The 72,089-nt window shown below is 48.1% G+C and overlaps 1 protein-coding gene and 1 long non-coding RNA gene across 5 annotated transcripts; one reads left to right on the top strand and one right to left on the bottom strand.

The window, feature by feature from the left end:
* Positions 1-20,329: 20,329 nt before the first annotated feature.
* On the top strand, positions 20,330-70,360 carry CUNH10orf71 (chromosome unknown C10orf71 homolog). Of its 4 annotated transcripts, none has more exons than XM_041662311.1 (5): positions 20,330-20,406; positions 46,464-46,571; positions 61,181-61,283; positions 61,728-61,850; positions 65,186-70,360. In XM_041662311.1, exon 5 carries the CDS (start codon positions 65,331-65,333, stop codon positions 69,585-69,587), a length of 4,257 nt encoding a protein of 1,418 aa, XP_041518245.1. In that variant the 5' UTR covers positions 20,330-20,406; positions 46,464-46,571; positions 61,181-61,283; positions 61,728-61,850; positions 65,186-65,330; the 3' UTR covers positions 69,588-70,360. The 4 variants fall into 4 exon arrangements, with proteins under 4 accessions (XP_041518245.1, XP_041518243.1, XP_041518246.1 ...); XM_041662309.1 differs by lacking the exon at positions 20,330-20,406 and adding an exon at positions 46,028-46,139; XM_041662310.1 differs by lacking the exon at positions 20,330-20,406 and adding an exon at positions 46,249-46,342.
* LOC121454918 lies at positions 34,836-45,864 on the bottom strand. Its single transcript, XR_005975379.1, has 3 exons — positions 45,792-45,864; positions 35,544-35,708; positions 34,836-35,165 (listed from the first exon to the last, which is right to left on the bottom strand). It is a non-coding gene; the product is annotated as an uncharacterized LOC121454918 (long non-coding RNA).
* Positions 70,361-72,089: the final 1,729 nt, after the last annotated feature.

Raw genomic sequence — 72,089 nt, 5'->3', positions numbered from 1 at the left:
TTTTCAAGAATGTCATATTCAGATGGCCATGCCTATATGCCCTTGCATAGTCCCCAAAATAGCTAGTCCCCTGACAGGTAAACTCCACTAGAAGGTGGGAAAGAAGCTGTGTTCATTTTTTAATTAACATAAGCTTGAAATTAAAACTTGACCGATAGCATCCCTGGAATAACTTCAAAGTTGTGTTTAAATATAAAAATAATGGGAACCACTTCCTTCTATTGGCCCTGTGCAGAAACATAGGAAGGACTGACCCTATGCTTGGTTGAATCTCTGCTATTACAACCTCAAATTCCTTAACAATGTTTAAACAGGGTTTCTATCTTTTTTTTCTTTTTTTTAATTAATTTATTTATTTATTAAAGATTTCTGCCTCCTCCCCGCCACCGCCTCCCATTTCCCTCCCCCTCCCCCGATCAAGTCCCCCTCCCTCATCAGCTCGAAGAGCAATCAGGGTTCCCTGTTTGGATGCTCACCTTACTAGACCTGGGTTTCTATCTTTTGATGTTGAACAGGGCCCTAAAAATTATGAAGCCAGTCCTGTTGGGTACTAGAAAATCAAATCATAATACAATATAATAATCTCTACCTTGATTGAAATCACAGTATCTAAGAAATACAAGAGAGATTAAATACATAGTCTAAACATTAACTAAACAGTACACCAGTGAATTGATTATATGTTGATATTAACAGTTACTAAAAAGGCATGATAAAAACTACACACAAAGTTGGCTCTCCTACAGATTTAAAGTTGAGTAAGTGGGTGGGGTAACTATCCACTCAGTAAAAGTGCCTGTTTTGCAAACATGAGGACCATGATCTGCTGCCCAACACACACATAAAAAGCTGCACATGGTGACATATTCTTGGAATCCCAACCCTGGGAGACAGAGAGGTAGGGCCTTAGAGCTTACTAGCCATCCAGCCTGGCCTAACCAGTGAGCCCCAAGTAGCAGTTAGAACCCCAGCCTCCTAAAACAAGGTATGGCAAAGCATGATGGCACGTGCCTTTAATCCCAGCCATCCACAGCAGAGCCAGGTAGCAATCTCTGAATTTGAGGCCATTCTGCTCTACATGGTGAATTCCAGTATATCCACCACTGTAGAGAATCCTCAGTCAATCAATCAATAAAGGTGAGTAGCTCCTCTGACCTTCATATACCTGCACACACACACACACCCCAGAATGAAACATTCTGGACTAGAAAAAAAATCAAACCTTAAGATAAAACACTTCAGTAGCAGATAGCTTTTCTACCTTTTAAATGAGACATAAAAAGAAGACCACAGGGGCATGGTGGTACATAGCATTGTGGTGCACGCCTCTAGTCCAAGTCATGGGGAGGCTGGGCAGGAAGATCATGTGCGTCCAAATGTTGAAGGAAGCTTGAGCATCATAGTAAAATGGTTCAGTTGGTAAAGAGCCTCCCAAGCAAGGGTGAGGCCCTGAGTGCAATTCCCCAGAACCTACATACAAAACTGGGCATCTGTAGCCCTGACACTGGAGGTGGGGGTAAGAAAGACGGATGCCCACAGTTCATTGGACAGCCAGACAAATGGATGAGTGTCAGAGCAATAGGCTCTGTCTCAAAAATAAAAGAGGGAAACAACTGAGGACAGGCACTGAATGTTGCACATGCAGGCATACACACGTGCACATGGTCACACTAACAAATACATACAACACACACAGCACATATCCACATATAAAAAAATGAAAGAGAGTGAAAAGAAGCCATTACTGCCATGGTGACAGAGCACAGTGAGTGGGCCAGGCTGGCACAGTATGGCACGGGGAATAGACTCAGGGTGATTCCAAAGGACAAGCTAAGCATTATGTCATTACCGTCAACATAATTATAAACTACCAAGATTCAACACAATGAACCAATAAATTATAAATCAGTAAGATTGTTGAGTTCAGGAGGAATAAGCAAATTAAGAATATCATTAAACACAAACAATGATTATTTAAAAGGCATGCACATTAGAGTTTTCATTGCTGTGACAGGATTTATGAGGGAAACAACTTAAAGGGAAGACTGATGAGTTTCGGAGGCTTCGTGGCGCCATTTACTTTGTACATTGGTGACCATGAGAGTGTACGGCAGAGGCTTTGTGTTGTATAATGAATGAGAGCCATAAAGCCAGCACAGTAACAAAATGACCCTCTCATACCAGATTAATAGAGTTCTGCTTTGGTTTTGCTTTTTGTCTGTCTTGTTTTGATTTTTGCTCCCAAGTCATGCCCAGGCTGAACTTGAACTCTCAAGCCTCCAGCTTCAGCCTCCTGACTGTTCAGACACTGACTTGTGCCATCCTTGCTGGTTTCAGAATAGGTTTATAAAGCAGGAAACCTTGCCATGTCGCATATGTGTCAGCAACACAAATAACTGACAAAAGTCAGCAGAATCTATAAAATAATATTTTAATATATAAAGAAATTTCAAGTATATTGCAAAGTTACCATAGAGTCTCATTAATAGGCACCAATAGATAAAAACATGAGTGAGTGCTCACTGCTCTCCAATTACATAGTCAGTAGAATTCCAACCAAATACCAGTGGACTATTTTAATGAAACAAGTATTTATAAAATAATTCTAAACCTAAAAAATTAAACATATGAGGAAGGTTGGAAGCATTTTTCAAAAGCAGGAGGAGTTGCTTTGCCAAATTTTAAAGTGTGCTGTGCAGTTCCAGCAATGGAGTGTTTTATTGGCAGGAGAACGCGCAAACAGATCAATGGAACAGGCTAAGCGTACACAGAAGGAATGTCAGAAATATGTAAGACTCGGAAGATGATAAAGGGAACATCACGCCCAAGAGGGAGGGAGTAGATGAATCATCAAATAGTATTTTTATTTATAAAGGAAGCCTTAGGAAAAAAGAAATAAGCATATGTCAGTGATGACTGCTACTGGGTGTGACCATGCTTGCAGAATCAACAACAGAAACCACACATGGGAAAACACTGGTATACTCTATATAGATCATGGACACAGCATATCAAAACTATCTCACTTCAAGTAAAGATGAGAAGATGGGTCCCAGGATGCAGGCCAGTGGTACAGCAGGTACTTAGCACCCAGAAGTCCTTGGGTTTGATTTCTAGCATCAAAACAAACCAAAACCATAAAAATGGAAGTGAAATTTCAGTTATGACCTGTTGGAAAGAAATATTTTCAACAAACACACAAAAAAGAGTAAATTATCTTATTATTTAAAGAACTCTCCCAAGTTAGACTAGAATGAACCAAGGGAGCCAGCAACCTAGGTTAGAGCAGGCCTGAGGCAGCGAACTCCACAGGGGCAGGACTGAGCCAACAATCTAGGCCAGAGCAGGCCTGAGGCAATAACCTGGGCTGGAGTGAGCCTGGGATGGCCACAGGAGCAGGATTGAGTCAGCAACCTAGGCAGAGTAGGCCTGAGGCAACAAATTCCACAGGAGTAGGATGGAGACAGCAACCTAGGCAGAGTAGGCCTGAGGCAGTGAACTCCACAGGATCAGGACTGAACCAACAACCTGGGCTGGAGCAGGCCTGGGACAGTGCTCTCCACTGGAACAGGAGTGGATCCAGGCCAGGGACATTCACAGAAGCAGGACTGGGCCAGCGACCTAGGCCAGAACAGGCCTGAGGCAGCAAGCTCATTGAGAGCAGGACAGAGCCAGTGACCTAGGCCAGTGCAGACCTGAGAGTGAATTTCACAGGAGCAGGTACAGGAGAGAAACTGCTGAGTGAGTGGACCAGAGCCAGAGACTACTGCAGGTCTGGGCATGAATCTGGGACCTTCAAGGAAGTAAACCAGAACCAGGCCCCCTGCGGATCTGGGCATGAGTCTGGGACCTCTGAGGGAGTAGGCCTTAACCAGGATATCTGCAGGTCTAGGCTTCAATCTGGGACCTCCGAGGGAATAGGCATGAACCAGAAACCTCTGCAGGTCCTGGTATGAGTCTAAGACCTCTGAGGGAGTAGGTCTGAGCCAGGTCCTCTGAAGGTCTGGACACACCTGAGTCTGGGACCCTCTGAGGAAGAAGATCAGAGTCAGAGACCTCTGCAGCACCAACCCCAAGCCAGGGACCACCGCAGGAGCAGATCTAGACCAGGGACATTTACAGAAACAGGTCTGAGATGGAAACATAGACAAGAGCAGGCCTGAGTCAGCAAACTCCATGGAAGCAGAGCAAACTCCAGGGGTGCTAAGTGACCTCTAGGAACAGTGGCCAACAGGGTAACTAAGACACCATGGCACTGACTGTACCATGAGGAACAACCATCTGAGCTTTGGATCCACTGGCACCTAGAAGATTAATCACCAGAGTCACAGACAGCCCCAACCACACCAATTAGAGGAAAAGATGAGTAGACAAGGTTAGAACACATACAACACCATAAAGAGTAACATGACACCAGTAAAATCTAGAGACCCTACAACAGCAAGAGTGAACGACCAAGTATAGATGAAGCAGAAGAAAATGACCTAAAAGCATAACTTCAGGAGAATGTTTGAGATTCTTAAAGAGGAAATGAGAAATTCCCTTAAAGAAATGGAGGAGAAGACAAACAAAAAATTGGAAGACAACAGTAAATTTCTTAAGGAAAACCAAGAAAAAAAGCAATCAAATATTTGAAAGAAATTATTCTAGACTTGAAAGCTGAAATAGAGACAATAAAGAAAACACAAGTCGCGGGAATTATAGAAACAAAAATCATGAGAAAATTATCAGGAACCACAAATGCAAACATTAACAGCAGAATACAAGAGATAGAAGAGAGAATGTCAAGGACACAATAGAGGAAATAGACTCATCAGTAAAAGAAAGCATTAAATCTAACAAAAGCTTAACACAAAATATTCAGGAAATATGGGACACCATGAAAAGACCAAACCTAATAATAATAGGTATAGAAGAAATTCAACTCAAAAGCACAGAAAATATATTTAACAAAATCATAGAAGAAAACTTTCCCAAACTAAAGAAAGATATGCCTATGAAGATACAAGAAGCATACAGAACACCAAATAGACTGGATACAAAAAGAAAGTCCCCTCACCACATAATAATCAAAATATTAAACATACAGAATAAAGAAAGAACATTAAGAGTTGCAAAGGAAAAAGGCCAAGTAACATATAAAGGTAGACCTATCGGAATTACACCTAACTTCTCATTGGAGACAATGAAAGCCAGAAGGTCATGGTCAAGTGTTATGCAGACATTAAGAGACCACAGATGCCACTATACCCAGAAACACTTTCAATCACCATAGAAGGACAAAAGAAGATATTCCATGACAAAATCAGATTTAACCAATATCTAGCCACAAACCCAGGCCTACACAAAGTACTAGAAGGAAAACTCCAGCCCAAGGAAGTTGGCTACCTCAACAAAAACTTAGACAGTTGATGGTCTCATAGCAGCAAATTCCAAAGAAGAGAAAAATGCACAAATTAACATCACCAACAATGAAAACTAAATTAACAAGAGATAACAATCACTGGTCATTAATATCCCTTAATATAAATGGACTCAAATCACCTATAAAAAGGCACAAGTATTTATCCTTAGATGAAGTTTACCACCTGCTTTTGGCTGCATTCCCAAGCAACCCGACTCCAGAAAGACCCAGGCCTGGTGCACCAGTAAACAGAAAAGGAGAAATGGTGTGTGAGGTCCTTCTGTCTATGTGTTGTTTTTATTGGTTAATGAATAAAGAACTGCTTTGAGGCTATGGCAGGGAAGAACAGAACTAGGCAGGGAAAACTAAACTGAATGCTTGGAAAAAGGGTGGAGTCAGAGAGAAGCCATGGAGCTGCCACCAGAATCAGATATGCCAAAACTTTGCTGGTAAGCCACTGCCATGTGGCAATACACAGATTAATAGAAATGGGTTAAAATAATATGTAAGGGTTAGCCAATAAGAAGCTAGAGCTAATGGGCCAAGCAGTATTTTAAATAATACAGTTTCTGTGTGATTATTTCTGGTCTAAGCTAGCCAGGCAGCTGGGAACCAACAAGCAGCCTCCCTTCTGCAACACTTAGCCATCAGAGAAAAATACAAATTAAAACAACCCTGAGACTCCATCTTATACCTGTAAGAATGGCCAAGATCATAAACACTGATGACAACTTATGCTGGAGAGGTTGTGGGATAAAGGAAACATTACTACATTGCTGATGGGAGTACAAGCTGATACAGCCCCTTTGAATATCAGTGTGATGATTTCTCAGAAAATTAGGAAACAACCTTCCTCAAGACCCAGTAATACCACTTTTGGGTATATATCCAAGGAATGCTCAACCATGCCAAAAGGACATGGGCTCAACTATGTTCATAGCAGCATTGTTTGTCATAGACAGAACCTAGAAACACCTAAATGCCCCTCGACCAAAGAATGGATAAGGAAAATGTGGTACATTTACACAATGGAGTACTACACAGGAGAAAAAAATAATGACATCTTGAATTTTGCAGGCAAATGGATGGAGCTAGAAAACACTATTTTGAGTGAGGTAACCCAGACCCAGAAAGACAATTATCACATGTACTCACTCATAAAGTGGTTTTAAAACATAAAGCAAAGAAAACCAGCCTACAAATCACAATTCCAGTGAACCTAGATAACAATGAAGACCCTAAGAGAGACATACATCAATCTAATCTACATGGGAAGTAGAAAAAGACAAGATCTCCTGAGTAAATTGGGAGCATGGAGACCTTGGGAGAGGGTTGAAGGGGAGGGGAGAGTCAGGAAGGGGAGCAGAGAAAAATGTAGAACCCAATAAAAATCTATTTTAAAAAACCCCGAATGATCCAAGAAACAACACGGATAGAAATACAGTTAGATGTGAAGGAAAGTCCAGAATGCCGTGAGTAGATCACAAAATGCCTCCACTCCACCTGCACCACAGTAGCAATGAGGATGGGGTTATCTTTTTCTTGTTTTTGAGGTTGGACATGACAATTCAATAAGACAAGTTCTTGTGGGGAGTGGTGGCACACGCCTTTTGATCCCAGCTCTCAGGAGGCAGAGGCAGACAGAGCTCTAGGAGTTTGGAGCCATAGAGTATTCCAGGACAGTCAGGATTACATAATGAGACCCTGTCTAGAAAAAAAAAAAGTTCCAATGAGTGCACAAATGTGGGAGCCTCAGAACATGCCCCCCTCAACTTCGCAATTCCATTTCTTCACATCTACGTTTTAAAATACAGGTGCAGCCCCCAAAGGCGAGAATCTGGCCCAGACAACACCTCACTACCATGCTCCAAATACACATCACAATTCCAGTGAACCTAGACAACAATGACTTCGCTGTCGATGACTTAACACAATCTACACTGACTGAGACCTCTGGACAAAGGCTTGGTTTTTGTTATTTTATTTTAATGTTTAGGAAGTTGGGATTCCCGTGCAATGACAAGATATAATACAGAGAGATCCCTGGGCCCTTCACTTCCCCCAAAGTGTCATCTTGTGTGGCTCTACTAATTGGGCGGTGGACTTGTGACAGATTAAAGAGCTTGGGACAGAACTGCTGTGACAGACTCTAACACTGTGGTGGTGGCGATCAGCTTCCCTGAAGATCAAAAGACAATCATGCTTTGGAGCTTTCCCACCAAGGCCCCATCCCTCTGGAGAGTGAGTGGGTACAGTCCGTGCCACAGTCCATGAGCAAGATGGAGCTAGGTGCTACCCTCGGGGAGTGAGGCTGCTGTGTGGGTGCAGTCCCCAGGCTGTCAGATGAGCCGACTGTCCCCTTCCTTGCCGACAGGATTGCAAGTCTTCACAAAAGAGCATGGCAAAGCTGGGGTGCACAGGATCCTAAAGGAGCTCAAACCTCCATGGACTAAAGAATCAGCAGGAAGGTTGAGAAAATGCAGGTTCCAAACCAAAATGAAATGAAAACAAAAATCCCACAACCAAACAAACAATAACAAAAAACAAAACATGGAATTCATTTTGTGCTGTCCAACTACTCCTGGCATGGAGCCTGCCCTGGAGTGTAGTTGATATTCCCAGTGATGGTTCATATTGAAAGAACATGAAGTGTGTGGGAGAGAATCATGAAGGAGAGGGGGAAGGGGAGAACATGGTCAAATACATAGTATGAAAAAAAATTTTTTAAAAATGCAAATTACCAGACCTGGCTTCTGAAGGTGTGATTCCCAGGCCCTTTATCCAAACTAGAAAATGAAGCCATGGTAGACCCAAGGGACCAACAGAACCTAGAAGATGCATGAGGAAAGACGACCTGGAAGACACACAGAAGGAGGAAAGAGGACCTGGAAGATGCATAGCAGGAGGAAGGAGAACCTGGAAGATGCACAGCAGGAGGAAGGAGGACCTGGAAGACGCACAGCAGGAGGAAAGACGACCTGGAAGATGCACAGCAGAAGGAAGGAGAACCTGGAAGATGCATAGCAGGAGGAAGGAGGACCTGGAAGATAAATGGGAAAAGAGGACTAGGAAGATGCATGGGGGAAAGTGGACCTGGAAGATGCATAGCATGGGGCGGTGAGGAGGTGGGGGGACCAGGAAGACTCCTCTCACCCATTGGCTTTCTCTAGGATTGAGTCTGCACATCTAAAGATGTAAATACCATTGTTTGAAGTTCTAATTAGATTTTATTTATGATTCTTTGCTAAAGTAGAATGGATATCTGGCTGAGTATGGCAGGAAAAAATGGTGAAGGGAAAGAAATCAAATAATTTTAAACTTTAAAATTAGATTGCCAGGTCACAACAGACCATTTATTTTTTTTCTTGAGATGGCTATGACAGATGGGGCCTTTCTTTTCAGGCTCAGTCAGGTAGAACACACTCATTCTGAGGAATTGCTGTGGACCTTGTGTTTGGGGGGAAACTGTTGTAGGAAGGGATCTGGCAACTCCTTGAAGTTTCATCTCAGCTATATTGAAGTTGGCATGGGGAACTCCATGTTGATCTGGCCGTCTGGGGCCTGGCTCAGAAGCTCCGTTCACAATAGTATGCCCATAACTTGTTCAGCCCTGGTGTGAAGTAGCGCTGAAAAGCCCTTTGGCATCACAGGTACCTCTCTGTTCTCGGTGAGTCACTGGGCAGATAGGCTCTGCACGAAGGGGAACAGATACAGACAGCATTTTCTGAGAGCTCACTTTCCCAGTCTATGACAATTCTGATCCAAGGAGCCTGTCATGGCCGCAACGTGCAGTCCCACTAGGCCTGCTGGAGATCACGGTAATAGCAGAACCTCCACAGGTCATGCTGGTCACTAATTCTCACAACAGTCTTGCAGGGCAAATGCTACCATCACCACTGGGCAGATGAGGAAACTGAGCTGATGTCATTCTTCGTAGCTTAAAACCAGGACTCAACTTGTGCCTCTTGCAAAAGCCCCACCCACCCCACCCCAACTTTCTTATGATCACCAGCACCAGTGGACTCAGTTACAGCGGGACACAACTGCACGCGTCAGGGACTCCAGTCTTTGAAAGCCACAAAGCCGCAGAGGTCGGAAGCAGATGGCATCAGAGGTGCTGAGTCTACTCAGCAGAATGCCCATCTTGACACACTGGCCAAGTCCTAGAGGAAGGCTCCCTGAGAGCTGACTCACCTCCGCCTGGAGCCCCCGCCACCACAGTGTAAGCCTTTTGTAAGTGATTGCTGCTTGAACAAGAACTGAGCTGCTGCCAGCAGTTCCGTATAAGACTAGGCATGGCCCGTCATCCTGTGGCAGACAGTGGTTGTCTCCACACAGCATCATTGCCCTTTTCTTCCTGGTCACAGAGCTTGTTCGGTAGGGAGAAAGGGGAATGTTAAATGTTACTGACCTCTCTCCTTTGCGCTTCAATGGTAATCATGTAACTGATGCTGGCAGACTGAACTGAAGCAAACCAACTGGTGGAAAATTTGTATCTGTCCAGAAGGGCAGCCACGCTCTCCACCATCTACCTCCTTCCTTCTGTAAGGCAGACTTGATGGCTGGGGCTTTGTCACCCAACTTGGAGCATAGTGTGACCCTGGAGAAAGCTACTTGAAGGTGCAAAGAAAGAGGAGGAGAGGCTATTCTGTGATGCTACCTTCCGACTGCTTTCCTGTGGCTGGGCTTCCTGAACCAAGCTTGTTCAAAACCCTAAAATGCTCAGTTTCTCTCTTCTGTTGTAGAGAAGGCAGACCTCAAATGATCTGGCCTGACTGTCATCCAGGAAGTGGTGTAAGTTGTGGAACTTCCTACTCCCATGAAACTGTAACTGTGGGGGGACTTTGGTCAAGTAGGGAGAATCTGTTTCAGGTGCTGTAAACCATCCCCCAAATGTCCTGAGCATGTGGTCTTCCCTCAGGCAGTGAGAATGGCGGCTGCTGTTTGATGCCCTGTGAACCTGTTCTTCACCTCCCTCCATCCGCTGCCCTGGGAATAAAAAGGCGAGAGTTACTATGTTTTGTGAGGGTGTGTATCTGTGTGTGTATATGTCTGTGTGACTCTGTGTGTGTGTATGTGTGTGTATATGTCTGTGTGACTCTGTGTGTGTGTGTCTCTGTGTGTATATGTCTGTGTGACTCTGTGTGTGTATATGTCTGTGTGACTGTGTGTGCGTATGTTACTTGCAAGGCCAATGCTCTCCCTCTGAACTACATTCCCAACCTCTGAACTTAACCCTGAAGTAAAACAGAACAGATACTTAAGTCATCTTTCTGCCATTTCTCTCAGTTACAGAAAAATTAGCCACTATTAATTACTATAGTGATAATTACACAGTACATAAAATATACTATGTAGATCAAACATGCAGCTAAACAATGGCCATTTTTATAGGCTCTTATGGGATAAGGAGCAAGGTTAACTGCACAGGGAGATGGAAGCTGGTGTTGCAAGCTTTCTCTGTTTTATTCGGGTCTACGGGCTACACCCTCAGCCTTGCCAGATCGTCCCAACTCAGTTAGTTAATAAGAAGCCTGAGATAATAGACTGAGCATTGTTGTAATTAATATTATTTCTGTTTGATTACTTGGATCTGGGTGGCTGGGAACAAAAGAGCAGTCTCCGTTTACATAATGGTGCCAAGGTAGGCCAACGACATTCACATAAAACCCGAGAGAGCTTGGGTTTGTGCTGCCAGCATGGACCAGGAAGACATCTCTTAAAGAAATCATGCAGGTTTTGCTGCTAATGCTGAGTCAGGAAGTCTTCTCTTAAAGGAGTTGTGCCTTTGCTTGCTGCCAGCAAACAGAGCCTATCTGAAAAAAATGTGGCTACCAAGAAGTTGCATTTGACTCAGGCTTCTTATTAACTAACTCTTACACCTTAAATCAGCCCATTTCTATTAATTTGTGTATCAGCACAAGGCTGTGGCTTACTGGTAAGGGCCTGGCATCTATCTCCTTTGGCAGCTACATGGTGTCTCTTTGACTCTGCCTACTCTCTGTATATATTTCTTCCAGCCTATCTATATTCTGCCCTGCCATAAGCCAAAGCAGCGTTATTCATTAACCAATAAGAGCAACATATACAGAAAGACATCCCACATCAATGCATGCAAGAGCAGCTAGTGATTCTGCCAGGGATGTAGCAGAGTGGGTAGTGGGGCCCTGGCCCACTTGGCCCTTTCAATCCTAACCAGAATTAAAGCAATGACTTCTCTCAAGAACAAACAAGCAAACAAAAACCCAAGAACTTCGTCAGGGTCAAGGAAGAATGCAGCGGCCAAAACTTCAAGGGATGCTACTGTTGTGCCATCAAGAGCCCCCTTTGTGGAAGGACCTGCTGATGAGATACTGGGGTTGCTATTGGGGAGCAGCCTGTAGGCTGCCAAGGCTCTGCCCCTTTAGAAGGCATCTCCATCCAGTGATGGGTGAAGGTTCAAGAATGAAGAACTGGTGGCTCCCACCGACCAAGACATTCTGCAGACCACTCCACCACACCTTTCAGCAGTATCAGCAGAGTCCCCGCTGGTTAAGAAGGACTGACTTCTCCCTCTGTCCACATCTTCCCCTTGCCCTTCTTGCCACAGAGTAAGAATGTGGTTCCAAGGGCCTTCCTTACTAAATACCTGTCCAGCTTCCAAAGTCAGGGGGGCATGATAAAGCATTTAAATTTTTTCCCATAGAACTAGAGAATTCCTGGAGTATATTTTATTTTTTAATTGATTGGAAATTGTATGTTTGCATGTAATATGTCTTGATCAACCGCCCCCTATTCCCTCTCCCTCCATCTCCTGCCCTACACCAACTACCACCGTTCCATTCCCAACGTCATGTGTTCTCAGGACCCCTGAGAAAGCAAATGAGACTGAGCACTTGGCAGAATGAAAAAAGCACAAAGGGATGGGTCTCTTCCACTGCAAGTGGTTTGGAGAGAGTCACGTTGCTTGGAAAGCAGCCTGCTGGCCCCCTTCCTGCCCCAGCCACAAAGTGTATTCTCAGCAGCCTGCAAGGGGTGCCCACCCCAGACAGAAGCCTAGGTCCCTTTGGGGGCTAAGGGTAAAAGAACTTCAGTACCCAAAGGACTTCAGGGCTCCTGTCTACCAGTGTCTGTCACTAGTGAAACAGCGGGGAATCTCATGTATCCCAGGCCCAGCTGACAACACCCCAAGTTTCTCTGAGCTCTCCCAGACTCTGCAGTAGAACCCTTCACTCCAAACCACTAATGAACTCCTTCCAGCTCCAGGTTTAATTAGTTTTCATTGCAATATTAATGAGCCCAACAAACCATTTCAACTTCGCTGGATCACAGCTGGAATTCCTTTATTTGGCATTTGGTCTCTTTATAAGAGAGTCCCAGGCGCCTCCTCCTCCCTGTTTGCCCCAGTGAGGGGGAGCAAGATCACACTCATACTTTGCTTATCCCTTGGCCAGCCCAGGGACAGTAGCTTTAATAATTTTGAAGCTGGGGGCATTAAACACATCACAAACTGCAATACAAACAACATATAATATAACTCCAGGATTTTAATTACAGTGACTAATATATGTACCAACCCTGAAATCTCTACGGTACCATTAGGCCACACGCATGGATATTATTGGGAGGCTTAAAGTGTGCACAAGGTGTGCCGTTAGTTGATCCAAGACCTTCCAGGTCCAGAGTTCTCACCTGGGACTTGGAATTCATTTCTTGGGCAGTTTGAGCCACCCACCGAAGGCAGTGTTTCTTTCATTAGTGGCGATGAAAAATGATTAAACTTGGCCTCCAGCTCAGGTCAGCTCGTGTGGAATGTTGAGTGTGTGTAGGCTGCATGGCGGAGCAGTGAGGCATTGTCCATAGGTTCCTCTGGCTCTGTTTCCTCTCGGGGAGAAAAATAGTAGCTGACATGGAACTGTGGTCCTCCTGGAATGTGCCAGCCTGGTCTTGACAAGAAGTGACCTGGATCTATGAGAATCCCCCCGATGCTCTGTGCGATGAGAATCCACCCCATGTTCTGGGTGGGGTTCTTTCATCCAGACAGGCATGTGGACGGAGATATTGGAGGACACCTGCCAGGACTTGAACTGGTCCATTTGGTGTTGTTGGAACAAAATGCCTGAGGCTGGGTATCTTGTAAAGCAAAGGAGTTTATTCAGCTCATGTTTTAGAATCTGGATGTCCAAGATAGAGTGACTCCATGTTTGGGCTCCAGAGAGGGCCCCTCTGGGTACAGTGTGGCATGACAGATCTACTGTCCATCGAGAGAAGCAGCAGTATGCAGAAGGGACAAAGAACACAGGTGACCTCACTAGTAGCCATGAACTCCCATGAAAACTGACTTACTTCTTGAAGCTAGAACCAGTCTTTCCAAGGGGGAAGCCCTATAGCCTAGTGACCAGCCACTAGACCCAGTTCTTAAGGACGCTTCTTAGCACCACCACCTTGGGGACCAAGTATCCAGCACAGACACAGTATCCAAACCATAACAACCCCCACTGGGCCTCCCCAGCAGGAGGCCAGCTCGAAGTCTGAAAAGCTTAGGGAGCCCTGGTTCAGCATGGCCAGCACCAGCAGCCAGCAGCCATGCTGTGGAGTCAGCAGTAAGAAGATCACAGAGATGGTACAAGTCCAGAGGTGCAATCAGTGTAAGTAGATCCTGGCCAGTGCCCGAAAAGGGAGCAGAGCAAGGGAGGAAAACTGGCCACACATAAGGGAACATGGAAGGGGGTGGTCACAGCTCACACTGGGAGCAGGGAAAACCTCTCAGAGTCCATTGCCAGCGATGAAAGAGCTTCTTTCTCTATCCCAACAGCAGGAAAGCTTATTGCCCACACCTTGAGGTACAACTCCAGACCTACCAATGACATGGTGACCACTGACGTGGTGACCATTGATGTGGTGACCACTGACGTGGTGACCATTGACGTGGTACCATTGACGTGGTACCATTGACGTGGTGACCACTGACGTGGTGACCATTGACCTGGTGACCACTGACGTGACCACTGATGTGGTGACCATTGACGTGGTGACCATTGACCTGGTGACCATTGACGTGGTGACCACTGACATGGTGACCATTGATGTGGTGACCATTGACGTGGTGATCATTGACATGGTGACCATTGACTTGGTACCATTGACTTGGTACCATTGATGTGGTGACCATTGACGTGGTGACCACTGACGTGGTGACCATTGACGTGGTACCATTGACTTGGTACCATTGACGTGGTGACCATTGACGTGGTGACCATTGACGTGGTACCATTGACTTGGTACCATTGATGTGGTGACCATTGACATGGTGACCATTGACGTGGTGACCATTGACGTGGTGACCATTGACGTGGTACCATTGACTTGGTACCATTGATGTGGTGACCATTGACGTGGTGACCATTGACATGGTACCATTGACTTGGTACCATTGATGTGGTGACCATTGACGTGGTGACCATTGATGTGGTGACCATTGACGTGGTGACCACTGACGTGGTGACCATTGACGTGGTACCATTGACTTGGTACCATTGATGTGGTGACCATTGACATGGTGACCATTGACGTGGTGACCATTGACGTGGTACCATTGACTTGGTACCATTGATGTGGTGACCATTGACGTGGTGACCATTGATGTGGTGGCCATTGACGTGGTGACCACTGACGTGGTGACCATTGACGTGGTACCATTGACTTGGTACCATTGATGTGGTGACCATTGACATGGTGACCATTGACGTGGTGACCATTGACGTGGTACCATTGACTTGGTACCATTGATGTGGTGACCATTGACATGGTGACCATTGATGTGGTGACCATTGACGTGGCCTTCATAGTAAGATACCTCCATACCTGTTGTCCACGAAGGGACCATAGCCATGACAAGTCTCCAAGCCAGTGCCCCTACCTTGCAGGCTTTTACATGCCCCATCCTTGGAGCACACACTCACTGTGGCCAGAAGTTTCTTCCTTAAACAGTACCTTTCCCTGCCACCTCTCAGACCCACTAGAAGGGACAGACTGGCTCCAGAAACCATAGAAGAACTGTTTATCTTACCTCCCATGGGCTTGGAAACAGCCTCATAGCTCCTGGCAAGCTCCCAGTAACAGGTCAGAGAGTGGAAGAGAATTAAAGGACCCATGTACAAAATCTTATAAAATATTTATAAATAAAATAATATGAAACGTATAAGACTTGCATTATTACGTTACCATTTTGATAAATAAAATTATTAGATTATTTATGTGTTTTATGTGTATGGGTGTTCTACTTGTGTATATGTCTATGCACCACGTGCATGCCTGGTGCCTGTGGAGGCCAGAAATGGATGTTTGATTCTGTAGAACTGGAGTTACAGATAATTGTGAGCCACCATGTGGTTGCTGGATTGAACGTGGGCCCTCCGGAACAGCCGCCAGCACTCTTAATCACAGACATTTAAGGGAAAAGAACCCTATCTGACATCGTGGAAAAACAAGTCAAAGCTGATTAGAGACTTAAATGGTGAACCAAAACCATAAACATCCTTAGAATAAGACTAACCACTCCAGTGTAAACCTAGCTGACAAGGTTTGACTTGATCCCCAAATCACCATTCATATGAAGAAAAAAAAATGATACCATAAGCAACATCAAAATTAAAAACTGCCCATGAAGATCCTTAAAAGAATAAATGGATCTACATGAAGCTTTCATATACATAAGAAAGAACTTAAAGCTAAATATATAAATAGATTTCAACAAGAAGCAAGTAACCCAGTCAAAGATGGGCCGAGGTGCGCACAGTTACTTTACCAAGAAGAATGCACCCATAGGCCTGCAAATCAGGCCGTTGATTTCAGAGTCCTGGGGGACATGCAAAGAGAAACCACTACACATTGTCTGAGTGACAAAGACCGTGGTCTGTAAAAAGTGATGGAGGGAGGGGATTGGTCCCTCACTTGTCGCCAGGGGACATAGGAAGCGGTGCAGTTGCTTTGAAAGTTCTTCAAAAACTAACTGTCCTCTACGAATATTTATAGAGAATATAAACTTACATCCGTACAGAGCCCTGTGTACATGTCAGCCTGACGGAAGGCTCGGGAAGGGTGTCGGTAATATGGAAACTGAGCAGTCCCAAGGGGGAGTGACTGAAGACGCATGCCCGGCTCTGTTGAGAAGGAAGGAATCAGCTTGCCACCGTCTCATCCATTTCCTCGGCTCATCTCGGTCCATGCCCAGGAGCACCCGTGTAAGTGTCACTGACAATCTGTGTGTGTTTCCACTGCTCAAGTCACTGCTACCCTCAGTCCGTGACGGTTAAGTTCCACTTACTCCAGGGACTGTGGTGCTCCTGTCGGGCCCCTCCCAGCTGCCTCCCTTCCCTGTCTGAGACATTTTCCGTTTCCAGGACACCTGACCACATCTGTGGCTTTCACCTAGGGCCACCCTTGCCCTGTAGAAGGATGCCCTGTAGAAGCCTCAGGGGGCGATTGGAAATGGTACTTCAAGGAGCTATTAGGAGATTTGTGCCAGATTGGCACATTAGCAATGGGGAACCCCCAGCCACAACCTTGAAGTGACCTTCACTATCTCCCTGCCCACCTCTCATCTTAAACTCTCTGTGGACTTTCAAATGGACTACTTGTCTCTGGCTTTATCTTAGGCCCTGATGAAGGTACCCAGAATAAGATGCTGCAAAAGATGGGCATGCTAGAGGAAGTCCCTTTGGAGCCACTGGTACCAATATAAGGAAAAAACTGATGGATCGGGTATGGTGGGGATGTGGGGACTGGGCTCTAAGCTTGGCCGAGGTGAATGTAAAATCCAGGTCAGAGATCAGAGACATGAAGTCTGGATGGGAATGGCAAGGTGTCACTTCCAAGAGCCAAGACCAGATCAGACTAACAAATGGATGGCAGGTAAAATAACAGAATCAAGCGACTTGCAGGAACACTTCTCCGGACACCAGGATATATGACTAGTTTCCTATCAAAGATCTCGACAAGCTGGCACACCCCAGAGCCTAAAACCTGTAGCCCATATAAGAAATACAGCTGGCACTTGGGCTTTGAGAGAAAGAGAAGAAGCCGAGGTCATAACAGTTGGTTTTATATGAGCTGGCCTGAAGGCTTTAAGCTATTGTCAGTAACGCCAGGGCCAGAGGGACCGCTCACAAGGATTTAGTAAGGCTGTGGCCTTCCTGATCCAACAGGCTGGAAATTCACTGTAGGTGGAAAAGAAACTTCTAAAAACCTTGTATGTCCTGTAGCAGAAGCTGAAACACCACATGGAAAAGTGTCAGTGCTAACAACAACAACAGACACCTCACCCAGGGGCATGAATAGAGACAGGAAACTTCTATCAGATTGTATGAGCAACACTGGGAGTCTGAATGAAGCTCAAGTTCAGGAATGACTACTAAGCTCATCCAGCCATCCATCTGCCCATCTGCCCATTCACTTGCCTCCATCGTCTGTTTATATACCCATCCCTTCATTCAGCAGGCCCTTGTAGCATTCCCTATACATCCATCCATCCCTCCCTCTGTCCATCCCTCTGTCCATCCATTTATATACTCATCCATCTTCATCTGACAGGCCCTTGCAGACTTCCCCATCCATCCATCCATCCATCCCTCTGTCCGTCCATTTATTTACTCATCCCCTCAGGCCTTTGCAGAGTTCTGGGAGTCCACATGGTGCTAGGCCCTGAAAGATACCCATGACTAACACATCCTCATTCACCTCATGGCCTCAGAGGAAATGGGCTGATGTTCCCCAGGCCCCTAGACAGTAAAGAGATCCCATCTGCCTCACTGATCAGTGTCTACAAACTCCATGACATGTTAACACACATAGTACCATCTCAGAACTCTGGGTGAATTAATTGATGCATAGCCACGTGAATAAGTAGGAACTACAGAGCTGAGGAAAAAGAAGACCAGAGAGGTGAGGCGATTTACCTGAGATCACACAGGAAACTCAACCTAAATACTTATGCACTCCATCATGGCCTTTGTTGCCTAGCAGGAGAGTAGGCTGGGGCTCTGTCTACTGGAAAGAAAGGTCTCAGAAGCTAGAGTGGTGTCAGGTCATCCAGAGGCTCAGCAATGAAGTTATAGGAATCCAGTCAGATCTTAAAACATCAGTGCAAGGAGCTTCAGGAGGAGGCACCATCCACTGACTGACATTAAAGCCAGGGAGGGCAGAGGCGAGGTGAAGGGCGAGAAGGGAAGAGGAGAGAGTGAGCGGACACAGGGGAGGGAGGGCCTGAAGCTCCTGGTCTGTGGTGCACAGTCGGAAAGAGGAGCAGCAAGGCCCAGGCTTCTAGGCCCAATTCGCCAACAACGGGCAAAATCAACACACCCAGGGAAGCTGGCAGTTCTAGAGCTTCCAGATGCTACAGGGCCTGGGTGAGGCCACAGGCAGGGAAAAGTCAATAAAGACAACTTTGGGGGGGGGGGGGATGAGGGAGTGAGACGATACCATCTGAGGAGTAAATGATGCCGTCCCCACCCGAAGCCAGAGCAACCACTGCGTAAGTCCCCCCTGCGTGCAGACACTGCACACTTCACTGGCCCCGGGGATACAGCCTGTCACCCCCAAACCCTGCCAAGTGTCCACAGGCAACCGTGATGGAGGAGCTAGAACAAGCTCCAGGCACCGTGTGAGGACGCCTGAGTCACCTGCAGTCCGCAATAAGCAGGACACGCTGACAGCTGATGAACTTTGAGAGCATCACGGTGGCAGAGTGCCAAACTACAAATCACGCCACATCATCAGGAGAACCACAGCAGCCAGCAGGCGTCTCTGCGTGGCCTGCCGACTCCAGCTGTCTTAGCTCAACCGGATCTATTGACAATTCACTAATCCAGCCGATAGCTGGGCAGCTGACCCACCAGCTCCACTACTGCCCAGCCCAAGGTGACACCCAGCCTCCTCCCTAGCCCTCGGATTAGACGGTGTTAGCCACCACTAAAGAGCTGTCTTCAGAGCTGGCACTACCTAGGCAGCCTGGGGCACCCCCAGACGACAGGACAGAGGCAGCCTGTGCTCTGGGTGCATCTGTATCTTGTGCTGATTTTCTCAGCTTTCCTGACGTGATTCGCCTGTCAGCGACTGTCTTAGCAAATATCACTTCTGACAGGTTGCAGATGGTGAACCCTGCCCCTTCCCAAGAACAAGTCCACGGCCTTAGGTCCAGACTTGGGGACTGTGACCTTATTTGGAGAAAGGTGTGATTAAGATACGGAGGTGATACCACCCTCCTGGTCAGCCCTGACCCCATCTGCACGTGTGTTTTCATAAGCAGGAGCTAGGGGCATTAGAGCGAGGCAGAGGCTGAAGGGACAGGGGAACCCCAGCACTGGGCTAGGTGCATGGAGTCATGTGACCTTGCTTGACTTCCAGCTTCCACCCTCCATAATGCAAGAGAATACCTCTGAGTTGGGGCGTGTGGTCTTTTACGGCAGCCACGGGTGGTTATCACACATGGCTGGCAGTGTCTGGCCCAGAGTGCACTGTTATTTGCAGAAGGAACTGCAGGAGTTGGCCGGGTCCTGCTGTCTGTCCTTGGCTGGGAAGGGAATCCTGACATTGCATCTGCCAGGGTGTGGAGCCCAGGGCAGGGGCAGGATGAGAAATGGACCTATATATAACTGCATGGAGCCACAGGGAGGGCACAGGGTCAGGGAAGGGCTGCACCAAGGTCAGAGGCCTGGCCCCAGGAGATAGGGACTATGTAGGGAAGAACCATGCCTGAGAGCAAATCAGGGTACTCTATGCCTCTCAAAGTGCTGGGCCATGGTCCCATTCTGAACAAGAATGTCCAGCCTGCTTCCAAGTCATATCTGGTGTTGGGCGAAAAGCAGGCTCCGCTGAGCTGGGCATGACCAGATTTCTTCCTGCTATCTCATTGCCTCTCCGAGACAGGAAACAAGAGTATCCCGGAGGAGGGCACCCCTCTACGCCCGGGCTGTGGACCCTTGTGCCTGCCCTGCTTCTGTCATTTTGAAGGGGTCACCATCACGGTAAGTGGGCCCCTGTGCCCTTAGGGTTGAGGAATTTAGTGACAGTGGTGGTGTTCGTTTGGGGCCATCTCACAAAGGATGCGGTGCCAAGCAGCTTTGCTCAGCCCCGGGCAAATGTGGGCCAGGAGACGCTCTGCCTTAGGACTCCAGGCTTCCTGAGAGTCGGCTGCTGCTGTCCTCCACAGCACCAGCAGCCTGGTCAGCAAGGAGGCCTGGGTTGGCTTTCAGCGAGAGCCTTCTCTCCCGGGGGCTCTTCTGTCTATAGCAGCCCAGGCAGGAGGTATTGTGGCCCAGCCTTTCCTGCTCAGATTCAGGGATGATGGAGTTAATTAATGAATCTCAAATTCTAACTTGGATCGCTTCTTAGCTGTGTTGCTCAGAGTGAGTCTCTCAGTCTTTCTGAGTCTAGTTTCCTTGTATGCAAAATGAGGCCAATGGGCCGACTTCATTGAGGTCGAGGGGGCAGCATTAGATGGGACTGCAAGTATAACCAAAGTTCTTATGTCAGCAGAGGACATCTTCGAGCAATTTATTTTCTGTTTAATTTTTCTCCCCGAGAAAGCATGCTAGGGCTGCTGAGATCCACTCCACTGAGCCCTCAGCAACACAAAGGGTGCCTCTGGGGTTGGCCTCTATAAGTGAAGGAGGTTGTTGGGGCCCGCAGACACCTGAAGCTCCTCCCTGTGACTCTGGGCCCTGCCCTGGCTAGTCATAGTCAAAAGACCGGAATTCTGGACATGAAATCAAATTGTGCTCTCATCTATCCATGGCCACAACATCTCGTGCAGAAGCCCCTGGTGAAGCAGACACGGAGTGAATGTGTGGTAGTGGTCACCTATGGACAGAGCCAGCCTCCGTCACCAGGAGACATGGGGTGCTGCTTCCAGCCTCTTGCGTGGTCTTGGACAGGACCAAGAACCAGCACATCATCACACACCCAATACAATACTGAGCCAGTAATGGGTCCCTCCCCAATATACACACAAACAGGTAGAGGCACACACACAGACTCACACACTCAGACAGCTGCTCTCACACATCTGTATATACTTACATACACTCACACACATCCACACAGGGGCTCATGCACTGGAACACACAGACACATCACCACAGCCACTGGAAGAACAAGCAGAAGGGAGGGCCTGTGCCATCCAGGTGTGTAGTTTGACCAGCGGATTGACTGAAGAGCATCATCCCCCAACAGAGAGAGAGAGAGAGAGAGAGAGAGAGAGAGAGAGAGAGAGAAAGAGAGAGAGAGAGAGAACCATGTGTGCATGTGCTCCTCCACACCACAACCCCACAAGGCTGCCAGACAAAACATCCAAGAATGAACTTACCTCTAGGAGGGGTTGAGGGGGATCGCCTATATGCATTGTGTTGTACTGAGTAGGGCAACTTTTGCATATGGGGAAGGACTGAGAGGAATAGCCTGTGCATCCTGGGAGGGATTCAGTGGGATAGCCTGTGCATACTGAGAGGGGTTCCGTGGGACAGCCTGTGCATACTAACAGGGGTTGAGTGGGATAGCCTGTGCATCCTGGGAGGGGTTGAGTGGGATAGCCTTGCATCCTGGGAGGGATTCAGTGGGATAACCTGTGCATACTGAGAGGGGTTCCGTGGGACAGCCTGTGCATACTAACAGGGGTTGAGTGGGATAGCCTGTGCATACTGGGAGGGGTTGAGTGGGATAGCCTGTGCTTTCTGAGAGGGGTTAAGTGAGATAGCCTGTGCATATTAGGAGGGGCTGAGGAAGGAAGTCTGTGTGGCTGGTTCAGTCTTCCACTGCTGTGCCCAGCACCTGAGAGTGTGTCTGGGGCCCGTGCAAGCTAGGTAAGATGTGGCGAAGGTCTGCTCCTCAAGTTACCGTGAAATGTTGCCTAAGCGCCACACAACATGGAATAAAACATCCCACAGAGACTCACGGAATTTTGCCACCAAGGAGGAGTTGGAATAGACACGGCACTGGGCAGAAAGGGAGAACACCCAGTCTGAGCCCCGCCCACACTTCTCACTTGGTGAGAGGACCTCAGGTCTTACTCTGAGTGAACCCATCACTAACTCCAACAAATCGAGCTCCATGTCTACAAGCCTCTCTTCATCACAACGGATGCTGTTCAAGTGAAAACCCTGCCTGTCTGCCACCATCGCTCCTGCTCCTGATGTTGTTCAAGGGGAAAGCCCTGCCTGTCTGCCACCATCACTCCTGGCCCTAAAGACAACACTCTGTCATCTCTGATCTGAGCCATGGCATTGAAAGCAGAATCCTCCAGTGCTGCCACCAAGGAGACAGAACTTGGAGTCAGGTCTCATTGCCACCCACCGGGCCTCCATGTTTCTGACTCTGATCCCGAAATTTTAGGATCTGAACCTGGACCTTGACGCAGATGCACACAGCCATAAAGCACAATGAGCTGAGAATTCTGCGAACTGTGAGGGAAACCCCAGTCCTACAGTCAGACCTTCCCACGTCCACCTCCAGGAGAGGCAGCAACTATCCTGCTGAGCTCTTTCTTCAGATATGCAGAGCAGCAGACAGAGCACGGTCACTCCAGGAAGTGGAGCTGTCAGGATACACAGAGCACTGTCTCTCTGGCACCCTGTACCTCTCAGAAGCTCTGGTCTCAATGGGAGATCTGTAGGGACTTTGAGATGGTAGAGACTATGGCCATGGTGGGTGAGGAGGCAGGCAGCTCTGCTCAGGAGCTAAGGGACCTTCTCTAACAAAGAGAAGCCTGAAGTGGGCAGGGCAAGGATGTGGGAAGTGGACAGTGGGCAGGACTGGCAGGAATCAGAGGGGCTGGAAGTATCAGCACCCCGTTAGAACTGAATCGGCTGGTTCAGTGTGAGGATTGCAGAGCCAGCCTCCAATGGTGGTCAGGTCTGGAAGAACAAGCAGGGGAGAACCAGTGCCCTCCAACAGTGTGGTGGAGCCAATCATGACCAGAAATGCCCGTGGATGTGTAAGACGTTTGGACAAGTTTACACTCTAAGGCCTGGCTGGGCTTCACCACCTGCTTCCTTTTGAGCTTGATCAAAAGGCCCACTTTCCTGGTTAATGTGGGTCAGACTGTGTCCAAAAGATGTACCCTGATCATGCACTATGATCCTGGGTGGGCCCTTATGTGGGAAAGGGAATGCTCGGATGTTATTACGTCAGGAAACTTGAAATGAGTAACTCCCAACTACCAGGGAATGTGGAGTGTGATGGATCCTAAATGCAGTGACAAAGACCTTATGAAATATGGACAAAGGAGGGAAACACTAGGAAGAAGCCACATGCAGACAGACATCCTAGTGGCGTGAGTCTGGAGAAGTCATATGCAGATGACACCCTAGTGGTGCAAGTCTAAAGAAGCCACATGCAGACAGACATCCTAGTGGCGTGAATCTGGAGAAGCCACAGGCAGACGGAAGTCCCAGTGGTGTGAGTCTGGTCCTTCCTGCCTCAGAGCCTTGGGGCAGCACAGCCATACTGACAGCCGGATTGCAGACCTGGCCTCCAGGGCTGTGAGAGAATAAAGTGCAGTTGCTTTAAGCCCCCTGGCTTTGGCAATTGTTATAGCAGCCACCAAAGATAGAAATAGGCTCAGATCTGCCCGTTAGGATTACAGGTGAGGGTTTTATGGGGGTTTTGTGTAGTGTAGTGTTTTGTTTTTGCATCGTTATGTGGAAAAGGACATGTAGATGCCTCCATGGAAACAGGAATGTGTGCCGCACATCAGAGAAGTGGACAGTCGTCGGCAATGGAGAACCAAACATTTTTCACCTTGCTTGTTATTTTCTGTTTCCAAGTTCTTCCCAATGAGTATGTTACTTTTATTATGAGAAATAAAACAAGAGCTGTTCTTAAAAACAACATCTTTCTGTGGTTGTCACAAGCGTAGAAGCTGAAGAGCCCCATTTCTTCACATCTGGCATCTCTATCCTCACAGCACCTCCAGCCCCGCGGGGTATCCTGCTGCCCTCCCATGTCATAGGTAAATCAGAGGGCTCCGTGAGGCAGCGAGCTCATCTAAGGACAGGCCTGGACACAGAGTACAGCCTGTCTGACCTGGAGCCAAGAGGAGGAGGCCATGTCCTCCCATCAGACAGGCTTCTCTGCAGATGCCACCTCCACCCTCCTCCTTCCTGACCGCACCCAGTGCCTGGCCGTGTCCTTCAAGTGAGGTGGTGGGTAAACGTCTCAAGTGCCCTCCAGGCAGAGATAACTATCAGACAGCAGGATCCTGGAATTCGGTTTCTGATCTTCAAATGGAATGAAAGATAAATCATTTCTGCTGACTGTCTTTACCTGGCTGTGGGAGATGATGCATCACCATTTTTTAAAAGAAAATTAAGCCTTTAATTCCATGACATGTGTAATAAAATGGTACTTCAGCTCTCTGCACTGAATATATGGCCCATCGTGTCCTAATTTACTATTCTGACACTACCTAAAATGTTCTGGAGCTTTTAATGTGGCAATATATTCAAGCACCAAATCCAGCCTTCATACACAGCTGAAGCACTTAATCAACGCAACGGATGGCCGTGGGAGCAGAACAGGGTAGCAGCAAGAGGTGCTGGGTACATTCTAGCCCCACCACTGATGCTGAGGTCAGCTGCTGGCTGCAGTTCTTATTCTGGAAGGCAGAGATGACAGGACCTATCTGTCCCCGTTGGGCCCAAGGTACTATCATCTCTCTTTCTCCACTAAGAATTCCTTCATGCCATTTCCTTTTTCTGACAAGGAATGCTGTGGCTGCTTGCATACACACACACACACACACACACACACACACACACACATAAACACACATACACACACACATACAGATGCCTAGCACATGCACAAACACACACATACACACAATCATGGAGCAGTTCATCCCAAGGCTCTGAGCTATCATATATAATGTGTTTTGGATTCTAGGCCTTTATGGCCACAGATATGACCTGATGATCCATACAAAGGCCCTAAGGCCAATGTCATCATAAGATGAAGGGCAGGGACCAGGGGATTCTAGACCTATGCTTATCGTGTGCAGCTTTCTCTTCTGCTTGCTTATAACATTGACTAGTATGACCAGAGCCAATATATCAGCTGGCCTCCCAACCCTCCCATCCCTTGGCAATGGGAACAACCGCTGCATGGGTACCTTTGGATGTTTGAATGGGATCGTTTGGAGTGGCAGCCCTTCCCTTCTGCCAAAACATCCGAATGAACTCACGAGGTCAATGGCTCCAGCTCAGCTCCCAGACAAAGCAAAATCCCATCTCATCCTATTGAAGGGTCAAGTGATTGGAATGGTTGATTTAACTCTGAGAAGACTTATACAGACATTTGGAAGCATGCACATCTTATAGCAGGCACAAGCAAGGCTCCTGCTGGAGACAAGAGCCAGCTGAGACGAAGATAACGGCTGTGCTGAGACTAACTTTCTGAAGGAGGCTCGCTGTTATTAGCCAAACAACCTTAAACAAATTCTGTAGCTAGCACAAGCACCTTCCTCATAGGGGTGCTTGGTTATTCAAATTCTCCCACAGACTCAGACCCACACCTGACACACCGTCACAGTCACTGTGTGTTAGCTGCGGACTATCCCCACACATTACAGTGGCTTCCTGAACTTGAGTGACTTCCCAGGTCCTGCACAGTGAGTGTCCAGCATGATAAGACTCACGTGTGCCTGCGGTTCCTCATCCCTCACATTCAGGCCTTCAGCAAGTGCCTGCACACTCCCTGAGAAGGGCACTTTGACTCCCAGGCCTCCTTCACTCCCCTTCCTATGTCCCCTTTCTCACCCAGCTTCTCAATAGCTGCCTCACCCTGATTTTAGAGTTTTCCATTCAAGGACAGGAGTGTGTGTGTGTGTGTGTGAAGTGTGTGTGTGTGTGTGTGTGTGTGTGTGAGTTAATGCACGGTAGGTTCTATAGGCCCTTGTTTAAACCTGCCATTTGCTTCCTGTGAAACTGAGTAAATGCCTTGACCTTTAAGCCTGAGGAGATCCGGTCCTATCTGTCCCCAGCTCTCCTCTCACAGTGATTTCAGACCCTGAGTTTAAGTCCCATGCAATGAAGAACTCTGACTATCTCCTTTGTGGCCTGTGGTAGTTAGAAAACAAACACTCTTTGGAAATAAAGAAATAGTGAACAATCGAATCCCTGCAAGCTACACATAGAACCCACACACCCCTGAACAGCAGGAAAATAGGCTAAGAAGATGCATCACTTTAACTATAACCTCTTATCAACCCCTACACAAAGCCTAGGAACAAGTGGCAGTTACAAGGAGTTAGTGCAAGCCCAGGCTTCATCTCTAAGAATCAAAATGGTCCTGGAAAGACCACTGCATTCGGCTACAGAGGCTCCAGATTGTATAAATCCAGGAGATTTTAGACAGGGCAGTGCTGCAGGCCTGGGTTCCCAGACTGCTCAATCAGAGTGAGCCCCCACTGAGCCCCCTTCCTGGGTCCTGCCCAGATGCTGCTGTGTTTCTAAACCATCAACTGATTGCTTTTTGAAAATTCCCAAGCCAAAGCCAGAAGGCATAACTTGAGCGTTAGGTGAGAATGGAGCGCAGACCGGAAGAGGAGACACTTTGTGCCACTGAGTGCAGCCTTAAGCCCTGGCTTCTGCTGCTGCTTTGATCCATTGTTTAGAGTCTTGGGCTTCTAGCACCTAGAGACCCTAAACTGCTTGGCCTTAATTCCACTGGCTAACCACATGGATGGCCAATAGGGAGACCCTTCAGCAGACCCTTGTGCTGGTCGCGTGTGGATTCTACCTGCAGGAGGCTCTCCTCCTCACCTAGAGAGCAGCAGATGCCGGCTTCCCTTACTTTGCCCCAGTGGGAAGCATAAGATATGGCCAATGTAAGACCAAAGAGTACGATGGCTGCCTTCCCACAACCGTATGCTGTGTGGCAGTGGGAAGATGGACAGACAGCAACCATGGCCCTACTGACAAATTCTTCAGCTCCCACTAGGCAGGGCCACTGCCTGAGGCTGGTAGGGGGAGCAGAGTCAGACAGTCGCAGCCTTGTGGCCCATTTCCAAGTCAGTTTCCTCTCCCTCATCTCCGTCTCTCTCCCTGGTCTCACTGGCCTTCACAGGGCCTAAGGAGACAGGATTCCTAAGAATAAATCCCCACCCCATCCATGGCTGGGTTTGGCTGTTAAGTCAAAGGCTGCCATAGCACTAAGACCAAAACCTGGGGACAGTGCTGCTGACAGCCTCATGACAGCCCAGCGGGGAGGACAGCTATATTTAGCGCATGCTTGACCTAAGATGCTGTCTACCAGGAGCAGAAGCACAGCGAGGGGGCAGAGAGGCGTGGAGGAGAGGCCCCACGCACCCACAGGGCCCCAACCTCGTAGCCTCAATTAGCTACTCAGGCAAGTGTCGGCTTTCCAAACACAACTTTGTTTGCAGTGTTAGGGAGGCCTCATGACTCGCCAGGAGGCCTGATAGAAGTCACCGAGCATAGCAACCTTGTTGGGAGTGGAAGCTTAAAGCAGCTGGCTCTGTCTACAGCAGGAAAAATTTCACAAAGGAGTTGATCAATGTGCTGGCTCCAGGTCACAGAATCAGTTTCCTGGGAGATCACAGAGTGTGTGTAGGGGTGTGTGGGGGGGGGGGTGCAGGTGAACTGGGAGAACACAGTGTGTGGGGGGGACGTCCAGGTGAGCCTAGAGATCGCAGTGTGGGGTGGGGAGGCAGATGAACTGGGAGATTGCAGTGGGCGGGGAGGGGGGAGTCCAGGTGAAATGGCCATGACCAAGTTCTTTGTAAGGAAATTAAGATCCACAAATCAGCTCAGTGGTGGTGGCGCACACCTTTAATCCCAGCACTCAGGAGGCAGAGGCAGGTGGATCTTTTTGAGTTCAAGGCCAACGTGATCTGTAAAGTGAGTCCCAGTACTGGCAGGGCCGTTACACTGAGAGTCCCTGTCTCAGGTGGGAAGGGATAAACGAAAACAAACCAAAATCAGCTACCAATCCTTCAGGTGGTGATTTGGGGTTCACCCCCAATTCGACAAAGGTTCAGAAGGTGTTTTCCGAAAGTTTCACCAAGGGCCTCAGTAATTCTTGGGCTGCAGACATATTATTGTTATCTCCACCTCTGGAGGTGACCCAAGAAAAACAAAGCTGGGGTAGGGGCATAACATCCCAGAAGCAGTCTTAACCTCTGCCCTTTGAAGTGCCTGAAATTGGCCTGAGCCTACCCTGTCAGCACCCTGTCCCTGTGGGAGGCTACGAAAAACACAGAGCGAGGCATGTCTTCCTGTAGCTCATGAGCTCATCCCAAAAACAAGAAGCCCTGGGTAGTTCACTCTGGACCCTCACCCCCAGAAATAGCCCAGTGGCCTGGCCTCACCAGCATGCAGGTGCCTAGACAAGATGAAGGGAGAACGGGTTGAGCTGCCCTGAGACAAACAGGATTGCCTCGGGGGCTCACGGTCTTACTGTAGCTCTTCACTGCTGTGACTGAATACTGAGAAAAGTGTCTTAAAGGAGGATTTCTTCCAGCAATGACTTCAGAGAGTTGAGTCCATAGTCAGTCGACATTCAAGTGGCACATGGGACCATAGGTAGCCTTTATTTATCAGGCTGAGAAGATGGCTTAGTTGATAAAGTGCTTGCTGTCAAGCAAGAGGACCCAAGTTCAATTCCTCTGCACATACATAAAATGCCATGTGTGCTGGTACATCTGTATTACCAGTGTTGGAGAGGCAGAGACAGGTAGAGCTGCGGAGCTCTGTGGCCAGCCAGCTTAGCCTACTGGTGAGCTTCAGTTTCAGTGGGAGACTCTGCCTACAAATATACAAACAAACAAACAAACAAGATATAGAGTGACCGAGGAAGATACCTTATGACCTCACACACACACACACACACACACTTTCATCTCTCAGATCCTCAAACACATACATGCACATACTCTCAGCCATACACACTCACACACCTGTACACATTCTCACACCTGTACACGTTCTCACACCCCTGTACACGTTCTCACACCCCTGAACACATTCTCACACACCTGTACAAGTTCTCACACCTGTATAAGTTCTCACACCCCTGTATATGTTCTCACACACCTGTACACGTTCTCACACCCCTGTACACGTTCTCACACCTGTACAAGTTCTCACACCCCTGAACACGTTCTCACACACCTGTACACGTTCTCACACCTGTACAAATTCTCACAGCCCTGAACACGTTCTCACACACCTGTACACGTTCTCACACCCCTGAACACGTTCTCACACACCTGTACACGTTCTCACACCTGTACAAGTTCTCACACCCCTGAACACATTCTCACACACCTGTACACGTTCTCACACCTGTACAAGTTCTCACACCTGTACACGTTCTCACACACCTGTACACGTTCTCACACACCTGTACACGTTCTCACACCTGTACAAGTTCTCACACCCCTGAACACATTCTCACACACCTGTACATGTTCTCACACCTGTACAAGTTCTCACACCTGTACACGTTCTCACACACCTGTACACGTTCTCACACCTGTACAAGTTCTCACACCTGTACACGTTCTCACACCCCTGAACACGTTCTCACACACCTGTACACGTTCTCACACCTGTACAAGTTCTCACACCCCTGAACACATTCTCACACACCTGTACACGTTCTCACACCTGTACAAGTTCTCACACCTGTACACGTTCTCACACACCTGTACACGTTCTCACACCTGTACAAGTTCTCACACCCCTGTACACGTTCTCACGCCCCTGTACACGTTCTCACACCCCTGAACACGTTCTCACACCCCTATACACGTTCTCACACACCTGTACATGTTCTCACACCCCCCGTACATGTTCTCACACCCCTGAACACGTTCTCACACACCTGTACACGTTCTCACACCCCTGTACACTTTCTCACACCCCTGAACACGTTCTCACACCTGTACAAGTTCTCACACCCCTGTACACGTTCTCACACCCCTGAACACGTTCTCACACCCCTGTACACGTTCTCACACCCCTGTACACATTCTCACACCCCTGTACACATTCTCACACCTGTACATGTCCTCACACACCTGTACACATTCTCACACACCTGTACATGTTCTCACACCCCTGTACACGTTCTCACACACCTGTACATGTTCTCATCCACCCAGCACGATAGATGTGCATGGACAGTGTCTAGGAATGTGACCACCCGTCAAACCTTAAAGAGAGAACCACCAGACTTAGGTCTGAACTAATAGAAAACAGCATTGGGAAGGAGAGGCAAGCAGCTGTAAGTTGGGATTTTAAAGAGACCGTAGAGGGCCAGGTGTGGCTGTGCATGAAGCCACAACAGTTGGTCGGTGTGGCAGGAGAATCAAGAGTTCAGTGTCATCCTTGGTTACATAGGAAGCTTGAAACCAGCCAGTCTCTATCTCAAAAACTAACCATAGAACGCTGCCCTAGACAGCTTGAACAAAGACATTCCCTTGAGACTATGAGACTCCATTTCCTGTCACTAAAACCCCCTACCTAAACTCAAACAGGTAATAGCTGACAAAACACAAAGCCTTGTTCAAGTAATACATCACTCTAACACAGGCTGCTTGCCCGAGTCACCTGCATTACTGGTGGGGAAGATAAGGCCTGCCCACTGACTGGCTCAGTCTGTGCAAAGGGCCACGATGACATCGTAATGCCCAGACCAAGATGGAGAGCGAGTTCCCCCATGAACTAGGAAGAGTCTAAGATGGAGCTGGAAGGCAGACACAGACCTTTCTCTTCTCTGCCTGCTTCTCCGTGGGTACCATCAGTGTCGCTGTCACGGAGGTGGGGAGTGGAAATGAAGAGGTAGCTAATAGTCCCAAAAGTCGCCACTCCGAGTCTCTGTGTGTTTCCAGCCCAATTGCTTGCTCTATTCAAGAGGTCTGCTATGCACTCTGGACTGACCCGGCATTTCTACAGCCATAGCTATTAAAATTGTTCTTCAGGGTGTGACCTGACTTTTGTGGCTTTATCTTGTTCCAAATAAAACTATGGTCATTGGCCATCCATTTTCTCATGGACATCGTTCTCACAGATGCCCTTGGTGCTGGTGACATCAGATCTATATCTGAATTGCCTTCTTGTGCAAGTCCTTTTTGCTTTAAAGCCTTCTAGAATCCTCTGCGCCATCACTGAGAACTCGGCACCCCAGTCAGTGGAGCTTTCTTGGAGATGCAGGTGTCTTTAGGTGGGGGTTGTTTATGAGTCTGTACAAAATGTCTTCACTCTCATTCCTAGGTCTCCACATGCCTTCCAGCAAAGTCAAGGGTCAAGGGTCAAAATTCTTATATTCTCAACCTCAAGCCTCTGTCTACACAGTGTGTGTTCATTGGAAAGGAGGTCTTAGAAGCATTCTTCCTTGGAGGTGTTCTATTTGGACTTGACTTCCAGTTCTGTCCCTCATTTGCTGTCTAGCTTTGGTAGGTCATAGTGTTCTAGATACCAGTTTCCGCATCATGAGAGTCAAAGGAAATGATGTGTAAAAATGCTTGATTCAGTCCAGTTCTTCCAGGACAAACAGTCCCCTACAGGGCTTGTTGAAGCAGGGGGTCTCTGACACACTGAGCCTAAGAGCCGACATTTCCAGCAAGAATTGATTGAGTGCACACAGTGCCCTGTGCCGAGAGACACCCTTCTTGTAGTGCAGGACAGTGAGCAGCCAGCCAGCGGAAACCACCCAAACATCCCACTTCACCCAGGTAGTGTTTCCTGACCCCAGATAAGCACCAGCTCCAGCGCTTGCTTAAAAACAAACCAGAGCAGACGAACAGGCCTCTGTCCAGACTCCGGCAACTGGATGTCCCAGGGGAGAGAGCTGGTAATCCTCACGGTGATGGACCTCTGGGATAGAGTGCTCCTCCGCTGGGCAGAGGAACACTGCAGGCCCACATCTCATTCTGTTGGCAACAACTGTGTGTGGGCGGAAGCAACCCGTGTCCTTTCCACATAGGAATGTGACTATGGAGCCACTCCAGGGTTTCCCTGAGGAAGAGGCCTCCTGCAGCCTGCGAATGAAGACCTCCTGAGGCTGGAAGCGAGACTCTCTGAAACGTGTGTGTGTGTGTGTGTGTGTGTGTGTGTGTGTGTGTGTGTTTGTAGCTGGGGAAAGTATCTCAGAAGCAGGCAGGCTAAGGGGGACTTCCTAGGAGGAGCCTTACTGCTGGCACAGGAGAAACTGCCCAAAGCAAGACCTATTCACAGTAGCCCTCACAGAAGAAACCAGGAACATATATCAGACTCACCTGGGAGGCCTCGTAACTCCTCTACCTAAGGCTGAGCATCAGCCCTCACCCATTGCCCAGAAACACAAGGGTGGACACATCTGCAGGGGTCCAACGCTGCGTGGACAATCGCTATGCACAACACTGGCTAAGAAGCCAGGCTAAAAGGAGGGCCTCACACCCCGGAACGCCTGATGCCTCCCATCAGCACCCGGGTAAGACAAGTCCCATTTCCACAAGAACTCTCACTTTAAGTGAAACTATGAAGTCATGTTTGGCTGCATCTTTAAAACCTGTTTTGGAAAAGTTGCTCAACACCACTAATGATTAGAAAGATGCAAATCCAAACCACAGGGAGATACCACCTCACACCCATTAGGATGGCAGTAACAAACAAACGAAGAAGGAAGTGGGGAGTGGCAAAGGTGGGAAAACATCAGCCCCCATGCACTGCTGGCAGAACGGAAAGAGGGGCCATGTCTATAGAAAGTAGCTAGGCAGTGGGCCAAAAATTAAACATAGACTCGACGTATGCATTTGCAATTCCATCATTCATTTTTCCGTGTGTGTGTGTGTGTGTGTGTGTGTGTGTGTGTGAGAGAGAGAGAGAGAGAGAGAGAGAGAGAGAGAGAGAGAGAGAGAGGAAAGCAGGCTCTTAGGCATTTGCAGCACCAAAGGTATCCCATCCACAGATGGGTAAGTACACAGTAGGCACGGGCAATGAAACACACTTCTTGTAAGCTGGGGGAAATTCTGGTGCATCCTACGATGTGAACAAATCTTAAGGACGTTATGTAAATGAAATATATGAGGCACAAAAAGATGTTGTATTATTATACTTATAGGAAGGAAAAAAAACAAAATGGGAGTAAAATCCATAAAAAGGAAGATGAATAGAAGTTTCCCAGATACTAAGGAAGGGGGTAAAGGAATGGAGAGATGTTGTTGAATGGATTAATAGTCCAGTTTTGCAAGATGAGAAACTCTGGAGGCCAGATCCACAACTTTGGGAGTGTGTGTAACATCACGCCATAGCACGGCGTAGAACTAAGATGGTACATCTTATACTGTGTGTGTTTTATCAGGATTCACGAAGAGAAGCACAGCACTGAAAGAAAAACTTGACACAGTGTGGAAATGATGAGATTCACTCACAGTGCGGCGCTTTTTGTTGTTTTGTTTTGTTTTTCTGAACCAAATGTTTACGTCAGGGCTGGCAAGCAGAGACACTGAGCCTTTGTGTTTTCAAAACATCTCCAACAAAGGTGCAGAACACTCAGAGGACATGAGTGTTCCTTTCCCAAACACAGAAAGAACCCACTAGGGGACCATTGCAAGGGAGGAAAGTGGGCCACAGGACTCCCAGGTGCTCACTGGACACGGCTCGTGTGGTGCTTTCGACTCCTATGAATGTGGTTCATTTGTTCCCCTTTCTTCTCTCCTCATAGTGGCCAGGCTCTCAGCTATGGAAGCGCAGAGCGGGCAGGAGTCCAGGAGGCAGAAGAAGTAAGACTAGAAAGAGAAAACTAGGGGCGGAAGTGGCTGCACATCCCCAGGGCTGGCAAAGGAGTCTCTAAATGGACAAACTTCATCTGGGCCTGGAGCTGGGAGCCGCTCACAGGAGACCCTGACTGTAATCGCCTCTCCTTTACAACCCTGGCCGACCCACGGTAGGGAATGAGCAAATGACAGTTTGCACCATACCACAGTGGGGCTACATTTCCAAGAAGGGTATCTCTACCCCGGCTTGTCTTTGCCCAGCTGGCCTCCAGGGAAGTCTAGCTCCTTGTCTGAGGCCGCTTTGGGAGGCTGTATCTACCCATTTGTATGCCTCTTCTAAGCAACTATGGACCTTTTTTGTTATGGAAAAACTAAACCAGGCCTAATTTCTGATCAACTTCACCTTTCAGGCTCACTCAGGGAAGACAAAATCCATTAAATGCCCCTGCTCTCCTGTGAGAGGCACGGAACCCCCATCGCAGTGAGATGGGAGTTCTTGAGGGGACAGACACGCTGATGTGGATCAGTGTCTGGCTTATTGACGGTGCTTAATAAATATTCGATCATAGCAATCTTAATTACTGGATTACATCATGTCTGTCTTAGGGTAAGAGATAAATAAATAATGCCACCATAATAACGAGGCACTCATGGAAGGCTGCTCAGTTTCAGCTCCCACCACTACACAGGAGGTTTTTAATAAATTTGGGTGGATTTCATATTTCATAAAGAGGTATCTCTCTGCTCACTGCAGGTGAACATTTCTGAAGATAAGACTTATTTAGTATTAATAAGTGCAGAGCTTCCTGGTTGCCTGTTTTACATCCTCATGTTCAACTCAACATAGGTCATAGGAGTTCGCCGCCAATGCCAAGGAAGGTGATTAAGTGCGCTACAGTATCCGTACTGCAGGGGGCGAAAGTGAGCAAATGACATTGTAGACTAAGCCAGGTCCTCTTCAGACAGAGCCCCAAACTCAGACATCTTCCAGCAGCATTCCAGAAGGTTCTGTATAAGAAGAAAAAGAGCAATGGTCAGCAGTAAGGACAGACCCTGCCCAGTCTAAAGGAGTGGCCTTACAAAGCTCCAATGGCCCTCTGCAGGAATAACACCCAGAGGTGTTCAGTCTCCCCCGTTAAAAAGCCAGGAGTACAGCTATAGCCACACAAATGGTTTCATTTCTAAATGCTACTCATCAATCTATGTTCCTCTAAAGCCCACTGCCTGTGGCTTTACGGACCTCGTCTGGCCCTGCACTGGAGGGGAGATCAGAGGCTAGTGCTGAGAACCAGAACTGCTCCTTCTGTGAACACCTGGACAGACAAGGGCAGGAAAGATCTGAGCCTAGCATCACCCACCGCAGGGTGCGATGGCACTGGTCCTTACCTACCACACTCCCCATGGGATTCCCCGTAGTCTCTCCTGCTCCTCTGCTTCAGGTGGGGAGGCTGATGAGACTGTGGGTCTCCACTGGGCACCGGGGCATGCTACAGCAACAGGACGCCATCTGCGTGCTTGCCAGCACCCGAAAGCCTCACACTGTGAACGGAACTGATTTCAAAGTTATATGGAAAACTCTGGAAGATTCCAGAAGCAGAACTGGTTTTCAGGAGCATGGCCTTAAATGCCAAATATCAATCCGGGAGGCAAGATGGTGAGCTGCAAAACCACTTCTTCTAAGAACACACATTCTAACTTTGTCCAACTTTATACTGCAATTAAGCCAAGTCTGGTCTTCTGGGCACTGAACCAATCAGGAGAATGAGAAGGAAACTTCTCTAGTGGCATTCATGGGGTGGGGACAGCCCTGGTGTCCTCCATGTCCCATGCATCTCTGACAGGAAGGTGGATGCTCTAAGCAGTTGTCCATGAACCTGAGAACTCCCCTCCCTCCTGGAGTCCCAGGACCCATAATGCAAAGGCCCCTACTCTGGAGGAATCCTTGACTGGCCCTCAAGAACAAACAGACAGCACAGGGCTCTTTCACAACACCTCTCCCTGCCAGGCCTCCATTCTATCACAGTGACATTAGCCACTAACTCTATGTGGTTTTAGCACAGGGACACATGTGGGGTAAAGATTGCAAAAAAGCCTCTTGTTACGTGTCTTAATTACTATACTTCAAGTCACCAGCATGGCATAAACAGCATTAAACACACACACACACACACACAATCACACATGCATGCCCAGCTTACAGAACAGTATCTGCTGGTTTCAGGTTATTTTTGTATTTAACACAAGACAGCAGAGTACTTGAGTGTGTGTGTGTGTGTGTGTGTGTGTGTGTGTGTGGTGCTTTCTTTCTTTACATGTATATGTAGGGTTTTATATTAGCATATGCAATCCATTTTTACATGGTTACATAACAGCCCACCCTAATGATTTTCTCCCATTTCAATTTTCTAATTTGGAAGGACAGCCTCAGACAGCCACACTCTCGGCTTGGACCTTTAACTGTTTCTGATGTCTGTGGGCTTGCCAATATTTCTAGCGATGTTGGACTCCCTGAAGCCACTTAGTATCAGATAACCCTAAGTGAGGTTACCAGACAGCCTGGAGTCTGCGGGACGGGCCAGGCTGGCCCAGGTGCCACCGTCTCTGCCACGTGGTGAGAGGAACAGACACAACTCTGCCCCATCATGGTCTGCCTGTGTTTCTGGTTCCCTGATTGCCTCTCCTTCCCTGAGTCCTCAGCCCCCACCCATTCACGCAGATCATCTTTTTCTGTCTTCCCCTCTTGGGGAATTTTTCTTTTCTTCTTAATTTCTGGCATTTCAAACAAATGCATACAAATCTCAGACGACGGGCAAACAAGTGACCAAATTCAGATGTTCTCCTGTACCCCAGCCCCTGTGTGACTTTAGTATCCCGGGCACCATGAAGTCCCGTATCTGCAGTTCCACCTGCATGCTTCCTGCTACTTTATGCTACTATCACACTTAAAGATTCCTAGAAATTCTTTAATGTCAAATCCCTGAGCAGTGTCATTGCTGTTTAGACGTCTGCGAGAGTCTGGTGTAGACTAGTGTACACATGGTACAGGGTCATTGTTCCTGTCTGCTTTGCAGTAATACTTTGTTATATAAATCTACTGCCTTTACTCATCTCATCATTTCCCTTTTTTTTGGGGGGGGGGGAATAGGTATTAATTTTTCTGTCAGCAAGGAAAGTCATAGGTTCTGTTACAGCATCTTCATCCATACAGGAAACCCGTCTCTCTACCTGCAGATCATTCCACAGACATCTTGTTTTCCCAAGCACATCTTGCTGACTTCAGCCTCATTGTGCTTAGTACTTTTCTCTACCTGTGTCCACCAAGGGTGGGGTTGTTAAACTAGGCTTGGGGGCTTCTTCTAAGGACAGCAAGAATCCTCACTGGTTCCCATAGGCAGCCTCCTCGTGGGCAGAAATTCCACTGGTGTCTGATGATCTATAATACTTCATTTCCACCCGCCCATCATTAGGGGAACTTTCCTTCACCCATCGCTTGTGGCTTCGAACCATTTGATACAGTTCAGGTGCAGGTCAAGCTATGCCTGCTGCCTTGCCCCATTTTTCAGAAGGGTAAGTTGATCCCTGTGTCTTTAAGGGCATGGAGGGCTGATGTGGGAGTGTCATATATCAATCTGTTGATTTCATTGGTTAAGCAATAAAGAAACTGCTTGGTCCTCATAGGTTAAAACATAGGTGGGAGGAGTAAACAGAACAGAAGGCTGGGAGAAAGAAGCTGAGTCAGGAGTCGCCATGATTCTCCCAATCCAGACAGACGCAGGTTAAGATCATTCCTGGTAAGCCAGCTCGTGGGCTACAACAGATTATTAGAAATGGGCTAGTCCAGGTGCGAGAGCTAGCCTAAAAGAGGGCTAAAATAAAAATGGGCTAAGCGGTGTTTAAAAAAATACAGTTTCCGTGTAATTATTTCGGGTAAAGCTAGCCGTGGGGGTGGCCGGGTGCCGGGGACACAGCCCGCCGCCCTTATTTCAACAGAGGGCTGTATGAATAGCCCTTTTTCTTCCAATCATTTATGAACTAATCACTTTAAAGACATTTGATTCTTAACCATGTACACAGTGCTGCTTCCTTTCCCAGTGAGAGACTCTTCAAACCAACGCTTCAACTTTTTGATATGATCCAGGGGGATTTTAGATGGCCTGCCTGTCTTTCTGAAGTGACAAAGTGTTCCAGGATGTGCTTGTATGTTTTCTGCTTTATTTATTTGCCTATTAATTTTTTTCTTTTTACATAAGAAAGGGTGTTTGAAGCAAAAATCTAGGCATAAATCACAAGCATTGCTATTATGTCAACTAGATGATACTTCGCTTTCTTAAAAGAGAGTTATCAGAAGTCACTGCTGATGTTCCAGAGAAGGAATGCAGAGCTTTGCCCAATATTGTCATTTCTTATCATGTTCATCTCCTTTCTCTACTACAAAATAAATAAATAAATAAATAAATAAGCCTTGCATTCTAATGGCATCAGCACATCCAATGGTGTGCTTCTAAGAACAGCATAAGGTTTTATTTTATATTTGATCTAATAGGTATATCCTCATAGATACTAAGCCGAATCACTGTATTTTAAAACCGTTTGATGTGTTTCCCCCAACGTGCTACCTACACAGTAAGTTTATTTGTTTCGATTTTGATATGTTTGTTTGTCTACTGAGGCTAGGAGCAGAACCCAGGTCTATTCACGCTAAGCAAAACGCTCAATTCTAGGCTAAATCCTAAGTGTCCCCATTTGTTTCACTTCACTGGGACAAATGGCTCCTCGGTTTTCCAGATCTGATGTTTTTCTACCTTGTTGTTTGAGGCTATTTGTTTGTTTCCCAACCACCCTGACTCGAAATGATCACACGGAAACTATATTATTTGCAATACTGTTTGGCCAATAGCTTAAGCATATTGCTAGCTAGTTCATATATTCTAAACTAACCCATCTCCATTAATCTGTGCAGCACCACAAAGTTTCAGTGGACCCCAGCAGAGGTGTCTGTCCCCAGCCACAGCTACATGGCTTCTCTTTAACTCTGCCTACTCTTTCTACATATCTCTTCCAGCCTGGCTATATTCTGTTAAGCCACTGACCGAAAGCAGCTTCTTTATTCATTAACCAATAAAAGCAACAGATAGACAGAAGGACTTCCCACACCATTTCCCCTTTTCTGTTTAAATAAAAAGAAAGGTTTTAACTTTAACATAGTAATATTATATATAACCAAACAGGTATCAACCAAGAATAATAGTTGCAATATTTATATCTACTTTATCTTTTATCATAACTAAGGAAAACTATAATTACAACTATATATTCTTCAACTCCATAAAAGACTCCAGAAGGAAATAACACTACCTAAATTAACAGGAAGTACATTATAAGCAACTTTCAAAACTCTAGAATTGACAGAGACATCTCACTGCCTGGACAGTCACCCAAAGTTCTTCTGTAACATTGGGGCATCCGATCTTCAGCCTGGAGGCCCATAGAATCTGGCAGACTTTTCCATGAAGCAGAAAATGCAAAGATCTATTCTGCCTTGTAATGACAAAGTCCATCAATTACTTTCTTCTGTGTCTTGTAGAATGTTTTATGGAGCAGGAACCCCGAAGGACCATCTCACCTTTAGGCAAATTCAGCTGTCATTTTTTGTGCATCCTTCATGTACAGTTTATACAGCATAACATCAAGCAGTCCAGGCAAGAGCAGTTCCTTGCCCAAATGACTAACAAACTCCATAAAGAGCCTCTTCAATGCCCATCTTCCTTTTGAAATAGATTGGTGCTGCCAGGAGCAGATGTGTCTCATTGTCATTAAAAGTCTAAGTTCTTAAAACATTTTAAATGTCATATTCTGAAGGTCTCTGAAAGATTTGAAAAATGCCTATCTAACTGAAATATATCTTTATATCTAGAAAATCTAACTAACATGACTAGAAGCTTGACTATTATAGATGATTATCTATTAACCTATATTTCTTAATTATACATTACATTTTTAAATGAGCTGCACAAACACAATACCTTAATCAAGAGAAGAAATATATATGTAACAAAATTGAACTAAAATTTGTATTGATAGACCAAAATCCATACCAATGCAAATTATTAATCTCTATAGCATATCCCCCTTTAAATGTAAACAAACATTTATAAACAATCCTTTAGGGAATCTGGGCATAGTTCTCTCCAACTGCTTCCTGCTTTATGTTGGGCAAGGTATTTGGGGATTCACAGAGACCTTTTGAGGGGGTCTTGGTCCATCAAACCACTTTAGTCTGGAAGGGTTCCGCAGAGTCTCATCCTCTGTGGACACAAAAGAACCATTTTTCCAAAGCAAGAAATCTTTAGATCCAAAGATTGGAGTCATAATACTTTTAAAATACATATGTTGGTTTAGCTTAGCAGCCCATACTCAGTCAAAAAATTCAAAGAAAACACATAATAATATACATAATCCAGACTCTCTTACGTAGCTTATTTTTCTTATGCTATTACTTTTTCTACAGGTTTAATATTTATTTTATTATCTTTACTCCTTTAATCTATGACTGTTTGTATTATTTTATATTTCATTTACTGTTTCTATACTCTTTTTCTTCTCTCTACTAAGCCTACATACATTTTAAAACACACTGTGTCTTGTTTAGAGGTTTTTCATGTCTGAATCTGTCCTATTGTACATCTGAAATCCTTTTCTGTCCAGGAGCACTTCTAAAAATGCTAAGTGGTATTACTAGGACTAAGGTTGCTTTGACTTTTGGCTCTACCCAGTCAAACATGGCAGAGGTTTGTTCAGTGCAAGCCATGTTCACAGACCCATTTTCAGGCACACAGCTGGTCTATGTTGCCATTAGGCAAATTTTGTAGCACTCTGCTCACAAACCCCAAGTAAATGTTCCATAGCTGGACCTCCCAAAAGAGGTTCAGAAACATTTGTGCTAGAAACTAGCACAAATGCGGAAGCCTTCTTAAAGGAGCCATGCAATTGTTGCTGCTACCGCTGAGTCAGGAAGCCTTCTCTTAAAAGAATTGTGCCTCTGCTTGCTTCTAACAAACAGCTCACCAGAGAAAATATTGCTACCAAAAGCCATGCTTAACTCTGTTCTTTTGAGTCTAGAATTCCTTTTTAAGATTTCTCAGGTTTTATGTGGATTTAGCTGGCACATGTTGGCATGTCAATTTATAAAAATATAAAAATATTTAGTGTATAATTTTTACACTAAATATAAAGATATTTAGTGTAAAAAAATTAGTGTATAATTCCATAAAGTATTTTCATGTCTCCAAACTAAAGGTACCCAAGAAAGGGCAGTTTCTGAGCCGTCTAACTTCCATCCCTCTCCCCTCACCCTGTCCCATTCCTTCTCCACTGGTAACCATTTCTGGTTGTTGTCTATTTATGTTGTCTTTTAGAACAACGAGGACAAAAGTGGCATTCATTCACAGCCCCCTCCTTGAATTGACAGTAAACCACATTTCTCTCCCTTGTCCTCAGAATTAGAAGCTACAAGGTCAGAGAGGAGGCCTTTGTCTCTCTCTACAGTTAGTACTCCAAGGCAAAGAGGCATGCAGCTTCTTGATAATTCCTCAGCACAAACTCCTAAGATTGCCATTCACAGCAGATCTGCCATCACCCTAACTAGGACATAGCCAGAGCAGTCTTATTATGACAAATAATGTCATGACCTGGCTTCCCTAGCCATGATTTAATGCCAGTGTAACCACATGTTCTGTCTCATTAGATACTTGCAGAGATCTGGAGGCACCAAGTGGAGAAGGAATCAAAGCAGGTGCCTAGGTTGGTCAGCGGTTGGTGGCCTGGGAAGAAATGCCTTAAACCTCTGAGGTCAAAACCTACAATGCTGGTAGCTTGGCTATGAAGAGCCCTGGGAGCTTCTCAAGGGCTCTACAAAGACTATAGAGGTGAGAAGTAGAAAGATCAGGGCAAAGTGCTCTTACACAGAGAACCTACTGGGAACAAAGGATCCGAGGCAGGAGAGAGGTTAAAAACAATCCTGTCTCCATAGAAATGGGTGACGGTCAGTTAGACAGTGACTTTTCTCTCCCTGTAGTTGTTCTGCAGAACAGAGCTGAAATACCTGTGGGGGCAGCCAGCGCTCACCTATGCTTTGTGGTCCATGCCTTATGTGCAGGCAGTCTTGGATGCTATAAGATCAGTTTTGTACCAGCTTCGTGGAAGCAAGGTCTAATAATAGGTTTTTTTTAAATCCACAATATCCCAAGCATGATGCTCCCCAACGTACAATGACGTTATGGTCCAACAAGCACATGGTAAGCCGAAATTCATCAGCTGCAAAACAAGTTTCAACATGCACAGTCATGTGGGGTGCTCCTTTCATGACTGGCTGAGAAGTACAGCTTCTTGTCCCTGCCCAGCACCTCCACAATAGTGAGACCAGATGCTACTAACCTGGTGATCAGCATTCATACCACCAGGTACATGCCATGTTGTCACAGATATAAACTGGAAAATTCCAAGCAGGGTCATTGTACATTGTAGATCATCTATCACAATGTGATGAACATAGGACATGACTGAAGTGCTTATGTGTCACGGGATATCTCTCTCTCTCTCTCTCTCTCTCTCTCTCTCTCTCACACACACACACACACACACACACACACACTTCACAAACTTTCATTGTGAAGTCCTTACCAAGGAACCCTGGAGGTTAAGCCTTGGGGAGGCTGTCTCACCCTCAAGCCAACAAGTCCCTCCATCGATGACAAGCCCCAGCTATGTCCAGGCAGGAAGAGCAGCAGCCCGTGGAAGAGTCCTTAGCCACATGGGTCTACTGTTTTCAGACTGTGAGATACTAACGGAGCCCTCATTCTGAGTTTAGCAAGCAGTCAGCATCCCTCTACATCCATACAGATCCATGTCCTGAAAGACTATTAGAGTCTGAATCTGAAAGGTGCCACATGGGCTCATGTTTTGAGCATTCTAGCCCAGCTGTTTGGTGTGTCTTGACCCCGCCCCCAGTCCTGTGCGGGGATCAAACCTAGGGCCTCATACAGGCTAGGTACTGCCTTTCTTCATCTTTTTATTTTAATTTTGAGACAGCAGCTCACTAAGTTGTCTAAGCTAGTCTTGAACTCACTCTGTAACCCAGGCAGGCCTTAAACTTGTGAACCTGTTGCCTAAGCTTTACAGGCTTGAACCAACAAGCCCAGTTGTGGCACAACTCAAAAGGCTATGGAGCCTTTAGGAGGTGTGACCCAGCTACACTTCACTATGGGCAGGGTGAGTGTCTTTTTTTCTTATCTCCTCCTGAAGCTCTGGGATTGTGAACTCACTAGTGTAAGGACATTGAATGGTACCAGGCACAATGCAAGTGTTCTGTGTGGGCTGGCTAGCTTTTCATTTTATTATCAAGTCAATAAGATGCCCCAGGCTCATAAAGACATTGACAGAAATGATGCCCAAGGAAAGCTTGGTGCTGGCAAAGAAATGTTTCCTATGTCCAGGTCACAGGGGTAGAAGAATCGGGTGAGTTACCGCCTGATCTTTGCAGGGATGTGAGCTTCAAATAACCAGAGCCAGAAATCAGCTACAAGAGCCACCCTGCACTGCCCTCGGTCCCCGCTTTTGCACAGGTCTAGTTATACAGGTATAGCACAGGTTAAAACTGATGTCAGGTGAAGCTAGTGACCATCATATGCATCAAGGCCACAGCTCGGCCATTTTCTCTACTGCCATTAAGCAGGCACTCTGTCCTGCTATGTTCCTGAGGCCTGCTGAGAGCCGTCCTTGCAGGGACAGAACATAGTAGCACACTGCCTGAGGACAACTTTATTTATGCTCCTCTGAACGGACAAGCAGGCCTTGTTTTTCTAGACCATTCAGAGCACAGTGGCTCACATAGCGCCCATGAGTCTACATTTAGAATGGTGTCTTCATCCACATTCTTTCCATGCAGCTCATGGCTCCTGGGCTGGAAGACAGTGGTCACTTCTTCTCAGCCAGGAACCATGCGGGCTCTGGGCTACGGAGACCCTGTGTTCTTGATCCAAAGTCTAACTGTTGTCTCTGCCGGGAGTGGTCTGTGTCAGCATGCCCACAGTAACTAAAGCAGATATGGGATCCAAGGCTTGCCAAAGGTGGAACTTTCCTGGGGGCAACTGAGTTCTGGAGTGGAGCATGGTGGCCTGGTTAGCTTGCTAGGAGGTTCCTGCTAGGCAGATTCTCTATTGTTCTCTCCCAACACGGCTGACGAAGCTGCCCTTCACTCCCTGGACCGCCAAAAATGCCCCTAGTCTCTTGTCAGTCCGTCACTTCAAGCAAACAGTATCAACTCTTGCCTGGGAGCACAGATCACCGTTTCCATGATCCCAAACCAGACATGAGGTCATGCTGGCCACCTGTGAGGCATTAAGAGTAAGCTGGGAAGAGCGACACGGAGGACGACAGCGAAGAGAGCTGGGAAATCAGAAGCCCTGCTGAACGGTTCAGTTCTTGTTACTCACCCAAAACAAATTCCATGTAGAATGAGGTCTCGCAGTGCAACTGCCTAAAGCTGGGATGAAGTGACTCCGGCCAAACATAGACAACTCGGAACTGACTGGATTTGTTTGCATAGGAGAAAACAATCGCTAAAATATCAAATCTATGATTTCTTGGGTATTGTTTAAGAGAAAGCTCTATTTAAAAAAATTGGCTTAAGTTTTATTTTAAGAAAACTAATAATTGATAATTTAGATGCTTGAGGCTGTCACACAAAAAAAATTGTGTAACAATAATAAATAAGTGGCTAACATTTGGGAAACTTGACAGTGTAATTATATATGCATCATCGCTCCTCTGACAGAGCAATGGGTGCTCTTTCCGGTTTAGAAAAAGGAAAACAGAGGTTTAGCACAGAGGAGTGATTTGGCTGGTGTCAGAGAGCTAGGAATTAATGGACTCAGGGCTTCCCAGGTCTGTGCAATGCGTTCACTCCCGTTTCATGTTGTTGTTTGTCTCGGGTGGGATGCATAACATTGAAAGGTTCATTTTGAGTCTTCTTCAAACCATCTCTCAATGCTGGACCAGGAAAAGTACAGCCTTGCCCACCTCCAGAGCCTAATAGTCACAGACTAAGGTTCAAGATTAGGACAGAGGTGACTGCCCTTGAGGTGCCCACAGAGTCAGGACAGGCAGTCCACAAATAGATCCAGGGGTAGAGTGCTCGAGGGCTCCCCCAGGGTACTGAGCTCTGCATGGAGCCAGATATCTGACTGGACAGGACAACTTGAAGCCTTCAGGCCACAGATCAAGGGAGCTTAGAAGGGGGCTTTAGGCAAAAGGGAAGAAATTCTTGTATTGAATCCTGGCAGTAATTGAGCTTACACAGGACCTGCTTGGGGAGGACAAGGAGGGCAAGAGACTAGCATGGCAGAGGCTGAAGGAAGCAGGTGGTCGAGGGCCACTTGGAGGTAGAGCAGAAGACCCCAGGCCAATCTAGGATGCAGTCCATAGAGAAGGCAGGTGTGACCTCATCTTGGGACTTTGAAGTGGGGGGGGGGGGGCTTCCCAGAGAAGGAAAGGGGAGACCTGGACTGACAGGAAAGATTTGTCATTGGTACTCGGGTCTTGCAAACTCCAGGGCCAAGCTGTCAAGTGGACCCTTACCTTCTTCTCCCCTGGGTAGTTCACATCCTTCTGCACCTCTCCTCCTTGATACCCAGCCCAGCCTTCCCCCAGCCTGCGGCGGGCCAGATTCTTTTGCTCCAAAAGCACGGCAGAGTACAGCTCCTTACTCGAGGAATGCAGGCCGTGGTTGTCCAGAGCCGATGATGAAACAGGCTATTTCTGCTCTAGGACATCAGCAGGCCTCCGCGGCTGACTCTGGGGCACACACTATCATGTTCTTAACGTTTCTTGAGACAAGTGTTTTCCTTCCCACTTGGAGATAGTTTTATTCGAATCTAGGCTCTGGGGTAGCTTTAGAGACCATTCCGAACTGAAGCTGGACTCGTGGTGAGGGTCCAACTGAATGGGCAAACAGTTTTCACTCCCCAAGTTATCTGTCACTCGTGGCTGATCTGGATGTAAAAATAGCCTCTGAGGCTGTTTGTTTAATCTGACTGTTACTTGACACCACGCGGGTGTTGCAGAGCAGACTGTTTGCCTCTTCCCCACCAAGAACACCATTTGGTTTCCCCAGGCCAGTCTCTGTTTGGGTAAGCTTCTGGGCTTTCCATATCTAGCAGCTTCTGGCCACTGATTTTGCTCAAATGGGTAACTTGGGTGAGACGCAGGCAGTCTGAGGGTTGAATCCTCTTTCCTCTCCTTTCCGGGCAGCGTGGCTAAGGGGGACAAAAGTTTGGACAACTGAGCAGCGCCGGGTACCCTCCAGATCCTGGGAAGGCCTGTGGAACAAGCAGCTGGGACGCACGTGGAGAACGGAAGGTACAGTCTGCACACTCGCCTGCTCCTTGGCACAGTCAAGGGAGTCTTAAGCGGCTAGTGGAAGGGGTGTCTGTTTGGGGAGGGCTGCAAGTGTTGAGATGTGCAGGATGGCGTCTGCAGGGAAGAGCACGCTGAGGGCTCGGGCTCTCGGGGGCTGAGTGTGCTTTGTGGACCATGAACAGAAGATTTAGGGCGTGTGTGTGTGACTTTGTCCTCCCACGTCTCTGTCAGGGTACTCAGCTCCTCCACGGCAGAGCGCGCACGTGCTTGCGGGTCTGTCTGGTCCTTGCGCTGCCGAACGGGACCACGGGGGTCCCAGGTTTCACAGCAGAGTTGAAGGAGACGACTCCCTTGTCACTCCCAGCTATAACAGAGAGAGACGCTGGCTTATGGGGACACTTTCTGGCACTCTGAGTGATAGGCTTTGAAAGCACATGGGTCTCCAACACAAAGCCCTCAGCAGACTGCCTGTCCTCATGCACCCCAGGGAGCCCAACCAGATTCCCTAAGAGTCAGGCTTGCCCAGTGGAAAGTCATCCTTTTTCTTTTCTTTCTTTTTGCTTTCATCTTTCTTTCTTTCTCTCCTTCTTTCTTTTTTGATGAAGAAGAATTAGTGAGTGATGAGAACATTTTTGAATATAAATATATGAAAATGTAATAGAATTAAAAAATACTACTCAGTACTTTAAACTGCCTCCGTAAACCCAGGAGTCAGATGTGCACGCCCAGCACTGGGAAACAGTGCTGACTGAATGCCCTGTGACTGGGAGCCTGGATTTGTAAATAAAGCTGGGCTGGCACAGAGCCCAGCGCCTTCATTTGCATACAGCCAGGCTGCTTTTACACACCTGCCCGGACCGTGCAGTGTGAAAATACGAAATCAACTGTGTGATCTTTTACAGAAAAAGGTTGCTGACTTGCCCGCGGGGCAAGTGCTCCTGGAGTCAAGTAGAATAGTAACCCACACACACCCACAACAGCAATGCAGCTCGTGCAAGCGACTCTAAATTCAGTGGGTCACCTCGAAACAAAACAAACAAAAAGACGTGCAGGTTGGAAGTTTGAAGCTTGAGGCTGGAGGAAGGAGTCAGCTGGGATGGGAGAGGAACGAGAGAGGGCAAAGGGGGTAGGAGTAATGGAAATACACTATACCTTGTCAATAAATAAAAAACTAAAACAAATTTAGGAAGAATAAAGGAAAGTTTGAGAGCAGGACAGTGAGGGCCAGCAACTGGCAAGTCATGAAATCTCCCCTAGGCCTGTTTGTCGGAGTAACAACGGAAGTGTTCGATTTTGCCCTGTAGGGCTGAGGGTTACCTTAGCCCCGGAGTCACCACCAGTCATGTGGAGCATCCGTGTGGCCAGCTGACCAGAGAGAGATCTGTGCTTATTGGGGATTTATAAATAGCCATCTTCGGGTGACTCGAGTCCAACCCGTGTCTGCCTCTGCGTCTTTGGGCTGGGAGCAAGGGTTGCCCGCTTTTTGGTGACCAGAAGCTGGTAGGAATGGGAGCAAATGCTCACACTAAAGAGGAAGGGGCATGGGTGATGGGAGGCTGGATCATTGAGGCAGAAGGAACTGTGAGAAGGTGGCAGGAAAGGCAAGAGGTAGCCTTGTGGGCTCAGAGGAAGAGTCCATCTCTTTGGCTGACCGCCTTTTCTCAGCAAGCATCTGCACTTCCTGCCTCTCTGCTCTTGTCCCTGACTAACAGGGGGAAACCCCGTGTTCTAAAATAGCTTACTCCTCCAGTCATAGGCAGTCTCAGTAACTGAGCTCTGCCCGTGACGCCAAGGCTAGGCTGCCTTACTTGCTGCTTCTTGGGGTTTTAGTCTGTGTGTGCAGGGTTACTGGTGATTGGGGGGGGGGGGGGCGGGCTTTAAGGGAATGTCCTGGGGGAAGGTGCACAGGGCTGGCATCCCCTAGGAAGATCCAAGCAGGCTAGAGTGTGTAAGCCTTATTTCTATTGGTGGATTAACCCCATTTCACCAAATCTAGCCAATCCATAGACCCGTGATTCCATGGGTTTTCATTTGTTTGTGGTTCCCGCTGTTTTTGTTTGTTTGTTTGTTTGTTTGTTTTTAAACATAGACTGTCCTTGAACTCCTAATCCTCTGTCTCTACCTCCAAAGTGCCAAGTTCTGAGAGTACTGGAATGTCCAACCATACCCTGCCTATCTTGGCTTTTGTTTAGTTAGTTAAGAAAGCTTCAAGTGCCTCTGGGTCTCTGCTTGGTTCCCAGGGGCTTGCATGACTTGAGCTGGTATGAGTGGCTGGAGGGGAAACCAAAAGATCAATGGAGGTCAGAGATCAGGACCCAGTAGGGAACCTGTGGGGTACACACCAGTACTGAGGCACATCACACAATGTAAGCCACAGGGTCAGTGTGGGGCGTAGTTGTATGTGGCATAGTCGTGCAATATGAGCATATACGGCCTTCTGGAGTGGGCGGGGGGGGGGGGGATGAGCAGAGCACGGTCTTGGCTTGAGGAGCAGCCTCAAGTGGCAGATGGAGCTGAGGCGAGCCAAAACACATTCTGATCTGGGCCTGTGTAAGTTGACCTTAGAGGAATCTGACAGCGAAAGAGTTTGAAGAACCCAACAAGTATCCGTGTGGCTTCTCTAAGGACTTGAGAGTGTTCTCAGTCAGCTCTCCAGGGTCCAGCTCAGACAGGATGTGGACCCAGGAAGGGCTCCCAAAAAACAGTTCATAGTTCTTACAGTAAGCTCCAACTGGATTCCCAGGCTCTTGTCAGCCTCACACTGTCCTTTTCTTCTTTGAGAGGGCCCCTTCTTCAGAAACTGGCTGGCTGGGGGAGACAGATATTCCTTCAGCCGTTTCCCATCTTAAAGCCTTTGCCCAAAGGAAAGAGGGGGTGCAGGCACTCAGCTGATGCATCTAGGAGCAGGGTTTCTGAAGCAGCTCAGATCTTCCCCCAGCCTCTCCCTGTGGTGACTGTTTCCACACCTGGTGCTGCTGAGCCCCACCTTTAAGGAGCGGGTGACATTGGAGCAGACCCTTGACTGGATCTGAGACGACCAAGGCGACATGCAGCATTGTGTTTTGGGGGGTCAAAACCTGGGCCTTGGCAGCTCTACCAAGCTAGGCCTGGCCACCTGTCCTCAATATGCCAACTAGAGAGACATGCTGTGAAGAGATTCAGTCCACGTGACCACACTGGAAAGAGCAACACAGAGTCCCAGAGATCCCCATAGCTGTCTTGGGGGATGCTAATATAAAGTTTAAGTGTAACATTATGTGCATGCCCAGCTAGCTCAGTTAGTGGAGCAAGAAACTCCTAAATTAGCTGGACGGTGGTGGCTTTAATCCCAGAACTCGGGAGGCAGAGGCAGCGGATCTCTGTGAGTTCGAGACCAGCCTGGTCTACAAGAGCTAGTTCCAGGACAGGCTCCAAAGCTACAGAGAAACCCTGTCTTGAAAAACCAAAAACCAAATTAAAAAGAAAGAAAGAAAGAAAGAAACTCCTAAGTTTAAAGATAAGGATTAAAATCATTGACCAGCGATAGGCAGTCTATGTGGTCATAAATCTCCATGAGAGACCAGATTCTCCTTTGGCTGGCGCCAGGCTTTAGCCCTTCCCTTCGACTCGCATGAGCTTTCTGGGGAAATTTCAACTCCCTAGAGACCTTTGTTTCACCATCCTGATTGCCAAAGAAAGGGCAGAGGTGCCTTTCTCTTTAGAATGGCTTCGCTCCTGCTAGTGTTATTATAGCACCAACAGCTAACGCCTGTCCCCAGTCTGGCCTTGTCTGACTCTCACAGGATGGAGGGCCCAAGTGCTCCAGAATTCAAAGACACAGGGCTACACCCTGTCCTCAGCTCCCACCGAACAGCCTTCATGCAGTGGCTAGCTACATGTTCCGAACAGATTTACGGTTGAGGTCACCCAGCATGATGAGTCCTAGGATCTCCTTCAGAGATGCAGACATTGAGGCTTAGAGAGGTTAAATAACTTGGCCAAGACTGTACAGCTATTGAAGCAATGACCCAATCAGACCAGGAAAAGCTGATGGAGGAGATCCCCAAGACCAGGGAAGCCTTGAGAGCCCTGGTTGGCCCCAGTTCAGTGGTGGAGCTCTCAACCATTCTGTCTCCCTGTATTTGGGGAAAAGCACAGCCCTCCCAGTGACTCTAATGGCAGAGAGTAAGCCTGGATTAACCAAGTTACCTGATAGTGATGACCATGCCATCTCGGCTTCACAGACACAACTACTTCATTTTCACAGTAACCACAAGAGGCAGGCATGTTCCATGCATCATGTCTGAAGAAACTAAGGCACAGAGAAGGGGTTCTTTGTTTGTTTGTTTTGTCATTGGTTGAGGGCCACACACAGCTAGTTCAGCCAGGATCCAAGTCCAAGCTCATCTGGAGTCCATCCATGTTCTTCCTATTGGATTATTCTGGCCCTGTGTGGGGATTAGAAGTGTTGGGGGTGACACTGAGTGAGCACCTACTGTGTGTTTTATGGGTGTGAGCTCCTCTGACACACTTGGCATTCCGTTGGTAAATGTGATTTCTACCACTGAATAGGGAATTTCTTCCTGGCACTGTGCTCCAAGACCCCACGGTCCCTGCCATAGTCCACTCAGGTTAGCCTCTAAAAAATACACAAATGGCTTATAAACAACACAGTCCTGGCAGCTGCAAAGTCTGAGCTGAAGTACAGAGGAGCTTTGAGTCTGACTCTTGATCTCTACTTCCTGTTCCTGACCTTAAGGTAATCCTTGAACCTCTCTGAGTCTCAGTTTCTACATATGAAAAATTTTGACACCAAATCTACCTAACCTTCTAATTGGAACTCCGAACAAGATCATATATTCAAAGTGTGTGGTGAGGATCAGGAGTTAAATCAAATTCAAGGACAAATGGCCTTGAAGTGCTGTGCTCAGTGAGCATCCTGGGGTATGGGTGATCGATGATGGCCGCTCTCTCCTGTGCATCTCTGCTGCATCATCCATTTTTTGGGTGAAGCAATTGTCCTCCTGGTTCTAAGATAGTGATTCTCAACCTTCCTAATGCTGCAACTCTTTAGTACAGTTCCTCTTGTTGTTGTAACCCCAACCATAAAATTATTTCGTCTCTGCTTCATAACTGTAATTTTGCTGCTTTTGTGAATCGTCATGTAAATATCTGTGTTTCCTGATAGTCTTAGGAGACCCCTGTAAAGGGGTCATTTAACCCCAGAAGGGGCTGCGACCCACAGGTTGAGAACTACTGCTCTGAGGGGCTGTGACCCACAGGTTGAGAACTACTGCTCTGAGGGGCTGTGACCCACAGGTTGAGAACCACTGCTTGAGGCTTGTCATTTCTTAGTCATAGTTACGTTGCTATGTAGACTTACATAACACCAGGCTTCCATAACACGGAAGATTCCATGTAGAGGCCTGTACCGGTGGACCTTGGTGTGTCTTAGAAGCTGTGTGGCCCTCCTCTGGTGGCTTCCCTGGCGTCGGGCATGGCCCTGAAGTTTGGGTGAGGGGCAAGGTGATCAGGTCCTCTTTGGAAAATACTGGTTGATCATCACTCTTCCCATTTCCGACAAAAGCACAAGGAAGGGGGTCACAGAAGGTCCAGAGCGCTTCTGCTCCCACCTCTGGTGCTAGTATCACTGCTTCTGTAAAGAGAGACCTCAGAGTCTGAAGGGAATGGAGGGCCCTAAGGCTTGGCACCTGCATCTGCCAACACAGTGGTAAGGCCAGTGCAGGAAGAATACAGAAACTCTGCTCTGGCCAAGTCTAGCAGGCACCCAGAGGAGTGGCATCTAGAGCCGCCCTGCCTGAGGTGGGCAAGAGCAGCATAAGAGTGCAGCTGCTGACTGGAGGGCCGGCGTCCACAAGTGAGACGGCAAACACAGCTGGAGCCTACTGGAATTCAGAAGGATTCCAGAGTCCCCTGCACCTTGCAAAGCCTGCTGTGCACACCTGGTCCCAACTCTGCCTTGGGGACATCAGGCTGGCATCAGGAAATGAGCCAGTGCCTACGCCCTAGAGAGCCAGTCAATAAACACGGTTCGGCCTGCCATGGTCATCAGGGATCCAGGGCAGAAGCTGGAAGGGGACAGGCTGCTGGAAACTCCTCAATCCTAGTGCTCCCTTCTTTCCCCTTACCTTTCATTTCTCTTGAGACTGTATCCTCCCTTGGGTCTGTGATGCCCAGAATCAGGGTTCTCAACTCCCGGTTAGATTCCTAGAGACTCAGCCCTGGGTCTAGGCAATGATCAGAAGTTTCTGGAAAACTGGCCCATCTAGACATTGTAGCCTGGTAACCCAGACTGAATGAACTCCTGGCAGGCTGAGCTCCATGAAGAAAATGCCTCTGCCTCAGGCTATCTCCATCAACAACAGGCCTCAGGAAGCAGGAGAGACCACACACTTTAAGTCAGTACCTAGTGTCTGTTAAGTTTTGGGCAACTGCTGTCTCCATCTGAAATCCTAGCAGTGTGTTGGGTGCTTAGCTGCTGTAGGGCTGAGAGACCCCCTTCGTGGGTAATGTGGTTAGTGAAAGTCACACTTCTGTAGTAATAAGGGGCGGCGGGGCTGCGTCCCCAGCACCCCGGCTGCCTGGCTAGCTTATGCCCGAAATAATTACATGGACACTGTATTCTTTTAATCACTGCTTGGCTCATTTCTATCTAGCCTCTTCTAGACTAACTCTCGCACCTGGACTAGCCCATTTCTAATATTCTATGTAGCACAGCTAGGTGCGCTTACCAGGAAGATTCTAGCCTAGTCCATCCTGGGTCGGAGCTTCATAGCGTGTGTCTGCCCGGGAGCGGGGCATGGCGTCTCTCTCAGGCCTCTGCTCCCGAGAGGAGAGCTGTGGAGTCTGAGCTCACTTCTTCTTCCTCCCAGCGTTCTGTTCTGTTTACTCCTCCCACCTATCTTCTAACCAATGAGGGCCAAGCAGTTTCTTTTTATTTAACCAATGACCTTCCTCCATCACACTTCAGCTAAGCCAGTGCTACTGTTGGTACCTGGTACAAACACTGACTTCCAGGGCTGGGGAAAGCAGCGGCAAGCAGCAGTGTACTTCACCAGAATACTGGGGTCAGCTTGAGAGCTCTTGACTTTCATTACCAATCTCCCAGATTGAGGATTACTCAAATCAGCCCAGGCCTTGAATAGTATAGTTAGTTTGATTTCCATTGTTGTGATTAACACCACGATTAAAAGAAACTTGGAGAGGAAAGGGGCTGTTTCACCTTACAACTTGTGGACCACAGCCTGTCAGTGGGGAAGTCAGGGCAAGGACTCATGGCAGGAGCCTGGAGGCAGGAGCTGAAGCACAGAGGGATGTTGCTCACTGGCTTGCTCAGCCTACTTCCTTATAGAACTCAAGACCACCTGACTAGGGTGGCACCGCCTCCGTCCTGCATAAATCATTATTCAAGCCAGTCTGATGGAAGCATTTTCTCAGTTGAGGTTTCCTCCTCCCAGATGACGCTACCATGTATCCAGTTGACAAAAAAAAAAAAAAAAACAAACCACCCCAGCACATCTAACAAATGTCAGATCCAGGGAACCAAACTGGCAAATGCGGATGCGGATATACAACAATTCTTCTACTAATCAAAGGTCTGCTGTTACACACATAAGTGATAACATCAGAAAGCAAGAGACAGAGACCAGTCTAATGACATCCAGAGTACAAAGCCACCCTCCCAATATTCTCTATCCCACAGTGAGAGGACTCTGATCTCAGATCAGCCCTTCCCAGGCTTTGCCTCCAGCACCAGTTAGGAAGAGCATAGTAAGTACTAACCCAGCACTAATGGGACTGACGCATGAAAGAAAAAAACAAAAACAAAACTTGAGGCTCCACTCACGGCTTTTCTCGGCAGAGCCTAAATCTCTGGTTCTCAAAATCTGAAAGGGATGACAAGGACACAGCCATTGTGCCATTAGGCTGATGGTGGAGGAGAATCACCATGGCTCCAGAGAGGAGGACCCCTAAGGCTAAAGACCCAGGAGCCTTGAGCAGGGACACACAAGAACCCTGGAAGCCTCCGTCTCCCCAGTATAAGATGGAGAGGAAATTCACCCTACCAAGTCCTGTCAGTGAGTCGGTAAAGATAGGTGCATACAGGGATGCCCTAGGTCGGCCGTCTTGTGAACACCCTGCTTGTCCCCATCTTCTCCCCTCCCCTGAAGGAGCTAACCGAAAGAATCCATTTTGGCCATTTCATTTTTCTCTGCTATAGACTGGATGTTTGTGTACCCCAAAATTTGCATGTTGAAATTTCAATTCCCTATGGACTAGTGTTCAGAGGCAGGCCTGTGAGAGATAATTTAGTTAGAAGAGTAGAGTACTTATGAGTACTTATGAGTGTCCTTAAAAGAGGAGACCAGAGAGACCTTTCCAATGCCATCAACATCCCTGTGTGTGTATTCAAAAGCCAGAAATGAAGCCTTACCAGACAACATGTCTTCCAGCACCTTAAAGAGAGTCAGTGTTGGTGTTTAAAGCACCCGTGTGGTTCTTCTATCCTAACAGCCAAGTCAACAAAGACAGTCCCCTCCAAGCGTGTAGAACATAAACAAAGGCCTCTAAAGAGCAGGGCTGTCAGGTGTTGTGCAGAACCCAAGAGCCTCGCCAAAGGCTGAGCAGCGAGTTGTGGCCCAGAGTAAGGGGCTGGGAGAGGCTGGTGGAGGTTGCATATTCATGTATGGCTGGAACAAGGCTTTGGGCCTGGGTACAGACGAGGGAAATGTCATTTCGGTGTTCTAAATGGCTCCTTGTGGTGTGTGCGAGCTGATACCTCCAAACACCACCCCAAAGCCCAGCAAGAGGCATCAATTCCAATTTCCTAGGGCCTTCTGGGTGTGATAAAGTCAACCTGCCATCTCTCCTCTTTTCCTGCTTCCCTTACTCAGAACGGAAAACGCCATTCAATTAAGGCGATTACATCCTCCCTAAGACAGTGGGCTTGAAAACCACACCACAGGCAAGTGGTCAGACTGGTGGTGGGACAAACCCCAGAGGCCTCCTGTGGCGAGCAGCAAGCCAGGGAGCAGAAGACAGCAGCACCACGTTGGCCCTGGGCCAATGGAGACGGCCCCGGCCCTAAACAGACAAAGTCCAATACCAAGGTCCCAGAGCACTGAGTTTTCTCCAAACAGAGGGACCCATGTCCCCAGCCCTATTAGAACTTCTATTCCTGTGGCTTCCATGAGGAAAAAAAAAGGCTGAGATGGGCAGGAAAGGGAAATGAACACCCCACTCCATCCCTTTTCTCCACCCATGCCTTCAGTTCTTCCCTGAGTCCTATCTCTCCCAGGAGCCCGGAGTAGCAAGGAAACCTCCCAGCATGCATCCACCGGAGCCTGAGCCCCATGTTCTGAGTTCCATGCTATAGAAAACACAGAGGAGAGCAGTGTTAACTGGATCTGAATCCCAGCCTGAATTCTTCCTCTCCTTTACGAGCTGTCTGATACTTAGCAGTATTCTGTATCCTCCGAGCCTTCTTTCTGCACCTCTACCGTGATGACAAGGTCTAGTAAGCCTCCTCAAAACAATCCTAAGACTCAAATAAGATAATGGGTGCCAAAGAGAGCCAAGAACCATGGGGTGATGTGCAGGAGTAGCCGTGAGGTCTCTCTGTCATTTTAGGGCTGATGCCACACTGGCTTCCTCTGATTGTCATCTACTTTGGGTGCTAAGAACTGGAAGACCCCTTGCCAGACTGAAAAACCAAGAGGGCAGTGGGATTCCAACTTCAGGGTAATTTTGGTATAATTATTCCCCACGTACACATACTTACACTTTAGAAGGTGTTTCCTGGTGTCTGAAATTCTCAATTCACCAGGCATGCCATACTATAAATTTGTTCATTCTGCCAGCCTAGGCATGTCAGCCTTCTGCTATGCACCCCCCTACTCCCCACTGCTGTGTGTGGATCTCAGGGTCACATGGCCTGGTTGCCCAGCCTAATTCTATCACTCACCAACTGGAAGACACGGAATGCCTGTGTCGCCTCCCAGAGGCTCTGTTGTCTTATCTCAGAAGTGATAAGGATAATGCGCATCAGTGATGAATGCCCAAGCTGGGACCCCACCCCAGAATCACCCATCAGGGCTCTGATTGATGAAACAGCTGTGCTCCTTATTGCTGGGGCCAGGGGTAGTGGTGAAAGAGTGGCTAGCTATGTGTAGAGCTTCCGGAACTAAAGGTTGACACCCGCAAGTCCGGGCCATCCCTTGTGCTCCCCAGCTGGATGCAGAAAGGTCAGGGTTCGCCACAGAGGTGGCGTTGTGTGGCGCTCTTGGCCCCGGAGTCAGCAGCCAGCCTGATCTCTGAGGGAGATATGGAGAGCGTGACGCCTCTGAGTTCTCGGCCTGCCCCTACCTGTGTACCACACACTCCAGTGCCCTTGTCGTCACATCCTTGTGGCCCCAGAAATGTCCCCCACCACAGCAACTGACAGCTTTCACACAAGGCAAGCAGACACTGGACCCAGGGTAGAGGGCATGCAGGCAAACTGGACTCACTCCAAAGTTCTCAAAATGTGGCTGGAGGGGCAGGTTCACAGAGAAAATTCGGAATAACAAAAAAGAATAGTGCCTACAAGGATTAGGTCCGATGGGGACCAGGTAAGCCATGTGGCCAGGGACAAAGAGAAACATTCTTTGCAGAGGGACTACCACTCAGATGAACCCATCTAGGGCATGTGTCTGTAGGTCCCTCAGCCAGTGGGTGGCAGGCCAGGGCAGGCCGAGGCACTTAGGAGGGGAGTCACATTTGTTGTCCCAGAGTGTGCAAGGGGTCTGGCAGGAGGCAGCAAGGCCATCTTAAGGATAAAGTGACAACTCACCTTGAGACACCGTGAAGAACATCCCACACTTAAGGTGCGCCACGCCTGCAGAGAGGACCTTGGGGCTCAGCTCCAGAGAAGGCTGCTTCAGTGTGCGCCCTCCCATTCCGTTTGAGAAAAAGACAAAATACACCCTTGTGTATGCTTCTCCCCCTGTAGGCTTGGTACATCACTCACCTGTCCCCACATTGACCAGGAGTGTGTCAGCAGTGTGGCATTATCTACCTGGGGAGATTTTCCCCAGTGTGCTCTGGAATTGTTCAGGGTTGGCTGTGCCATGCCGGGCAGATGTCCCACTGTGTGTTATGATACCCAGCATCATACTGGTGTCACTGGGTGATCATCAGCAGTGTGACTCTCAAATGTATTCAGAGGGAGTGGCCAGACACTGGTCACTCCGAGGACATCAAAACTACCCCCAGCTTATAGCACTGGGAGCAGAGAGAAGTGAAGAGTTGGTAAGATCAGGGATTTCTTCTGACTCAATCCTGACCTATACATTGCAAATCGGGGCCTGGAACGCAAGCAGCCTGTGAATAATACCTCTAAGAATAATACAGTTAACCTTCCATCTTTGATCAAGGTTTGTACATTTGGGGGCTTGAAATAAAAACAAACAAAAACCCACTTGGATTTAAAATCCTCTAATTTGGAACTCGTGGGAATTCTGCAATTCTCAGATGATGAGTCACCGAAAGAAACCCACCCAGGTCAGTTGGCAGTGGAAGCAGAGTCACGGTGGGAGTGGGAGACCTGATCATTTGCTTACCAGGTCGCATGCACTGGTGACGCGAGAAAGGTAGTTGGGGAAGGAAGTCAGAGGCAGGAGTGGTGATGCGCACAGACTAACAGGAGAGACACGGGCACAATAACAAATCACGAGACCCGACGGCTGCCTTTGGGAGACTGCTAACACACATAGAGCCTAGGGAAGGGCGTAACTCAGGCATGGCATGGCCTGGAGAAGATGCCTTATTAGAAGGACACATGATCCTGGGCTCTGAAGTATGTGTGTAAGTTAACCATGTAGCAGGGACCAGAAGAGAGACATAATTCAAGGTACAGAAAGTTTCAGAGTAGGGCATCAGACGGCGTATTGAAGAAGCGGAGGAATGATGGTGGGGTAGGGGCAGATGGTCCAACGTGAGAATTCTCGGAAACATGAAAGACACTGAGGATTTGATTCCTAGAAGCTGGGTGGAGTATAGGAATATCTATTGTCCCCTGCAGTCACCCACAAGAACCATGATAGCACCTGGGTCCAGGTATGAATATGGAGATAGAGAGAGGCAAATGGGGGAAGGAGATCTTTAAAAGCAATCTCAGGGGTTGAGGAGCTCGTGCAGTGGCTGAGGAGGATCTGCATTCACGTCCCCAGGAGCCATGTAAAACGAGGTGTGGTTCCAGTGTGCCTACATTACTGCAGGGGAAGTAGAGATGTGATCATCCGCAGGAGTTCCTAGACTGGCAAGTCTGGCGCACACAGCTCAAGCTGCAAACAAGAGACCCTTGGAACAAAGTAGAGAGTAAACTGACTCCTGAGGTTGTCCTCTGATTGCCACATGAGCTCTGTGGCAGGCACACTCCTGCACTCACACACTTAAATCCACATACCCACACCACACACCACAGACATACACATAACACACGTGGACACACACACAGCACACCAACATATACACACGCATATATATACATATAACACACAAACACACACAACATGCACACACATACCACAGACACACATATAACACACAGACACACCACACAAGCATGCACACATACAATACACACATAACATGCAGACACACACCACAGACATATACATAACACAGACACACACAACGCACAGGCACAAATGCACATATATACAACAGACACACACCATAGACATACATATAACACACAGACACACATACATACAATATACAGACACATGTGCACACATACACACAAATAAATCTCGGGCTAAGAAATGGAGAGGATGGAGGACTCAGGAAGAAGGAGAAAAGGAAGCTGCCTGTGTTCTGTGTTTCTGAGGTTAGTGGGATCCCCAGAGACAGCAGTGGCCACAGACATCAACCGGGTACTTTATGAAGCGTGAGTCTAGAGGGAAGGAGACACAAGCATGGAGCTGGCTGTCTGGTGGCTGGAAGCGTCAGCTGGGGTCACTTAGCTAGACCTAGACACAGCCTTGGTATGCTGATGCCTACGTGTGAGCGAAGTCATGGTTACCAAATGTCAAGGGTCACACCTGTGTCCCACCAAGCCAAGTTCAGCCACCTGAACAAGTCCTTGCTCCTTAATAAGCTGATCAAAAGAGCCTGATCAACAGTGAAAAGGCAGAAAAGGGAATTTTATTCAACATGACACACTGGGAAGAGTGACAAAGAAATCCAGAAACTTCCCCAAATCCATCTTAGGGAGGTCCTGACATGGAGGTAGGATGTCAACAGAAAGCAAGAGATATGCATGGCCGAACAGTGTGGCCAGGTGTGTCTCCTGCCTTCCCTGACTTTAGCTCCAAGTCTCTCCTGCGAGGCCACTTGGTAATTCATAAAATCTTTCTCCAGGAGACAAACTAACCCCGGGCTCTCATCCATTTCCTCTTCCTTTAATGCCAATCCTTGCCATGCTTCAGGAGAGCCACTGGAGGTGGGATGCTTTTTATTTGATCGTGCAAACTAGTTGATCAAAACCTTAAGATGGCTCTGAGGCCTGAAGTCGGGGCCTTTTGTCACCAAATTCTCTCTCACTTTGCTCCCCCGACTGTGTGTGCCATGGTTTGTTTGGATGGGGTACGAATCATGATAAAGAGTTTCCGTCGGAAGAGTTGCCACATCAGGGCGGACATGGTCAGCATGCAGACACATAAAACCCTCTTCCCAGGTTCAAGGAACCTTGGAGTTTGTAAGAGAAAGAATCAATCATCAATTTGTAGAACATATGGGTCCTGATATCTGATCTGTCACAGTGCAGTGTGCTCTGGGAAAAGCAATGGCAGCATGCTGTGGGAACAGGAAGGAGACCCATCAAAGCCAGCTAGGGAGTCTGGATGGGCCTCGCCGTATGGCAGTAGACACAAAGCTTCTTCCTGATTCTCTAAAGAAATATGCTCCCCAAATTTGAGTTATTATGATTATTAATATTATTAATAAACTAGCGTAGGCTAGATTAATATCCAGGAGCTACAATCTGGAGAGGGTCTGGAGGAAGCCCCATGGGCCTGCCTTTAAGATTTGCATAGTGGCTTTATTTTAATTAGTTTACCTTCATCCTGAGCGCTCTGGAAACCTCCTGGGCAGCTTTGGGGTTCTTTTAGCTGTCAAGATAGATACTCACACCTCCTGCCAACAATAAATCGAACGCCACAGCTGTCTGACGAGTGGACTTGAAGTGGTGGTTCCATGTCCCTTTACCGCAAAAACTCAAGTACTGATTTAGTTAGGAAAGGGCTCCTTGCTCAGATTTCACTAGGAAAGAAAAAGTCCATCCCTGGTTCACTCCTGTTAGGAATCCCTCACACTGGCTATCAGGGGTACCTGGAGATTCTACGGACCACCAACAAATTCATGAATGTTAGGAAGAATATAAATTTTGTGTTGGTTTATTACCAAAAGTGTCTTTCTTTGAATTTCAACGCACAGATGTATGAATTTTAAGAAGGAGTTCGTCAGCCATCTGCCTTACAAACGGTACTATTGCCCTTTGGAGACGGTTTTTCTATTGAAGACTCTGCAACTGGTTTCATGAAAACCTATCTTCTTCTTCATTCTAGATGGGCAGTGATGATGCCAGGTCGCAGAATGAAAAAATGTTTGAAAAACACAGGTCCTAGAAGCCAGCGGAACAGGCACCTGCAGCCTTCACTGCCATACCAGGTAGGTGTGTGAGCCGGCTTTCCATTGTTTGCTGTAGCAAGCACCTGAGATGACTGCCATACAAAGGGGCAGGTCTGGTCTGGCTCACTTGAGTGTACAAACACAGTGGGCCCCATGGGTTTAGCCCCGTAGAGAGGAGTGGGTCATGGAGAAATGAGCGGTGAAGGTGGACGCTCACCTCACGGCAGCCGGTAAGAAGTATGGAAGAGGACAGAGCCCCCCCTCTTAGAGTTTCTAACCTCTCCCAGCAGTTCCGGGCTCCTCGAGGACTAAGCCTTTCATATGAGGGTTTCCGGGGGACATCCTGATCCAAATCAGAGCCCAGTGGAACCAACCCGAAAGCCAGCGCTGGGAAATACTTTCTGTAGTTGACGAATGAGCCGGAAGTACCACTGGGGAGGGTTGGACTGAAGCTACTGCTGTGACTATTCCATTTGACTCCAGGTATCATATAGAATTGAAGAAGGTATCTGCATGAAGCTGGTGGGCAGAAGTCATGTGGCTATTTTCTGACCATCAGTGAGCATCTCCCCTGTCTGTTTGGAACCACGCTGAGCCCAAGATCAGGTAGGGTTACCTGTGAGCAACAGCAACAGAACCTGAACACAAACACAGAAATGGTTCAGTGTGGACAGGGAACTCATGCCAGCTGTGGTGGTGCGTGCCTGTCATCCCAGTACTCGGTGGATACAGGCAGCAAGTTCAAAGTCATCCTGGGCTATATGAGAACCCGTCTCAAAAACAGGGTAAGGGGCTCGATGTGTGGAGGCTGAACTTCACAGAGAGCACCTTGGGCATTTTCCTGCAGAGAACTCCCTGCACAGCTGCAGGACAAACTGCAACAGCTGCTTGTCCCTCTAAGAGCTCAGCTTGACTGTAACATCAACCTCAGGGGCATTGTGTTAAATAAAATAATCCAGAAACAAAAGCACAAAGCGCAGTGTGATTACAAAGTAGAACTAGGGGTGGGTGGCAGAGCACTGACCTCCTGTAGTTAAAACTCTGCCTTTGAACTCCAAGCACCACAACAAGTAAAGCACTCTTGGACAAATATACCGGTGTATTCCTGCAATCCCAGAGTGACTGGTGGGAGGATCCTCAGCTGTAAACTTACACAACAGTCTCCTCTCAAACAAACGAATCAGAAAACCAAGGTAAAATAGAGGATGTGGGACTTAGGAGAGAGGCGAGCAGAGCCGGTGTTTCCTGGACAGAGTGTCACTGTGAAGCTCAACCCAAGCTAGAGAAAAGGGTGAGAGGGTTGCACAGAAGGAGTGTGCTAGAAACGGTTAAGATGGCAAATTTTATTTTTGTTTGTTTGTTCGTTTTCTGAGACAGGGTTTCTCTGTGTAGTCTTGGCTCCCCTAGAACCAGCTCTGTACACAGGCTGAGCTCGAACTCACAGAGAGGTGCCTGCCTCTGCCTCCCGAGTGTGGAATTAAAGGCATTCGCCACCACTACCCGACTAAAATGGCAAACTATATTCTATATATCTCACCACAGTTTTTAGAGAAGAGAATGTGATCCGTGGTATTATTGATAAACAGGCAGAGGAGGGAGAGCCAGGGAATGTGGGATCACTCAGAAAGAACAGAAGTCAGTGTCCTGACAGCGGAGGGAAGAGATGCTTTTGGAGCCCAGGAAGTAGCCAGAGGTCCAGAGGGCAGTGGTGCCTTCAGGACTCCTGCAGGAATGAGGCAAGAGGGAGGAGTATCTCTGGGCAGGATTCTGAGATGAGTGGCAACTGCTGAACAGACTGCCTGTGCTCCTAAGCTCCAGGTGCACACCGTAGAACAGGTGGACACGAACCAAGGAAATGGAGACTGAAAAGGGACATGCCAGTAGAAGGTCAGAGAAGGACACGGCAAACATGCATGCCCCACCTGAACTTCTGGTGTCCGGTTCATCGGGCTCTCCAGAACAGATGCAGTAAAATTCCAAATGATAGACATACAACCTAAGGGCTCCCCCCAGCACACTTGGAAGCACAGCGTTGTCAACTACAGGCACTCCTGCCCCACAGGACAGCTCTGGGTCTTAGGCGCCTTTTTAAAAACATTCAAAACTTTGGGGGCTGACAAGATGGTTCAGTAGGTAACCGACTGGCAACCTGAGTTTGATCCCATGTGCCCTTGTGACACAAGGAGAGAACAGACTCCTGCATGTTTGTCCTCTAGTCTCCACATATTCTCGGTGGTACCTACATGCTTACACATACGTGCATACATACATACATACATACATACATACATACACACATAGAACTGATTTAAAATCAAAACTTTGATTTATTTGACATCACCCTTCTGATTACCCTTCTTGAGCCCAGCTCCTGGTGCCCACCATTCTATCCTCTGTTTCAAGAATTCCCCACAGAAATGGTGTCACATCCACTCAGTCTTCTGTGACTGATGTATTACACTTAGCACGATGTCCTCCAGAGTCATCCATGTTGTCCCTAACAACAGACTTCCTTTGTTTTCAAGCATAAACAACATTTCCCTTTCATCCGTCTGTCCATGCAGATCTAGGCTGCTTCCATGTTTAGGCTGTTGACGGTAGTGTTGCTAAGAACGTGAGAGAGCGCTGTCTATGCGGGCCCTGGTGCGTTGCTTGTGCATTGCGCTGTTTACATGCACATGGCTGAACTGAAGAATTTTTATCATAATGTACGCATTTGTGTGGATGAGTGTTCTGCCTGCATGTATATTTGTGCATCATGTCGATGCCTGGTGCCTGCAGAGGTCAGAAAGGGCATCAGATCCCTAAAACAGGTGTTGCAGGCAGTTGTCTACCCTGTCAGTACAACCTATACTCTTAACCCACGGGCCCTCTCTCCACCCCTAATTTACACTTTCAACACCAGTGTGCACGGCCTTCTTTCCCCCGTCCCATTTTTTTACATTTCATCTATAGTATGCACTGTGTGCATAGGTCTGCTCAGGCCATGGTTTGAGGGTAGAGGTCAGAGGATACCGAGCGAGAGTTGGTTCTGACCTTTCACCATGTGGGACCTGGAAACCAAGCTCAGGTCCTCGGCCTTGTCAACGTGTATGTTCATCTGCTGAGCCATCTCCCCACGTGCCCCCTTTTGTTCCTGCTGGTTGACTCTGTACTAGTTAACCTAACAAACACGGTTTCTCACTATGGTTCTAATTTGTAGTTCCCAGACAGTTAGTTCCTATACCTGGTCACCATGAATGTCTTTTTTGGAAAAACACCTATGTAATTACTTTCCTTTTATCTACTTATTCTATATTTTTATAAGACAGAGTCTCTCTACATAGCCCAGGTTGTCCTGGAACTCACTATGTAGACCAGGTTGGCCTTGAACTCACAGAGCTCTGCCTGCCTCTGCCTCCCAAATCCTGGGATTAGAGGTGTGCGCCACCATGCCCGGTTTTCTTGCCCAATTTTTAAATTGAGTTCTTTGGTTTTATTTTTTAGGGTTTGATGTTTTGAGGTTTTTTGGGGTTTTGTTATTCAGTTATAGACATTTCTTATGTATTTTAGATGTTAATCCTCTGCGATATGCAGTTGCCTTTTTATTTTGTTGACAGAAGCCTTTTAGTTTAATGTAGTCAGCTCAGCCAATTTAGCATCTGCTGTCTGTCACCTCAATCATCTTTCTCTTAAGACCTCGAACTGATTGGGTAGCATTCACTTGACATTACACAAGGCAATCTGCTTTGCCCAAAGTCTACTGGTTTTAAAGCTGCTCACATCGAAGAAATACTGCCATGGCAACCTCCAGACTAGTCATCAGTAATAGTAGAGCTGGTTAGCCAAGTTCACACATGAAATCGACCACAGAGACCTTTATCCACCTAAGACTGGCATGTAGTGTGTGTAAGGATGGATTAAGCTGGGTAGCCTAACCATACCCTGTGCTTCTTTTACAGAAAAAAAAAATCCTCACTTTGCTCCTGCATCTGTTCAACTCAAAGCTCTACCTTGTGAGGGGCAGGTTTCTCTTAACTCCATCCAGAGTCTCACCAAAAGACACCGAACAGCTGGCGGAGACCGTCCTCCTCAAGCCAACAGACTATGCAGGGAAACAGGAAGTGCACAGATGGGTTCAGTGACACCTCCAGTATTGGCAGCGTGCTGGACGATGCAGACAGGGAGGTGAGCAACCTCACAGACCGGGCGTTCCGGAGTTTGTGCATCTCAGAGGACACTTCCTTCCACGACTGTGACCTGGCTCTGTCCCCAGATGTCACCAGCCAGGGGTTTGGGACTTTTCACCAAGAAACAGTGAGCCACAGCAACAGAAAAAGTGGGATTTGGAGCCAGCTTCCTTCTCAAGGCACAGAGCATTCTGGCTGGGCAGCCACCTTCCAACAGCAACCGAAATATGTTCAAGGGGAGGAAAAGTATCCCAAAAATAGTCCCCCGACCACACCAGCCCAGAGGAGACTGGAGGTGCCCATTTCTGGCCTGAGGAGCAGCAGCAAGCCCATCTCCAAGGTCTCATCATTAATTAGGTCTTTTGACAGGACAGAGAATCAACCTTGTGACAGCCGACCTCCTCCCAGCAAACCTCCAGCTCTCAAAAATCCCCCCAAGTTTGCGCCTCCCCCAGAAGGTGGTGTCAACTTCTGCTTTGATTCTGCCTTTTTGACTGTGAGGAGGGTACCTGCTGAAGTCTCCAGCACCCATCAGAGCAGCCACCAGCCTAGCAGGATCCCTGGAGAGCAAGAATCTCCCAAGAACCCAGAAGCAGCCTGCCACAGCTCAGACAGCCTCCTCCGGACACCTGACCATGTGGCTGACTCATTTGAACCAAAGTTCCCCTCTCCGCCTCTCAAGCCAGCCAAAGCTGAGCCAGGAAGAGGCAAGGAGTGGGTTCCCAGGGGGACTTTTCTGCACAGTGAAAATAGTGCTTTTGAGTCATGGAACAGCCACCAACCAAAGCTCCCGGAGAGAAAGGATACTGCGGAAACAATCCCAGAAAGCAAAGCTCCCAAACGTTATGAGGACACGCCCTTGTTAAAGGAGCCCCACCCTCCTGAGTCCAAATCCTCCCCTTGCCAAGCCCGGGCTAACTGCACTCAGGAAGAGACTGGATCAGTATCAGGGCCTCAGTCCACATCTGGAGCCTGGGGGGCCAGGGATCCAGGATCCCAGGCATTCCCTGTAGAGGGAAAGGCTTCACAGATTGACCCTCAGATGAAGCGGAACCAGCCCCCATGGAGGAAGCCAAAGATTGGCAAAGGAGGAACAGATGGTCCACATGATGATTTGGAAGACAAGAAACAGTCCAATAGGAAAAGCCTACCACCTCTGTATTCAAAGCTCAACCCTCAGGGTCAACTTCCTGAAAATGGTGTTCCGGACATGCCAGAGGATCCCAATGACCATTACAGCCCCCCTTTTAACATCAGTCAGCTCCTCACCCCAATTATACCCACCAAGCATGTCCTGGAATCCTCAGACACCCAACCAGCGGAGATCAACCCATCCCCTCCAGAACAGCTAAATGGGTACCAGGAGAAGGAGCCCAGTGAGTCTCAGTCTCGGGATAGCTACAAATCCAAAGCGCCCAGCCTGCTCTTCAACCTCAAGGACGTTAGGAAGCGTGTCAAGAGTACGTACAGTCCCTTGCCTCTCTTAAAAAGCTTTGATGAGAAAACCAGAGGTAAGCTTGATAGTGAACCAGAGCCTTTGAGCAATGGGGTCATCCTTCCCAATGGGCAGGAAGAGAACCCTCCCGCAGAGCTTTTGGAGGAGATGCCAGCTAGCATTTTGCACAGCAGTACCCAGAAGGATCCTGCTGTTAACTCCTCTGATTCCTTTGCCGAGAGCCACCTGGGCGATGACTTCCCTTCAGCTGGCTCCAGAACCCATTTCTGCGCCAATGGGGAGGTGACAGAGGGGAACGGTAGTGAGAAGGGAGATCCTGATGGGACATCAGAGCAAGGTCCCTCTGAGCAAAGCTGGCACCCAGACTCCAGGGGACACCTTCCCCGGAAACACCTCTCCTTGAAACTCTACAACAGTGAGTCTGAAGCAGGGCAGGCTACAGAGAAAATGAAGCCCCAGCAGCTGGAGAATGGGCTCTCGAGGTCCATCTCCCAAGAGACAGAGCCTGAGCAAGAAACGGGGCTCCGGAACCTACCCTTGAACCAGAAGTACTCCCCAGGCCCCCTGTCTCCTGAGGAGGAGGATGTTTTTTACAGCGACTGCCAATCTGATTTTACTCCGGGCCTCCAAACCAAGGTTAAATTCAGCACCAGCTCTTCGGATCAATCCTTTGCTTCTTTTGATGACCAGCAGAAGATGTGCTTCACGGAAGGCCCCTGGGACGACAGAAAGAATCATGGGAGTGCAGGTGACAATGAAAAGGACGAGAAGGAGACCGTGGTGGAGAAAAATGAGCCACAGCAATGTGCCGTAAGTAATGGACAGAGAGGCGTGGAAGCGCACAGACAGGAAGAAATGCAGAGAAAAGCGCAAGGTTGGTCGAGAGGGACACCCCGGAAGGAATCAGTGGAGGAGGTCAGTTTCAGAGGTTCTTGGGCGGGGGCTGATAAGGAGACGGCTCTGCCACATGCCAAGGACTCAACTCCCTTGCCAGCTTCTACCAACAAGCACAGACTGTTCCCAATTAAAGACAACACACTCAGAGCAACCCCAGTGATAAAACCCATCATCCTGCCTCTCCTGAGGACAGTGTCCTCAGAGGACTCACTTAGTGGTGGACACAAAGAGAATGAATTACCAAGGCAACGGTGGGGCGAGGATGCTGGCGGCCTCTGTGCCTCAGAAAGTCAGGAAATGTGTAACACGGCCCAATCCAGTAACATGCAGGGCCCACCGTGTGCGGTGTGTGAGAGCCTAGAAAAGGATCCAGCACACCCTGCAGCCCAGGCTGAAGCTTCTCAGCATGCCAGGAAGGGAAGTTTCTCTTTTCTACCACTGGTGGAAGAGGAAAGCAAGATGAAGCCGCCACCCCCAGATACAACAAGAGAAGCGCCAGCACGTGGTAAGGGAAGACCTGCAGACTCAGGGAAGCTAGCTGCTCCACAGCACATCCCCACCATTGCTTTACCCACAGATAGCTTAGAAGACCCGCCCCTGTCCCTGCCACTCGACACCTGCTGGGAAGAACAAGGTTTCCAAAGCCACTTTCTGTCTGCACCCAGAGCAGGACCTTCAGGAAGGAGGCTGGTCCCCAGTGAGGTAGAGACTTCCCCCAACCCAAGCTCTCTAGGCGAGAGCAGCACGTGTTCTCCTGTGGCCAGCAGTGTTTGGGAAGAAGCTTCCCAGGCTCCTGGAGAACAGTGGCTGCGCCAAGAGTTTCAGGGCCCCAGCCCCTGGACCACCCCTGGCCCGGCTAGACTTACCCGGAGAGAGGACATGACACACGGCCTCACATGGGATGCTGAAGGCTCTGATCCCCAACTCGAGCGGTTGGCAGATCTCAGAACCCTCTCTCCGAGAAGCGCCTTGATGGCAGACGCTGCTGAGAAACCCGAGCCCCCTGCTCTGCCGGAGAGGGCAGTGGGCAAGCCTCCTGCAGTCCCGCCCAAGACGGAGAAGGCCCTAAGGCGGGCAAAGAAGCTGGCAAGCAAGAGGAGGAAGAGCGATCAAGCGCCAGAGAAACACATCGAGGCCTGGGAGGGCAAGTCCTTCACAGAGGATGCGCAGGGGACAGAGAGGAGGCCGTTGTCTCCCGGAAAAGGTCCTCAACCCAGGTTCCCTGCAGTCCGCTCCCTGCCCCCACCCACGCATCGTCACTCGGTGTCCTGCGGCTGGGAGCCGGTGGGAAGGCGGCCTTGGGGGACCCAGCCCCTCATGCCCTTGCCCCCTTACCCCGCCACCCAGAAGGTGCTCCAGGATCCTCAGTCGGGACAATACTTTGTCTTCGATGTGCCTCTCCAAGTGAAAATCAAGACTTTCTATGATCCCGAGACTGGCAAGTATGTCAAGGTCTCCGTCCCATCCTCAGAGGAGGCCTCCTCAGAGCCACCTCTGCAGGATGCCCTGGCTGCTCCCTACCTACTGTACCCAGGCTTCCAGCCAGTGCCTGTAACCTCCTTGATGCCTCTGCGCTGCTCCTCTCAGCTAGCGGCTCCCACCTTTCTCAGACAGGGTTCCGGCCACAGACCCCAGAGCTCTCAGGGCGCTAGGCTGCAGCCTCCTCCCACTGAACAACTGGGTGAGTTCACCCAGCATGCCTCTGCCCAGAGGCCCCGTGATCCTCCCCATGGTCCAGAGGAAGAGGGTGCAGAAGCTCCAAACCTTAGCATCATCTCCACCGATGACCTAGAGGACTTTGCCACAGAGGGTGTTTCTTGAGAATTACAGCAGATTGCCTCCCAACTCCCCCCAAACCAGAAAAGCTTACAGTCACAGGACCTTTCCAACAATGCCTCTACCTACCTACCTACCTACCTACCTACCTACTTACCTATCTCTGTCTACACACACACACACACACACACACACACACACAACTTCAACTCATACTTAGCCATTTGAGATCCCCGTAGTCCAAAAAGAAGTGGCGATCCCTGTGGGCTTCCCTATGGCCGAGATTCATTCCCCTCTTCCCCTAGCCATCCCCCTACTCTTCTCTGATCCCGTAGTGGGGTGGATATGGCATGGGACATCAGCCATCCTGAGAGTTACTGGGTTTGGGGCACCTCCACGTTCTCCTTCTCAGGGGTGGGCTTCCTCAGCAAGGCTCCCTCCTTTGATGCCTCTGCGCTGAGGAAATGCTGAGCCTCACATTGGGTGGGAAGCACTCCACCAGGTGGACTCCACCACACCCAATCTGGAGTCATCGTAACACAGAGCAGCAGTCTTAGGTCCACTCTGGTGGCACTGGCTAAGGACAGATTCACTGCAATCTTGCAGAAGCGATCACTTGCACAGGGGTTTTCCTCATGGCGGGAACTTGGTCTCGGAAGCATCTTCTGATAAAGCAAAGGATACTACTGAAAATGAGAAACAGGTTTGCCGGTGTGGTCCTGTCCCTGGGCTTCTTGTCTTTCTTCTGTGTGGGTTCTCAGCTAGGAGGTAAAGGGTCATAAATCCTGCAGCCTCTCCCCCCAGGGCTGCCAAGAACTTCCTCCTGTGACAGACACTGTACCTTCTCAGTGGAGGTTTGCTGCTTCTGTGCACAGGGGTGCTATTGCCACACGGGGGGTGGGCAGCGTGGGCACAGCTTACCACGTCTAAAAGCAGGATTTGGGCAATATTCTGAGTCAGAATTTGATTTCAGGATTTTGCATCTAATTATTTTCCTAGCAAGTGAAACCACACCTGGATCTCACGATGGCAAAACCCCCACAGACCTCTACCCCACCCGTGCCATTTGATCTGACTACACTAGTCAGCCAGATGATGACTGGTCAGGTGTTCAAGTCACTTGTCCCAACAAACATGGCTCCTCCCAGTCACTGACAAGAGACAAGATGGAGGTTCTGTTTGGGTGATGCTACCACATCACCTCCAGGGTCCTCTCCACTACCTCCTCATCTGACTAAAATATGAAAAAAAATCTCATCTTGAAAGTCTCAAGGCCCCTAGAAAAGAAGTACCTAACCAAAATTATGTTACAAGACTCAATGTTAGAAAAAATGTGACCCCACAAGGAGAACTACCTGTGGCTGTTTGTTTGGGAAGAGCAGTCTTGAGGCAATATTGGCAGGGCTATAAACAGAAGCCAAAAGCTCATCGGGAGGATGTTTAGAGGTCAAGGTCACCTCTCCTGGGTTGTAGTCGAGGAACAGGGCTCAGGCAAAGGGTGGCATTTACTCACACTGGGGAGCAGAGATGTCAAGGTTCCAGGCCCCCACAAATGAATCCTCGTTCACATTAAAGCTTCAGTGGTCCTAACTTCTGAGGATAGCTCAGAGAGCAAAGGTAGCTCCCACCCAGGGAGACCAACTCACTGATTTGTGATCTCCTTCAGTCCCTCCCTGTCAAGAATGACAAAGCTCACTTACTCATCTCTACATTGTGGTGGTGGTGGTGGTTGCGATTTGTCTCTTTTCTTCCTTCTCTTTTCCTTCCTCTATCCCTCCCTTTCCTCCTGCCTCTCTTCCTTCCTTTCTTCTTCTGTCCCTCCTTCCTTTCTACAAAGCTTTACCCTATGATAGACACTTCAGTTGGACACTAAAATTACCATGATAAGATCTGGTCTCTGCACACTTGGAGTTTCAGCATAACAGGCAAGGAAGACAATTACCATCCCGTATGTTCACTAATTTAGAGGTAGCTCTGAGGAGCACCTAAGTCATCGCAGAAGGAAAGGGGGCTTCCTTGGGCAGATGGCATCTGAGCCAAGTCAAGACACCCAAGGTGTCGCATTGGCCCATTAAGACTGAAGGCCTCCCCTACCATTTGTTTAGCAAAGATGACATTGATCAAATACTAAGAGATTTGTCATACCATACCAAAGTACATTAACTTAGCTAATTATTCATTATTATTTCTAATCAGAGCAAGAGCTGAAATTGTAGCCTCGTGGGATGGACTTGTTGATACATCCTTCAGCTTTTGAACTGATATTTCACCCACTTGGTTGCCCAAAAATATCCCTCCTTCTGCCACTATATCTAACGAAGGAGGAGTGAGAATATGAACAGGTGTAGCTTGTGGAGACTGTGGATGTTACCTACAATTCCTGTTTAGAAGATGGCCCTCTTCTGTGAGCTGGAGTCGCAATGAGTGTCCCCTGAGAGGGGACCTAAATAAAGAACACCTCTCAAGGGTACCACTGAAAATCCTGGGGCTGTTTAGCTTAGATAGACCAGCCAAGAGCTTACATGGTATAGTGTGTTCTCCCCCACT

This window comes from Microtus oregoni, unplaced genomic scaffold (genome assembly GCF_018167655.1).
Source record: "Microtus oregoni isolate MIOR12 unplaced genomic scaffold, Mior012 000013F_ref0000133, whole genome shotgun sequence".
Lineage (NCBI taxonomy): Eukaryota > Metazoa > Chordata > Mammalia > Rodentia > Cricetidae > Microtus > Microtus oregoni.
The sequence above is the reverse complement of the archived record's forward strand: the minus strand, read 5'-3'. Positions and strand labels throughout refer to the sequence as shown.

Coding starts and splice junctions, on each gene's coding strand:
- CUNH10orf71 (XM_041662311.1), top strand. CDS start 65,331: ATGCAGGGAAACAGGAAGTGCACAGATGGGTTCAGTGACACCTCCAGT.